A 72,089-nucleotide genomic window follows, 5' to 3' on the forward strand; every position below is an offset into this window, starting at 1 on the left:
ATTCCATGCAAACAACCAGAAATTATTTCATGCACCGTACTGTTTGCCAAAGCTTGTTTGCAAGAAAATACCTGTGGCGACACATAAAGAAATGTAAGCTAAACCAAAGGTGTGACAAACCTAAACTTGGCAAAACAGTCCAGTCTCTGTGTGCCTTTGCTCAGCGTATTCCACCTGACATCAACAGTGGCTTTTGGAAGGTTTTTAGCAACATGACTCAGAATTATATTTCATTCGACATTAAAAGTGACAAATGCATCATACAAATGGGGCAGAATCTCTAAAACAGAATTGAATTAGATGTCAGCAAACATGAATACATCTGTCAGAAACTTTGAGAATGGGAAACCTACTGTTACGTGCCAGAAGAGCTAAATGTTTGAAGCATATGGAAGATTTTACCCTTATACCCCATTCATACTGCACCAAAAACCCGGGTTTTTGCAGAGGCAATCTGAAAAACCCGGGTCTTGGTGCATTATGAATAGTCCAACCACAAAATCCCGGGTCTAAAATCCCGGGACTTAAACCCGGGATTTTGCGAGGGGTAATTCCCGTGTTGGACCCCGCTCGTCTGTAGTATGAATAGTGCAACCTGTGTAATTCCCGGGTCTCACCATTCATACTGTAAAAAAAAAAAATTTTAATTAATAAAAAATACATAAGAAATGTTTACTAAACTTATTTTCAGCCAGCGGTGTCTCCGGTGCGTTGGCGGCTGTCAGGGGGACCTCTGGGTACTAAAATGACGTAATTTCTAATGGACTAGAAATGACGTCATTTTAGTACCCAGATGTCCCCCTGACAGCCGGCAACGCACCGGAGACACCGCTAGCTGAAAATAAGTTAAGTAAACATTTCTTATGTATTTTTTTTTAATTAAAACCTTTTTTAACACTTTTTTTTTTCTAAAACCCGGGTCGGGCAGGTGCAGTATGAACCCGCCCAACCCGGGAATCTTGTTATCTATACTGCCCTGTGCCCTGGCAATATTCCGGGTTAACAACCCGGGATATTGCCGGGGCGGCAGTATGAAAGTGGTATTACATGAAACTGTCTGCATGTGGTAGATGCTTTAAAGCCGATGACTGGCTACACTGATGAAACTGGTACATTCAAGACCCCCTCGTTACACTGAAGGTTGGCCATGGCTTGCAAAAGATCACAAGCATTGTGGAATGCCGAGCAATGATGGAGGGCTGCACTGCTATTGTGGAAAATGCATGCAACTTCAGGAAGTTTTATGAGGCGTGATGGAACTAGGGATGTGCACTGGCGACTTTTGGTGTCTCGTGTTTTGGATTCGGATTTTTGTGATGTTTTGGGTTCGGATTTATTTTGAAAAACACCTGCCGAAAGGTTTTGGTTCGGATTTAAGGTTTTGGATTCGGATTATTTTCACTCCTACGCCATTATTAACCTCAATAACATTCAATAACAATCATTTCCACTAATTTACAGTGTATTCTGAACACCTCACAATATTGTTATTAGTCCAAAACGTTGCAACGAGGTATCTTTCTGGACTGCGTAGTGGAGTGGTCCCCACAATATAATAAGAAAACCATCAACTGGTCTTAATCGCACCAAAAAATGTCCCTGGACTGCGTAGAGGAGTGGTCACCACAATATAATTTAAAAACCCTGAACTTGTATGATTCGCACCAATAAATGTATCTGGACTGTGTAGAGGAGTGGTCACCACAATATAATTTAAAAACCCTGAACTTGTATGATTCACACCAATAAATGTATCTGGACTGCGTAGAGGAGTGGTCACCACAATATAATAAGAAAACCATCAACTGGTATGAATCGCACCAGAAAATGTACCTGGACTGCGTAGAGGAGTGGGTTACCACAATATAATTTAAAAACCCTGAACTTGTATGATTCGCACCAATAAATGTATCTGGACTACGTAGAGGAGTGGTCACCACAATATAATAAGAAAACCATCAACTGGTATGAATCGCACCAAAAAATGTACCTGGACTGCGTAGAGGAGTGGGTCACCACAATATAATTTAAAAACCCTGAACTTGTATGATTCGCACCAATAAATGTATCTGGACTACGTAGAGGAGTGGTCACCACAATATAATAAGAAAACCATCAACTGGTATGAATCGCACCAAAAAATGTATCTGGACTGCGTAGAGTAGTGGTCACCACAATATAATTTAAAAACCCTGAACTTGTATTATTCGCACCAATAAATGTATCTGGACTGCGTAGAGGAGTGGTCACCACAATATAATTAATAAAAAACCCTCCACGGCTCTGAATTCCCCCAAAAGAAAATCTGGACTGCGTAGTGGGGTGGCCCCGGTACTAAATTTGGTACCGGGGACACAATACCTCCATCAACCCTCTAAATCCCACTCCACCGATGGCGGACACCGGGCGCACGTCTAACACCAACACTGCAGTTACAGCCGCAGTTATACGCTTTGCAATAGGGTGACTACTATCGTACTTTGTGGTCATGGCAAACGACTGTTGGACGGTCAATTGTTTTGTGAAAGACTTAGCGGTCTTACGACTTCCCCTCTGGGAAGATGACCTACTAACAGCAGCAACAGCAGCAGTGGCAGTAGTAGGCGTACCGCTGCAGGATTCCTTGGATGAATCCCGTATTGGAGAGGACTGTCTGGCTGCTGACTTGGGCTGCAGGACTGAATCTGATGGAGATCGTGGAGGAAGTTGACGAGGAGGGTGTTGCTGGTGTGTATCCAACTGGACCACGGGATTTAGGTGTCCCTGTACCGATGACGGTCCTAGCCCCAGTTCCTGAACTAACCACTGAACTATGAAGGTTATTCAGGTGACATATAAGGGAGGATGTCCCTAGGTGGGCAAGATCCTTACCCCTGCTTATTTGAGCTTTACATAAGCTACATATGGCCATACATTGGTTGTCTGGATTTGGATAAAAATAACTCCAGACCGAAGAGGTGCATTTTTTGGTCTTCTGACCAGGCATGACGATGGGCTTTTTTATCACATGGACATCAGCTATTTCCCCCCCTGGTGCCTCATTTTCAATAACCACATCACCATCCTCATCATCAAGTTCCTCCACAGCGCCAGATACATCATCAATAGCCTCCTCCCGAGCCACCTCTTCCCGTACAGTGATGGGAAGGTCAGGCTTGACAACCACCAACACCCTTGGACTCGCCTTGGGGATTTGTGATAATTTCTCTTTAGAAGGCAGAGTTGTTTGCTGTTTTGTTGCTGACAGCATAACTCTCTTCAATTTTTTGTAGGGGGGAAGGAAGAGGAGGGCTAAGATCCTTCGGTAAAGATGGACCACTAGTCATGAACACGGGCCAGGGCCTAAGCCGTTCCTTGCCACTACGTGTCGTAAATGGCATATTGCCAACTTTACGTTTCTCCTCAGATGATTTTAAGTTTCTCTTTTTGCTATTTTTTGAGAACTTAGGCTTTTGGATTTTACATGCCCTGTACTAGGAGATTGGGCATCGGGCTTGGAAGACGACGTTGATGGCATTTCATCGTCTATGTCATGACTAGTGGCAGCAGCTTCAGCATTAGGAGGAAGTGGGTCTTGATCTTTCCCTACTTTATCCTCCAAATTTTTGCTCTCCATTATATGTAGCACAAGATACTGCAGAATGTGTGAACTTGGTAATATTGCAGTACCAATGGGCTTATACTGCAGGATTGGTTTTGCAAATTTTGTTGTAATTACATTTTTTTATAATTATTTTTTTGTATTTTTTTTATAACTTTTTTTAAATTTTTTAAACACTTGGGAATTATTAAAGTAATTCTATTGTTTTAAAATAAGCATTGCTCAATCAATTGTATGTGTGTCCAAAGCACATGGTGGTTTATTTTAGCAGATGTGAATAGTCAACAATTCAATACGTTAACATATTATAATACAGTACAGTACAGCACAGCCAATACCAAAAGTTACATACATACATACCGCTGCAATCGCTGCGCTTCCATGGGTCCCAATGGAACAGTGTATCTGTTCGATAACTGTGGTCAGAGTTGACTGACCCTGATGGGGGATGCAGCTAATATATACAGTCAGTGTTTCATTGTGAACAATAGAGATGATGTAGCTTGCTTCCATAGGTCCAGGCACAGGGTGGCTTCAGGGTAAACAGTTCATAGGCTGATTCAATCTAAGGAATCCAAAGGAGGAGGTCGTCTCTCCAGGGGGTCTGCTGCTTTCATAGCCAGCATCATACAAAGGTTTAGTCCCTAATATCAATAACTAAAGTATGCAATGTGCGATCTCTTCGCCGACTGCACCGGACAGCTGCTGATGATTAGGGCTTCAATATGATATCAGGCATGACACCTTTCCTATAACCTAAACCTTTAATAACACTAAAATGTACATATAATCATATTATATAAACTAATAATAAACCAAATGCTATCTGATCATAAATTACAGTGTAACGGAACCAATATGAATTGTATAAATAACTAAATGTTGTAATGCGAGTGTGTGCGTGCGTATTTTACCGTGTGATCGCATCACGCCACGTGTTACGTGGCATACGCTTCGCAACACGCACGGCAAACCAATATTAAACCAATATACTTTCGTTCATCCAATTATACGGCTTCAACAGTCCACCCTTTGATAGTATAATAAACTATCACCTTAAAGATGTTATATGCAGGATCTCAGTACCACGTTTCATTGTTATGTAATACAAATCCCCCTTGGTGTATGACCACGCTGTTTGTAGATCTAAACAAGTTATCATAAGAGAGAGTCTTAATCCTCTAAACGATTTCTTCTTTTACTATAAACCGTACACTTCTGGAGCTTGGAGACAACCTTTTGTATGCCCTTCAAGGGTGCAATAAAACACTTAATACATTATTTGGAAAGGTGCAAGGTACAGTAGAACATGTATCAGCTATACAGAATTCTCTACTACAGTTCTTCAAGTTTAACAGGTTCTTCTGTCCAACGCATGTCTTTAAGCTCAGAATACATTTAAACACTTCATGTTCATCAATAGCATCATCCTATGTCTATCAATAATGTCATATACAATCTCCTTTAGCTTGCGTTAATATACACACTTCTAATAATGTCATCAGTTCTTTTCATCAACACTTGTGGGCGGGCTATTGTCTGTTCGTTCTTCCCAGTCTCTCAATACTCAGATTTAACAGTGATCGGCTTGCAAAGCATTGGGAGACTTCAGACTAAGGGACCTAGGTGTCCTACTTTTTCCCTTAGTGACCTCCCGCCTTTAGTTCGGGTACCTCAAGAATATTTAGTGGAAAGAGAACTAATCCTACTTGATATAATCACTGAGGCACGTGTGAGCACGCCCAGCACTTTGTTTGGTCTAAAACCTTACCCTCCCAAGAATGATAATCATTCTCAAGGATGCCTGCTCAAGTCCGAATATTACTGGACTGGCATCGCTGGGTGTATCTCTTCTCTAACCATGGGGTCGCCGTACTTACGGACATAATGCTACTCAGACAATAGCCCCTCGCACTTTCTCCAAGCTGCAAGGTTTCTAAATTTTCCTTTACCCCTGAATTGAATAGAGTAATTGGCTGGACTGATTGTGCTACTAACTTCTTCCTCCCCAATACCTCCTTATCATTACCTGAACCAGTCTCTGTCACCTGCTAATAATCAAAAGAATTAACCGCCCTGAAAAGAGAATGAAATGAGAGAACACAAAACAGGTAAAACTACAACTTCATGCTGGACAACAGTCTTAGCCTTTGGCTCAGGTGCTACTAACTGCATTCGAGGCCTTCCAGTACAGACTCATGAGTGCCCTTAGACCCTCCTCTGAGTGTTGGCCCCTCTGCAGTGGGTGGAATGGGCACCAGTGTGTCTCTGCTACCCTTGAAGCCGTGATGCTGGTAGCCTACACCTGGTACCTGTCTGTCAAATAACCTGAGCCTAAGAAATTTCTGCTCCACAACTTACTCTCCCGATCCAACATCCTGACCTTTCAGGAAACAGTGTTTTGGATGTTCTTGGTTGCTGTCTCACTATTTACCTTCTCTCAAGATCTAACCTAGCCTCCCAGTTACAATCTCATCTCACGAGGGGTCAAGAACATCTCAAAAACTGACAGGTTAGGAGTCTGCCCAGGAGTGATCTTTTGGTAGCGGGAAAGGACTAGTGGCTGAAGCTATCAGTCACTTCAATCAAGTTCCAACTCTTATTCTATTCAATTCATTCTACCGAGTACCACTACTTTATGTTCACACTGGTTTATGGTTAATTGAAAGTATGTGATTTGTTACCACTACTCATACATTATACCTCTATTATCAATAACATGAATACCCCCTATCATCTATTATAACTCTAGGACTATCACATTGAATAGCAAAAGCTTTGAGTATGATACAGTAATACATTAGACACATTTCAATACACCTCTACCCAGATATATTTCATTGGTACACCAGTGTATACTTGAGGATCCTGCATGGTGGTAATTGGATGACGTGTATTTGTTTTACCTGGAGGAAAACCCATAAGCAGGAGGGATATGGGATGGCTCTATTGGTCTACCTTGTCCATCTCTCCAGAGTCCACCAGACTCCTCACCACATCTCTTCACCTTCCAGACAGTTTATCCCTCAGGTAACACAAATCTTCCTATATTAACCAATATGTGTATGCGTGCATGTGTGTGTGTGTTCACATTTTAAAACTTAAAACAATACAACGAAAAACAAAACAAAACATAGATTTGTCAGCTGTCACATAAAACCCTGCTGTCTATTTGACAGCTATGTTCGCCCTGGTGTGACAGCCATGTATGGTCGTGTGTGTAAGTGTGGACCTTACTAGCAGCTACTTCAGTTGGTAACTGTGTCACTGTATAAAGTCCTCTATGTAGTGTCCTAATCATGTGCTGGTATTGCTATAAAACGATTTCTCAGTCACCTCAACATCGCCCTCTTGACTAGAAAAATGCTGAAGACCAATGTATATCAATCGATTTTCCCTCTGCCAACTCACATGTCATTCTCAGTACCTCACATTCAGCTACTTGACTAAGTGGGAAAGGCAAAGGGGTCTATTTCTATAACACTTTCTTCAAATATAACAGTATCCAGTACATGCCTGTCTAACAGTGAAAAAAATATAAAACATGAAAATTCTACATTTTCTAGGGTTTCACATTATGTCGTATCTTGTGGTATAAATCCTACTCCAATGTTCTATACAGAGATGCATATCTGTATGCCTAACCTCCAGCAATCTCCTATCCACCCTTTGTGCATCCATATAAAGGCACAATTTTGTACAGGAGGCACAAATCATAAAACAAAAAAACCAAAACAGATATGCAATCTATAAAACATGAATCGTATTTCCACAACAGAACCTTTCTGCTTAAAAATCAGCAGTTTCTATACACATGAAAACAAAACCCCTGACTGTTTCTGTAACTCATGTCAATCTAGTGTGTGTATCTCTGAATTTGTCTTATGTAAAAAAATAAAAATATGTTTTAGCCCCATTGTTGAGACTGTGTCTGATTTTATCTCTACCAGAGCAGAGAGAGAGAGAGGGAGAGGGAGGGAGAGGGAGGGGGAGAGGGAGAGAGAGAGAGGAGAGAGAGAGAGGAGAGAGAGAGAGAGAGAGACTAGTGTTTGTGTAAAAAAAATGAGAAATAGGAAAGCAATGAATGATGGGAATATAAAGATTTGAATACAAACATACATGTAGAAAGGGAGATTTTTTTACAACAAAATGACAGCTGGATTGGACTCTGACTCTATGGGGAAATGGCTATATTCATTCCACTGCTCCCCTTAGCTATTTGCTAACTATGACCCCTCCCCATACTTGACTAGGGGGTCTTAACAGTGCAATCCAGCGTCGTCCGTCATTTGTTCATTAAGAACTCGGTATCTCATTGACTACATACCTTTTCAACGGACTTTCCTAACTTATAATAGAGAAATGTAAAAATTAACTGTTGATGACTCATCTGAGATACATAAACGATATTTTGGAGCAAAGTATGTATATACTTCATTGTTGGATAATGATTATCAGCCAAACAAATTATCATGAGACACTGCAGCCTAACAAAGAGTGTTCCATTTGTCTATTGTTAATTAGTCTTTCAAGAGTAATTCTTCTATTTCTCTATCTCACCCCTTTTAAACACTAGTCTATACTTCTTTTGTCTGCCTTTATCTGTGAAGAAAAGACAAGATAGTTATCTTTAAACAACAAACCAAACATTCTCATTCTTTTCCATCGGGCAGCGATTTAGGAAAGCAAACATGTGACAACATAAAACAAACAAACAAAATCAACAAAGATTACCCTTTAAATAAGTTTCTTTCTACATTTTGCACCTTAATACTTACCACAGATTAACTCTAGAGTCGGCTATATTTCTCCCCCAAAATATTAGTTGTTACAGAGTGTGCAATCAATTGTAGGTGAACCTCTGAGAGAAGTGTACGCCTCCTTTGTGGATGTCTATGTGATTTCCAACCCAGGTATCCATTCTTCTCTCTACACAGTTCCCAATCATGTGTCCCTTCTTACGGCAGTAGAAGCACGTCCCTGTCATGTCTGCACAATGTTCTGCTAGGTGTCCTATTTTATTGCATCGAAAACACTTCCTCAACTCATGTTGTTTCACTTCCTTTTTACAATCTCTCCTAATGTGTCCTTCTTCTCTGCAATTGTAACATCTCACTATTCTGGGTTTCCTGTTATGTGGGTTGTATGCTGGTGGTCGTGTGTGCAGTCCCTCTAGTGCTGGGATACTTATCATCATTACCCTATCACTTAGTGTCTCTTTCTGTTCATTTATACTTTTATCATGTCCTATACCTGACTCCCTGAGAGCACTTACAGTGATTCCTCTCCAGTTTGGTAATGAAGTTTGCACCCTTCTTTTCAAGTTTTCCCTGAGGCCATCCATTAGAACTTTAACAGCAACCTCTCTGTAGCGTACATTATCTTTTATGTCGGGTACCCCAGTAGATTTGCCCATTGCTATCAGAGCTCTGCAAAAATAGTCTGTTGCATTTTCACTATCTTTTTGCTGGATAGTAAAAATTTTACTCCAGTCCACTATCACTGGAAAATATATGGCCAACTGTGTGATTATATGTCTAATATTGTCCTGATTATCATCCTCGGTTAAGGATTCATCCTCCTCCAACATACAATCCTTAATGTACTTTTATAGATCAGTATTGAGAGGAAGACAGGTCTTCAATAATACTCGCCAATCGTTATTAGTTGGCTCGTACACATTACCATAATATCTAATAAACTGCTGACATTTGGTGAAATCTTTCCTAGGATCAGGGAAATCAGACAAAATTTAAAATGTTTCAGACCTAGTGCATGGATCATGCTTTGCTACATGTTTCAAGGGAACATCATTATCTCTGTCCGCTTTCCCATTGGGAACTGCTGTTGTGAAAAGACAGGATGCAAGTCTACCAAATCACTAAAACTAGTTGCTGAAATTGCTGCTGCAGTACAATGGATGTCTCCCCCTGTGTTAACCTTTTCATTATTCTCACCACTTTCAGCCGCTGCCCCTGCTGGTGGGAACGTTCCTTTTCTTTGTCCTGAAACATTACTTTTAACATTACTTAAAACAACATACAAGTTACTAGTTACAGTTTTTACATTTTTGGTATTGGCTGTACTTCCCGCCCCGACCGAATTTGTCGGGGGCGTGTTTGCGCTCAGTTCGCCACGCTTAGCAACGCACACTTCCGGAATGCTTGTTTCCAGTACGCTTACTTCCGCTAAACACGCGTTTTTCGCTACACTCACTTCCGCTGTGTGTTTGCTGCTCTGCCACGTGTTACCTTCCATTTGCCACGACTTTAAACAATCATTATGTGCATTTCTCACTTTCGTTGAATTAATCAACCGTACTTTATCTTTTACGTTATTTAGTACCTCTGCATTAAAACTCCCTATTGTTGGGAAAGGCCTATCAGAATCTTTGGTCATCTTGACCCACGTGTCACAATACACAGTTGCGTATGCACCATATTTCTTACACATGAGAAATCTCGCTGAATCAATAAGGCCTTCTTTAGGCAGTAAATTGGCCATCTCTAGCGTGTGCTTAGTACCCATGTTGAACAATAGGGTTCCAGAAATATAATACAATATCCTGCCACAAAATAGGGTTCCAGAAATATAATACAATATCCTGCCACTACTCTCAACAATTTGTCAATCTATCGCTAGAGATATTTTACTGGCCTGTGGACGTATTTGCTACAAGCCGCGTCCACTCGCTTCCTCTTGTCTTAGACAAGGACCCCTAATACAGAAATATCAATGCGGACTAAGGGGTTATCAGCTCCTCAATTACCCCTGACTCTCCAACAAAATCTGTTGAGTTTATTACGCCCGGCAGCATCCGGTAAAGTCAATTACCAGCCTTACCACGTAATTCCTCCCCGTTGCTCCCAAGTCGCAATTATGGCTTTCAATATTCTGCCACCATATAGGGTCCCAGGAATATAAAAATATCCTGCCACAATATAGGGTCCCAGAAATATCCGTGCCGTGCGGTGCAATCGCAACGCTTACAGATACTAATTATCAGTAAACGATTCAATTACGCTTGGGTACACGTAGCGAAAACTTATTCAGTTTCCGCCCCCCCGGTATACCTGCCTTGTATACCGTACACCAGTTGGGCACCTGCCTCGTCAAACAGCAACTGACACTCTATTTTACAATAGATAAACCCTTAGTGTATTTAAAGTCAACAAATCACACGACATACACCTTTTCTGCGCAGAAAATAAAAGAATTCCCAACAATAGTAATAATGTCCCAGAGGTTTTCACAAGTGATTTATACTATGCATGTATAACTATCAAACCGATTGTTTAACCACGTGGCAAATCTACCGGAAGTTCGCGTACGCACAGCAGGAAATACACATACGCTCAGCAATGCAATACATTTTAAAACGTAAAACAATAAAAATAAACATTTTTCTTTCTTGTCCCTAGATTCCAATTAGCGTTCCTTCAGTCTATGCAACAACGGACATTCGGTCTCTCAACACAAAGTGAACCACAGGTCTTGAACACATTACGTTCTTTCCTGCCATGCAACGCGTCCGTCAATCCACCCTTTGTTGAGGAACCGAATACCGTGAGCGTTGCATACCTGCCGATAACGTAACTCCTAAACTCACGAGCCCCCAAATTATTAAAGTAATTCTATTGTTTTAAAATAAGCATTGCTCAATCAATTGTATGTGTGTCCAAAGCACATGGTGGTTTATTTTAGCAGATGTAAATAGTCAACAATTCAATACGTTAACATATTATAATACAGTACAGTACAGCACAGCCAATACCAAAAGTTACATACGTACATACCGTTGCAATCGCTGCGCTTCCATGGGTCCCAATGGAACAGTGTATCTGTTAGATAACTGTGGTCAGAGTTGACTGACCCTGATGGGGGATGCAGCTAATATATACAGTCAGTGTTTCATTGTGAACAATAGAGATGACGTAGCTTGCTTCCATAGGTCCAGGCACAGGGTGGCTTTAGGGTAAACAGTTCATAGGCTGATTCAATCTAAGGAATCCAAAGGAGGGGGTCGTCTTTCCAGGGGGTCTGCTCCTTTCATAGCCAGCATCATACAAAGGTTTATTCCCTAATATCAATAACTAAAGTATGCAATGTGCGATCTCTTCGCCGACTGCACCGGACAGCTGCTGATGATTAGGGCTTCAATATGATATCAGGCATGACACCTTTCCTATAACCTAAACCTTTAATAACACTAAAATGTACATATAATCATATTATATAAACTAATAATAAACCAAATGCTATCTGATCATAAATTACAGTGTAACGGAACCAATATGATTTGTATAAATAACTAAATGTTGTAATGCGAGTGTGTGCGTGCGTATTTTACCGTGCGATCGCATCACGCCACGTGTTTCGCGGCGTACGCTTCGCAACACGCACGGCAAACCAATATTAAACCAATATACTTTCGTTCATCCAATTATACGACTTCAACAGAATATTGGGGAAGGAACTATGCCCTTAGAAGCACAGAGCATAGGACACAGGACCACTAGACTGAACAGGACACAGCACACAGGACCCAGCAGCACCACTGAACTCAAAATTGACAGAGCACAGCACACAGCACCACTGGATTGATACTGCAGAATGTGTGAACTTTGTAATATTGCAGCAGTACCACTGGACTTTTACTGCTGAATGTGTGAACTTGGTAATATTGCAGTACCAATGGGCTTATACTGCAGGATTGGTTTGGCAAATTTTGTTGTAATTAAAAAAAAAAATTAATTAGTTTTTGGAAAAAAAATTTATAACTTTTTTTTAATTTTTTAAACACTTGGGAATATTGGGGAAATAACTATGCCCTTAGAAGCACAGAGCACAGGACACAGGACCACTGGACTGAACAGGACACAGCACACAGGACCCAGCAGCACCACTGAACTCAAAATTGACAGAGCACAGCACACAGCACCACTCGACTGATACTGCAGAACACAGCACAGCACAGCACAGCACAGAACTAAACAGCACAGCACGAGATCTACCAGGACAGAGGACCACCTAACACACCCTCCCTCTACCCTGATCAATGCCCGAGTGAAGATGGCGGCGACTAGCGGGGAATTTATAGGATCCGAGTATCGCGAGATCCGACAGCGGGATTATGACTCAGAATCTCGGTTTCCGGTTTTCATTTGGCGCCAATACCCGGATCTGTCTCGGATCCCACTCGGATCGGATGGGCTCGGATTCAGGAAATCCGAGTGCGCTCATCTCTAGATGGAACGAGCTGATCTCGCCAGCTGCCTTAAAAACTCTGAAGGGGTCGAAATGGAACACGCCTTAGCTCTTACCTTTCACAGAAGATGTGAAAAAGATGCACTCATATCTTGATAAGAAACAGGGGGCGTACCCCACAGCAATGTATCCACTAAGCCTTTAATTAAAAACTGAGCATTGCCTGCAAAAGTCACCCTGGCACTGGTTTTCTTATACAATCAAAGAATGGAAGTAGAAGTTGCCAAGATGATGTTAGCTAAAAGACAATTGTTGTGGGCGCTTGACTAACACTGCATATTTGTGAGCATCTAACAAAATGAAAACAAGAGGTATTGGTATCCCATATATGATATATGGATTCCATTTTTACCTTCTAAATCGGTCGATTACATATCTGTTCTTTTTTAGAACTAGTCCAACTACAGAATGATGAGTCAGATGATGAGAAATCTCCTGAACCAGAAAGTGGACATGCATTTGGTAGACACTTTAATTTCACAAAGGACACGATGCAAGGATCTAGCAACACAGGACCAAAGCACAGCCGAGGCTTCCAAAGGCTGAATGTGGCACACTCAAAACGTACGATTTTCTCTGTGTTTCGCAGATTCAATTGTAATGGAAAATATTGTTTTCTTTCAGGTCATAAAGAAGTGCAGAAAAAAAACATGGGAGAAAGTTAAAGTTGTGAAGAAGCAGATAGTAAAGTTTATTCAGACATGGAAAGCGTATGGAAAGCATGATTGTGTCGCATGCATAATGGCACTGAGATCAGAACTGGTTAGCTGTGAAATTGAACATAAGGAGATGGATAACAGCTGTAAAGAGAAATAAAAATAAGATTCCCCATGAAATCATAGGGAAACCCCAGTGTAGAAATCCTATATTTGCCTCTGGCTTGGGAGATGTGGCCCTATGAATGATACATCAAATACAGGTAATAACAGATACTTTTAAAGATAATACTTTTGATAAATAGCTACTTGGAAATCATTGCCCGCTTGCAAGACTCTAAACCCCCTTATTCCGGCAAATTTACATTAGCAGCTATTTTGAATCACATACTTTTCTTTGAAATACCTCCAGGAAGAGGAGGATCAAAGATAGTCCAAATGCTGACAATCAGTTCCCCCACCCAATAAGCAGAAGCAGACAGCCACTGTGCCTACACTTGCAAATCGGTGCAGCGGGGAACAGTGACGGGAACTAAATCCAACCCCCGCCGACTCCTCAAATAAGAGATCAGGGCATCATCATGAAGAGGTGGAGCAGTCATACTAATAGCAGAGAGAAGTGAGTCAGACTGACTAGAGGGAGGGATCAGACATAGAATCAGGGAAGCATGGCTGGGGACAGCGAGCAAGCACTGCCAAACCACACTCCGCAGAACGGGCAGCCTTTTCTGATCGGAGTTAGCGGGGGCACTGCCAGCGGCAAAGTGAGTTTGCTTTTCACGTTTGTTCTGTACGAAATGACGCTAGGTTAACATGGAGTAAGTTGCGCCGATCGCAATGAATCAGGCGCACTTGATGTGTGTAGATGGGTTTTTTAAAACAATCTGCTGCTGTGACCTCCGGTAATTAGGAGGAAGATGTATTTGTTAGATAAAGAAGTAGTGTAATTTCCAGAGATATGCGGATGTTATTGGTGGTCGTCCTGTACGTCTCACGCCTCCCATGTGGGGTTACCGCGTGGCTGTCCCCAGTAGCCGCCTCCTAGTACGGGGGAGATCAGCGCGTGTTCCACGAGATGCAGCTACACAATGTAGACAGCCATAGAACAATAGTGTCATAGGGAACAATGGATGGGGAAGTGAAAACGAATCACAATGTCACGTTGAGTGCTACCGATGTCACACTGCGCGGAGGCTAGGGAAAAAAATCACGAAGACAAAGAATGGGGGATTTCCGTGGAAAATTTGAGTGGGCGTAACAAAGCCGATAACACCTTGGTTTGTGTTATCTGACTATATCAAAACAAGATTCACATAGGCTATGATAGCTATCGTGTAAGCTGTTGGATGACTCTTAAGAAATGGCCACAATATGGGGGAAACCCGGCCACATGACGATGCTGATTCTGGTTTGCATATGGAATACTTAATATTGTATAAATGCTGAGAATCCACTGTAAAGATTTGACGTGAGAGTCGGCACCTATGAGATTGCTAACGTGTTACATGCTGCATCCGGTAGTTAGAAGGATTTGGTTAACTCTTCGTAGTCCTTTAAGGTGAATTTAGTGACGCTTTATCACCATGGGTTTTACTCGTGGCGGAAAATGTATTTTGCTATCCTTCAGTAATCTATATGTGTGCAAGTTCCACTTCCACATGCTGTCACTTTAATAAATCATATGGTGCTTTTCCAAATTTCTTAGTGTTTTGCGATTCTAGATCCATGTGGTTCTATGTTGCTCTGTTTATTTCTGTTTTTTTAGTCCTAGAGAAAGTTGTTCCAAAGAGTAGATATATAGTTTAATATACGGAATGATTTGCTTTCGTAACTTTGGATCTCTTGTTCCGCTAGCTTGATATATTGCAGACTCTTATTTCTGGTTAATATTATGGACAATGGTAATTTTGTAAGTAAACTAACATGGGGGAGAGAGAGTTATTTGTAGTAATTATCAAAATAACTCGTTATTGTACTTTTTACACTGCTTCTAATGAATAAGGTAGGGTTTGTGTTGTCTCATCATTATACGTATGTGATGATGATATTGCAGCCCTCTGGAATTGGGTCAAGTCCCCCCCCCCCCTCCTCCACAACTATGCAGACAAAGGATGTGACTGAAGCAAGCTTTAACATCTTAGTTGCTGTACCACTAGTGACACATTTAGTCGTGCTTCATATTTCATCCTAAGAGATCAGTCACAAGACTTAGTCACTGTTAGACTACAAAGTACAACCTCCCCATAGCTCTTTGATCTAGGCAAGTCCTATAGCCAATGTTTGTTCTTTGGTCCTGTGTTACTTGAAATCTTGCATTTGCTGGATTCACTGCATGTGTCATTTAAGCTCCCCAGCATAAAGATGGCCAATCAAAGCTGGTGTGACTTTGATTGCCCATCTTTATTAGGATGCATCCAGATGTGCCCCCCGCGCCCCTCTCAAAGCCAGTTGACAATTTTTATGTAACCCCATAAAGTGACCTATTAGTGTTCTGTGTGTAGACTTTTCTGATTTGGGGGGCTGGTTATATAATCCATTGGAGTTGGCTGGCTTAAGTTATGGCAAAAGCTGCCCACACGTTGTTTTTTTGTGCTTCTAATATCTACGGTTGCTTGGTCAGGCCAAAAAATAAGTGTGTGTGTGTATGTATATATATATATATATATATATCTCTAAAAGACAAAAAAAGAGAGAAGCGCCACGCATAGTGTATTAAATGACCAACAGGTAATCTTCTCAGTGCAACAACACTGTAATATTAATTGACTTTTTGTCTCTTCTCTCTCTCCTCTTTTTCTCTTGTTTACCTGACAGGGGGAATATGTATTTTGGAAGTTTTTGTTACTTCTTGATACATGAAGATATATAATGTATCTAAATTTGAATATGTAATTTTATGTATGGAAATTTATTTTGATTCGTTGTTAACTCTTTGCTGTACTGTGTACAAATTGATGTTTTTATTGCATATACAATAAGTATGGCAATATAATAGATGTGTTGTATGTATTGCTTTAATGCCCTATAAAATAGTGATGGGATTTATTAAAAAATGGCTTCTGTATGGATTAGTGCTATAATCCACTAGAAAATGACGCCCTCCATTGTACAAAAACGAGGACGTTAATATGGTATGTGAGCTCTTCTACTGATATGTACGAGGAGGCCCCTTTTTGATAAAGAGATATTTTTTCTGTGTTGTGTATAAATAATCTGAAACATCGTTATAATGTGGAAGCAACTTGTATCTAGTTCTATGAGAAACTATTCTGTACTTTGGAAAGTGATAGATCTTCCGATACCGGAAGTGATGTCATATCGCTTAGTCCGGCCGCATTCCCGGATAATGATACCTACAGGTGTTTGTGGTTAACTTGCTTTGTGGGACTACATAAACCAGACATTTGTACTGCTATACTACACTGCATATCCTGAATCCTCTTGAAAAAGTCGAGTGACGAAACGCGTTGAGGGGGGATAAGGCGTCTTCTGGCTCTTTCCTTTGGATTACCATACCTACCTTGGCCAGGTGGGTTTGAGAGATCCGTGACTACCATCTGGAAAGACTTCAGATAAGCCTATATATGTTATATATTATGTACGGGCGCATTTTATACAATTTAATCTTTGTAATAAATTTTTAATGGATTGACTCTGTTATGAGTTTATGTTGGTACCCACTTTTGAGGAACTGTTGGTAGCCATATTTGGCATACTGCACCATAATAGTTTTGTTCTGAGTCCATAGCGATCTGAATATCTGGAGCCATAAGGACTGGACATCAAGGATCTTTACTATATAGGATGTTTCGGGAATCTAATTACAGATAAGCTGTTTATTATTCGCTTTTTGGTACGAGGCCAATTCACTTGTTGTTGCACTGAGAAGATTACCTGTTGGTCATTTAATACACTATGCGTGGCGCTTCTCTCTTTTTTTTTTTTTTTTTTTTTTTTTGTCTTTTAGAAATATTTGGGCACTTGCAAATGAGTGCCTAGTTTTGAGGAGCTGCCTGCTGCATAAATTTGTATGTTTTTTTATCCTTATTGTGTATGAGGTACACATAAAAATTCTCACAATTTTGGTGGTTTTTATATAAGAGCACTAAGCGCCTTTTGCTTATTATTTTTTTCTCTATATACCACCTGCCTAAAATTGTGTATGTTACTCTCGTGCTGCCAAAACTGCTCAGCCCTGTCAAGGCATGGACTCCACAAGACTTTTGCAGGTGTTCCGTGGTATCTGGCAACAAGAAGTTAGCAGCAGATCCTTTAAGTCTTCTCAGTTGTGAGGTGGTGCCGCCATAGCTCGGACATTGGTTTTTCCAGCACATCCCACAGATGCTGTGTGGCAGAGTGCATTACCCTGCTGAGAGGCCACTGCCATCTTGAAATACCGTTGGCATGAAGGGGTCTAATTGGTCTGCAACAAAGTTTAGGTAGGTGGTACATGTCGATGTAACATCCACTTGAATGCCAGGACTCAAGGTTTCCCAGAAGGACATTACCAAGAGTGTCATACTGCCTCTGTTGGCTTGCCTCACTTCCATAGTACATTCTGGTGCCATTTCTTCCCCAGGTAAATGATGCATATGTGCCTGGCCATCCACATGATGTAAAAAGAAACTTGATTCATCAGGCCAGACCACCTTCCATTACTTCATGGTTCAGATCTGCCGCTCATGTGCCCATTGTAGGTGCTTTAAGCCGTGGACATGGTTTCTGCGGATACGCAGCTGCATAGGCAGCAGACTGCAATGCACTGTGTGTTCTGACACCTTTCTATCATAGCCACCATTAACTCAGCAACTTTTCTGTGGGATTGGACCAGACGGCCTAGTTTTTGCTCCCCACACACATCAGTGAGCCTTAGGCACCTGTGACCCAGTTGTCCGTTCACTAGTTGTCCTTCCTTGGACCATTTTTTGGTAGGTATTCACCACTGCATACTGAACACCCCACAAGCCCTGCCGTTTTGGAAATGCTCTGATCCGGTCGTCTGGCTTTCACAATTTGTCCCTTTTCAAAACCGCTCAGATCTTTACGCTCGTCCGCTTTTCCTGCTTTCAACACATCAATTCAAGAACTGAATTTGCTGCAATCACTTGACAGTTGCCATTGTAGTGAGCTAATCAATGCTATTCACTTGTCAGTAGTTTTAACGTTGTGGCTGATCTGGGTGTGTGTGTCTGTCTTATTACAAATGTGGCATCCTATCGCAGTACCACGTTTGAAGTCACTGAGCTCTTCAGAATGACCCCTTTTTGTATCACAAATGTTTGTAAATGGAGAGAGAATGACTGGGTGCTTGATTTTATACACCTGGCAATGGGTCTGATTGAAACGCCTCAATTCAACAATTAACAGGTGTGACCAAATAATTTTGTCCATATATAATATTTCAAACTCCATATCTCAAAGTGTATCTCACAATCAACCATTTATACAGACCAGTATATTGGCAGATGATACAGTAAGTATTTACCAGAGATGCAAAAAAAATGTTGCTTAAATCTTTCTTGTGCTAAACATATTTTTATCCTGTGCATTTGAATGAAGGATCTTGCTTTATGTAATGTACTTTGAGTAATATATATTAATGTCATAAGTGCATCTCACCTACAAACCAGAAATGATTTCAAAGTTTCATAAGACTGCTTCCTGAATAACTTCAGTTCTTAAAGAGATTGTACACCGTATACAGTTACTGTTAGTTAGGCACACATCCCTTTCTGTGGTGTTCATTCCTGGAAAAAAAAAATGTCCCTGTTGCCAGAATGCAACCACTTACTGATGGAACGGTGAGGAGAGCACTGTGAACAGGTCATAAGATTCATATAAATACTCAGTATGTAAATAGGCAACAAGATGATCGGATGTGAAGCTCCATTCAGGAGCTGCATTTACTACGCACTTAGGTCCTGCAGCTATGAGGGTTCAATGCTGTGGGGTTTTAGTGCTGCAGTTAAATTGTTTGTTATGATATTATTATTTTTTTTGGCTTGGTTGTAAAACAGGTTGTGCATAGTAATCTTAGTCTTAGCTTGTCTCCCCTTAACAGGTGGTCTTTGGAGAAAACCAGATAAAAAGTTGTTGCAAACTTTTCCTCATTAAATAAAAATGTGGGAACACAAAATATTTGAAGGTCAGCTTCTCCTCATGGGAGAGAAAAGATCTATAGTTTCAGCTGGGGAATGAGGCTAGTGACAGGAAGTGAAAAACCTTTAATTTTTTAGCACAAGTAAATTATGTTAATAATTTCTTGATAGTTGACTATTGGCATTTGGCAACTGTATTTCATTGTGGGATGACTGCACTGATGCTCATGTTGACTCTCGTGAATGTATAGACGCTGCTGTCCTCCATTGTAAATATGTCTTACAACAACAACAACTGTTTTAGAGTATTTGAGTATATACTGCAGAGTAGGTATATTTTTTTTGTTTTTGCCATGAGTGTATGGGGTTGGGTACCATTTTTATAAAATAAAAAATAAATGTGCCCACAATACAGTTCTTTTCAGGCATGGCTTTCAATATGGTTAGCAATGGTCAGTTACATATTGTCCAAACCGCGCATCATCATTGACAGGTCAATATTGCTGTTGCGGTTTGGATTCTTTTCTACGGTTTCTATTTGGCAACTTGGGATCTACAGAGTTAATCCTCTTTCCTAGGAGGCAGCAAAAAAAAATTATATTATACTTATTAATGTGTTCTTGTATAAAGATAAAGTCTGTTTGTACATATATGAAACCTTGATGGGGCATAATAAATACTCCTAGATACACCTAGGGCTCCTGTCATCAAGGCAGTGGTTTCTCATGATTGTGTCCAGGGGAAGAAATGACTGAATGTGGACTTAGAAGTTTCTCCCATTAACTTATGTATTGGGCAGAAGATGGAAAAGCCAGGTCATAATAACTCTATTGCATCTAAGTTTTTGTTTTTTTTTGTTTTTTTTTAATGAAAGTTTTCTAGTATGAACTCCATTGTGCATCTCTGGTGTGTTCAGCTTGTGGTTGGAGGGAGAGTTTCTAAAACTAAACTTTACCTATCGCTTATCCGTTTCCCACCTAGAAGAATGTTATGCACAACAGGGATCACAGATCTCTCCTCCACCTATGCTGTAATGGATTCTCAATGCTGGGATAACAAGCAGAACAGTTGAAATGCAAATTTGGCCTGGGCAGAGCTATTGCTCCACACAGCAATTGTCAGTGTTGAGTTCACACATTACCTTTTAATGTATTCCTCAGTAACCGTTACTAGTATAGGGGAAATGACTGCAGGGGTTCCTAGCATGGTAGACTCATAGTTCTGCTAGTTGAGGTGAAATAATTTTTACATCCACTATAACAGGACTGGCCAAGCTGTTGGAATGTGTGCTGGAGCTTGACGTTTCCAAACATCTGGAGAGCCACAGGTTGGCCAGTCCTGCACTATAATTTGCTATAATGAAGCTAGGGGAGTTTTGCAGAAACATAGGTCTGCAAGCCAATCAAATGGTATGTAAGCTACTAAGAGCATCTTCAAGGAGGAGAATATTTATAGGGCTGAAAGGCAGATGCTTGCCTAAAACCCACATTAAGCCTTTTAGTATAGATTGAAATATTCCAAAATCTAGAAGGTTGCTTGGAAAGACTGTGAATCTCCTGATTCTGGGTTATCAGACCTTAAACCTTCACAGAGCCTTCCAGGACTTGCCTCCATCTTCTGATTCTCAAGCCAGAATTTTTCACATCTAGGATGTTGTGAACCACTATCTGGCATGAGGAGTTTGTCTAATATTCAAATAGTCTTATATCCACGTATAGCATAATCAATGCACTAAGCAGAAAAACTAAACCACTATAATCTCCATGGGAAATGTTTTGATTTCTAAAATACTGATACTTGGCTGACAATAGGGAAAAACTCTGCGGCGATGACCCCATTGTCTCCTTGTCCAGACAACTTGATTACTTGGGACAATAACCCAGAGACCTATGAATACTTGGGCAGGATATTGGTTGCAGCAGCTGCCTACTTGCCCATTGTCACCACAGGTGTAACATCATCTGCAGGCATCCCTGAAATAATCCATTATCTAACTTTCTTCTACAAAGATAAATGACAAATACATATAAATGTGTTTGAGAGGTAACCTTACCTCACACCTAAGTCCACCCAGCCTTTGATTAGAGGGAAGAATTCTGCTAATCTCTTGAGGATGAACCAGGTTTTGACTGATCCAAAGCTGAAAAGATAGTGTCCCAGCCTCTAGAGCTGCAGAAAAGTACATCTCGCTCACTATGTGGTACTGAAAATAAAGCAATTGGTTAGAAAAACAAATGGGGGAAAAAAAATTGTCAATATAGTTCTTTCAAACCTAACTGGTGGTGTGATTCTCTATCCTGGATGTTTATAGGTGAGACAAAGTACACTCCCATGGAGGGAGGGAGAAACCTCTAATCCATGGAACTATTAAAGACTAGATAGTCTTGGATATTTAAAACAAAAACTTTATTAAGCCCTGCTAATAGACGAACTAACCTTCTTTAATTTTTATTTTTAACTTTTTTATTACTGAACTATTTGAGGGGATTAAACATGGTAAAGAATTGAGGGAAAAACTGTAGAAAGTACTGTATCTGACAGTCTCCGTCAACACAGAAGGCGTTTTTCACTATAAGAGTAGTCTGATGTCTTGCATTTCCTACCCATAGAGGTAAATATTTTTAAAAATGCATGTCTTTCTTTTGGACTAGTTAAAACTAGCATATTGTACTGTTTAAGTGATTAACCCAGGGAATTGATAAGAGTTGCCATTATGGGGGTGAAAAATGCATCTCCCATCGTTTTTAAAAGAAAAACCGGACACCCACTTTATCTGAAACTTGTTAATGTTCTAAATTTCTTTCCATAGTTTTGAGGTCTAAAATAATGTTCAGTCCAAGGTGTGAAATAGGACTACACCGTTTGCTGGCTGATTCAGTTTTTACCATTGTCCAATGTTATGCTGCTATGTCACATTGTTAAAGTGGATACACACTACAGGTATTTCAGCCAAGTATTGTGTCAGTGAAACGATAAACGACTGTTGGGGTTAGGATTATTGCATTAGAGTGTACGCTCCCACTATGATGTTTAATCGTGCCAAAGCACATCATATTGTTTGATTTTAGAATCTGACTAAGAATCACTATAGGTGATGGAGTGATGTCTGGCAAATGTGGTGGTATGTATGCACTCGCAACAAGCAGTATAGGCAGAGTTCTGTATAGTGTGCAGTCACAATCTCTTCAGCAGATGGCTATGAGAGATGAAGAGCGAAGATCTGAAGGTACACATGAATCTACATGCTCCTCAGTACTTTCAGTTGGTAAAATTGTTACAGAAATCACATCTGTAGTGTTACCTAGGTTTAAACTAGGTATAAACCAGTGTTGGCTAACCTGTGACACTCCAGGTGTTGTGAAACTACAGGTCCCAGCATACTCTTCCAGCAATAAGCTGCTATATATTGGCAAAGCATGTTGGGACTTGTAGTTTCACAGGTTAGCCAACACTGGTATAAACTGTTAGAGCAGTAGTGATGCACAGCAGCACTTCCATTTACTAAATAAGAACATCCCCTGCATCTCAAATTAAATTTTAACCTCAAACATGTTTTTTGTTTAATTATGCCTAGTAAAGGAAAAATTAATAGAGGATGTTTAAGAAAGGGTTAGACAAATTTTTAGCGGCAAGGTGTATCCAGGGATACGACCGTTAATTTAAAATAAAGGATAGTAGTGGATATAGGGTAAAAATTGGATTGCAATATTGAGTCTGGGGGGATTTTCAAAATTAAAACAGATGGGCGGTTGCTTACTCTGGATTAATTTCAAATATAAGTGCAGGATCACAGGAGATCCAAAATAGGTTGAACTTGATGGACTGGTGTCTTTTTTTTCAACATAATCAACTATGTTACTATATAGTTTTATACTATACCATTGTGAAAGCTATAATCAAGCTTTGAGCGTTGTCTACTTCTGTGATGCCTTGATGCATATTTTCAGATTGATATTTTTATTTTTTGTTTTCTACATTCTACAGTAGAAAAGTAGGTAGCGTGTTGCTGTGTTAAGAAAAGCATGGCGTACACCTAGGTGACTGTAGGCATGGCCGCCATCAGGGGGGTACAGGGAGTACAGCAGTATAGGGCCCCACCAGCCCTGGGCCCAAACAAATATATTAGCGGCCTCCGCATTGAATTAAGGGATGAAGTGGGTGCCATTTCTAGGCAGCACCTGCTCCTGAGATGTGAGGGGTGCTGTGGGGAGAGACCTCTGCGTGTAATTAAGGATGTCAGTGGACCTCCTTGTAGGCAGCATGTCTGCCTCCATTCCTAAGATGTCAGGACCCCACAGCTGCTGCCATTTGCTCCAGTGCCAGCCACCCAGGTGCCTGCCTCTCGGACAGAGCCACGGCAAGGCAGAGAGACTCCCTGCACTATCACTGACGTCATGTAAATAATGTCACATGTTACTTTGAGGATCATCATTTCAAAATGGCCTCTGCTCGAGAGACTCGCAACAACACTCCCATTTTGCTTTTTCCACTAGGTGGTGTCCTTGAGACCAGCTATATTTCATAAGTGCATTCATATTCCATGGATAATGGCTATGTATTCTTGCAGAGATCATCCCTTAGTATTTTGTTTTTCCCCAAAAAAATTTAATATAGTGATAAATTACAAGGTACAAGCCCATGTTCAATACAAATAAAATCTAAACTAATATAAGTAAAAGCATCATGAGGAGGATTGTGTTAATGGGGAATTTCAAGGAGTGAATGAATAAATGTAAAAAAATCCAAACACTGTACTATGGCTTAAACAGGGAAAGGAGTTTGTGCAATTATGACTGTAAAGTGTAACATTACCAGCAAATGGTCCTCACTCACATCTATGCATGAATCAAATCACATAATTGCACATCCAGTTTCTTGTGTTAACTGCTTCACAGATCTGCTGATCAATATCTGCAACCATACTTGTACAATAGTTTACAACACACACTTGTGTGTCAAAGATAATATTGTTGCCTTGTACTGATGTGAATAAAGATACAGCATTTCGGATTCTATATTGCATGTGCCAAATGAACACTCCTAGTTCATCTGGAAAACTTGCAATTTAAAACTACACTGGATAATTTTCAGTGTAAGCTAGGTCTCTAACTAAATTAAACTCTGATATAGACAGTCACTTGACAGTCTAGTCTCAAATTAGGAACTCTTCTAAAGGCTTACATCTGTTTGACTTGCTTGAAAGTACTATGGTAAACTACCAATTGACCATGACTGTCTGGTAGTTTAATTTATCGTAATATCTAGAAAAGAAAGCCCAATTATTATTTATTTTATTTTTTTTTTAAAAAGCAGTTTTTACTATGTTCAAAGAATTGGATCTGTGGATCTGATATATAGTGTTCAGTGGCAGTTGACCATCCACACCCCCCCCCCCCCACCACCACCATCATCCACCCAACGATTATACGTTCAGTTTATGATTATTTGATTCACACAGTCAGAAACCGTTTACCCATTTGTGGGGGGGTCATATCTTTGAATCATAGACCTGGCTTTCCTGAGGTGGGGTTCTGTGATTTGCAAAAGTTAGAACATAACCTTTATGTTTTACAAATCATTGAATTCCTAGAAAGACTCTTCACTGAAAATACACATTGTATGCCTAAAACTTAAAAGACAAAAATATTTGATTAAACAGAAAGGGCCATATTTTGTTTTAGCTTTGTGTTAACAATTTGAGATTCTCTACTTTGTTACATTTTTAACACCCTAAAATGTTATAACCGTATTTTTGAGAAAAAAATTTGAATTCAAATTATTTTTGATGTAGTACAACTATGTTATAGAATTTTTATCCTTTCTTTGTATTGCTAAATGGTGGGAGCATTCCATCAGCCATCATGTATTTTCTTTTTTTCTTTTCTTGAACAGTCATCTGTATGTTCAAAGATTGTACAGCTCCTGGGACAAAATGAGGTAGATCATCATCAGAAGCAGGTGGTTATGTTGAGTCAGGACAGTTTTTATCGAATTTTGACTCCTGAGCAGAAGATCCGAGCACTCAAAGGCCAATTTAACTTTGATCACCCAGGTAAGACTACTGTTGATCGCATTTTGTCATGTACAAACTGGTTTCATTTGTGCCCAAAAATAGTTGTTTATTAAAATGTCACCTCCATCAACCAGTGAATATTTTAGTTTATACACACTGATCTTATTTGAGTAGATTCTTCAACCAGGTTAGAAGGGCCTAGATCAGCTAGAAACAGTACGGACTTGTTTCAATGGACATTTATCTTAGTAAATTGGCAAAACAGTCTTGATAATTTGTAAAGTGACCTGCAAATTAGTGGTATCGCCCAAAGGCAGGAGAGTTTTATTGACATATCTCCTTATCGTAATATTGGCCCTATTTGAGGTTCCTTATGTAGGCAGGAGTGAAGGCATCTATTCCAAAGGTAAACAGGGATGAAGATGCTCAAATATACACATTTGAAAAATGTTTATTTAACCCCTCTGCATTACTGGTAAATCTCAGTTTGGACACTTATTTTAATGTTGGAATAAAAGCCTTTTGAGGTTTAGCTACCTGGGCCCAATAATTACAGTATCCTCAGAATGCTCAAAAAATACTTCCCTTAAAAAGCCAACTCTGTGCCTATTTGTTTAGCCATTTCCTAGTTTAAAGGTTCATGAAGGCATTTCATGCATTAATAAGATTTAAGTACATTTTCCACTGTCAGGTGTGTGTGCCTCTTGGGGAAATACAGCAACCCTCTATTCTCTAAAATCGCAGTAACTGTGTTCATATACCCAGCGCACAGCACTCCTTAAACCTCTAGAATTGGTTAAATGTCCTTATGTCTTATAAATAAATATGTTTAGAAAATATTATATCAAATAAAATGTATCTTTTTTTAAAACATTTTTATTGTTGCAATATATAAAACCAATAATATGTAATGGAGGGAATCTCTCACGATTGTTTGCAATATTGAGTATTTTAATATACTGCAGTACTCCTGCATCCTTCACACCAATGGCTTTCTCCACATAGTCAATCTAAAGTGAAGAGAAAAATGTGTTTTAGCTGAAACCACTCGAGCAAATAGCCACCCTGTTGCTCACAATGCACCTGTGTTGATCCTCCTGCTACCTGTTCTTTTGTGATGGAAGGGATAGTGACTCCTCTGTACAACTCGTGTTGTCCAGCTCTAGGATAATAAAATGCACTAAGTAAAATCCTTCAGTAAATATCAGGATACAGCACCATCAAATCTATTCTGTTCCTCATAAATTAGATAAAATGTATTAAACAACCAGTATGTCCTAGATACTGCATATACAAGTCATACCTGAGTGAGCATTAATGCGATTTACCTCTAGCTTTTCCTGCTGTCAGCATGAATGGTGCTCTGCACAGCTAGATATCTTTTCTCCGTTCTGTGAATATAAGAACACTGTTTTAGTATTGCTGAATGTGGGCAATAAATTGGACTATGATGGCCTAATATTGTCGCTCCTCATACATCTATTGACCACTAAAAATAACTCGCTTCCTTCAGGAATCTTGCTCACTACTAAAATATTCTAAACGCAAATCAGTATTGTAACCAGAGTGTATTACCTCTAGCAATCCCTATGTGGAGAAAGCCATTGGTGTGAAGGATGCAGGAGTACTGCAGTATATTAAAATACTCAATATTGCAAACAATCGTGAGAGATTCCCTCCAATACATATTCCTGGTTTTGTATATTGCAACACTATAAAAAAAAAAATATATACATTTTATTTGATATAATATTTTCTGAACATATTTGTTTATAAGACATAATGACATTTAACCAATTCTAGAGGTTTAAGGAGTGCTGGGTATATGATCAGTTATTTCATGCATTAACCATTTCTTAAAGAGGGTTAGTTACTTAATGTTGCTTCTGCTTTGACATATATTTATCTACTAGCTTAACATCCTATTCCTTAGAAAACCTTTAAATATCAAGCTTATTATAGGTTCTCAAATGCTTTTAGTTGCTCCCAGTCAGCTCTGTAAAATAGAGTACCTTTTTCACCATGACCATTATGGTCTATAAGACTAAGCTTTATTGCCATGTTTTGGATACCAAGTGTTATAGGTTATAAATTACATTTAAGAACATAAGTCTTGTTGCTCATCTGCTATGTCAAACGGGCCTAGTTCCTTAAAAATTTGGTAAATGGCAAAGTTTTTGTCAACTTTATTACCATACATTTATTTGCGCATGTTGTAACTCTGTCTACAGAAGTGTATAAAGTCTCCAACATATAACACTGGTATATTAGGATGATTGGCTATAACCTGTGCCCATTACTTACTGTATATTCAGTCTCGCTACAATAATTAGATTCTTTGGTACCAGCTTTATCTATATTAGTGGTTAAACCCATACATTCCTAAATTATGTATCAACTGTAATTGTTTTGTTTCTTTTACATTTCCATAGATACACCTTGTAAATTGGTGGTTTCCAACAAATGTTAGTTTTACACTACCAAGGGTTTTTGTTTTGGTTTTTTTGTTTATTTTTACCCTTTGTCGCCAAATATAAGCAAGAAAAAATTAATAACCGCAACACCAAGGGGTATATTTACTAAACTGCGGGTTTGAAAAAGTGGAGATGTAATCTACAGCAACCAATCAGATTCTAGCTGTCATTTTGTAGAAAGTACTAAATGAATAACTAGAATCTGATTGGTTGCTATAGGCAATATCTCCACTTTTTCAAATCCACAGTTTAGTAAATATACCCCCCAAGACTCTATTTTGAGTCCCAGATAACACAATCTGGCTTCTGGTGTGTGGATATTTTAAGTACACATGTCTATGCGTTCCACAGTGTGATTAGCACATGTTAAATCATGCACAAGCATGTTGGCACTATAATGTAGTATGCCATGTGCTCATTCAAGTCCAAAACTGGTGCTTTAATATTGTATGTGATGCATTCTGTATCCTGCATACAGTTCTTGATTGTTCTTCCTGTGTACCTATTTTGTGTTTTGCTATACAATCGTGTTTTATCTGTGTAATCTAAGACATTACTATAAAAAAAAGACTATTATACATTTTTATATTCAAGCTAAGAAGGCTGCTTGCAAAGCCCATCATTAAGTATAGTTCCATTGTTTTGCTTTCTCTTTCCCAGAATCTCTTCATCTCCTCCCAGAGCACCTCTGTCAATCCTATTGAGGTGTGACCGTCTCACAATATAATTCCTTGAAGGCATGGCCTAATGGGAAGTAGTGTGTTTTGTGTGTGACGTCATTGAGGTGTGCATTATAACATTGTGTGTCATGGCCATATCCAGAAAGGACAGACAACATAACTGATCAGGCAAAGGAGTAGTAGAATCATCCCTATTAGTTTCTTAAAGCTTATACAAAGAGAGAACCTAAACAAGATCTATAATACATATAATTTCACCCGTGCAAGACACAATTGTCTATGAAAATGTTTGCAATATTAATTTCTATTTTCAGCCTCGCCAGGTCTCCATTTCCTTGTCTGCTCCCTGAGACTCTAACTAAGGACATATCGGTAAAAAACTGCTCTTTTCCAGTTTGCTTTCATTTATTTGAGGGTGGAGAAGTCGGGAATGGATGCACACTGTCCCTGCGGGTCATGTCACCCCTCTTGTGTGGACATGTATGCAGGCTCTCTGCTATGTCTGTTCTTATGATGCATGGTCTTAGTGCCAGTAGCTGTACATGCAAATGGCACTGGATCCAGGGCTCCTGTCGCCAGTATGGTCTCGTAAGTGCAGATAAGCTGCAGGCCGTTTCTTTTTGATAGTTTTATGATTGAAGGATGTAGAACATAGTAAGTCGGGGGGGGGAAGCCATTCTTTGGATAATCACCGCACTGCATATGGGTTAGACTGATTTTCATATTTTTATTCCCATTTGTGTGTAGGTGTAAATTAAAAAAAATATATATATATTTACACCTATCGGTCACAACATTAAAACCTCTGACAAGTGAAGTGAATAACATGGATTGACATTACAATGGCACCTAGGGATGGGATGTATCGGGCAGCAAGTTAACAGTTGGCTATTGAAGTTGATCTGTTGGAAGCAAGAAATATAGGCAAGCGTAAGGATCTGAGCGACTGACAAGTGCCAACTTGTGATTGCTTGATGACTGGGTCAGAGCATCTCAATTGGCAGGTCTTGTGGGGTGTTCCCAGTTTGCAGTGGTTAGAACCTACCAAAAGTGGTCCAAGGAAGGACAGCCGGTGACAGTCATGGATGCCTAAGCCTCATTGATGTGTGTGGGGAGTGAAGGCTAGCTCATTTGGTCCAATCCAACAGAAGAGCTACTGTAGCACAAATTGCTGAAAAAGCTAATGCTGGCTTTGCTGGAAAGGTGTAGGAACACAGTGCATCGCAATGCCCGTGCTGACCCCTGCCCACTGCCAGAAGCACCTAAAATGGGCACGTGAGTTCCAGAGCTGGACCATTGAACAATGGGAGAAGGTGGCCTAGTCTGATGAATCACGTTTTCTTTTTATATCATGTGGACAGCCAGGTGAGTGCAACGTTTACCTGGGGGAAGAGATGGCTACAGGGTGCACTATGGGAAGAAGGCAGTGTGATGCTCTGGACAATGTTCTGCTGGGAAACCTTGGGTCTTGGCATTCATGTGTGTTAATTTGACACGTACTATCGACCTAAACATTGTTGCAGACCAAGTATACCCCTTCATGGCAACTGTATTCCCCGATGGCAACGGCCTCTTTCAACAGGATAAAGCACCCTGCCCACTACAAAAAAATGTGTAAGAGTGGTTTGAGGAACATGACAGAGTTTAAGGTGTTGACTTGCCCTCCAAATTCCCCAGATCTCAATCCAATCGAGCAGCTTTGGGATGTGCTGGAAAAACAAGTCCAGTGATGGCTGCTTCGCCTCGCATCTTGCAAGATATAAAGGGTCTGCTGCTAAGATATCACCCTCAGAGGTCTTGTGGTGTCCATGCCTTGATGGATGGGATCAGTTTTGGAGGCATGCGGTGTTCTACACAGTATTAGGCAGGTGGTTTTACACACGAATGTATGCATATTTAGCAAATCTTTTTTTTTTGCAGGTTTCAAAGGACTGAATCAGAAATACAAATTTCCTTATATATAGAGGAATGTCTACAAATTTTCTAGTAAATCAAATTATGTATGCAAGTTTAAAGAGCTAATTCAAACTGTTTCAAATAAAATTTTGGTACAGGGAAAAAGTCTTGTATGTTTTTAATTTTTGTTCCTTTTAGCCAGATTCAATAACATAGTGCGCTATGCAGGCATTATTTTGCATGCCAGAGCAGGAGAACTTAATTTTTTCTTATTTATAATAGTGTGTCTAGAAGCAAATGCAGGCATCTTGTAATGATATGTTTGGTCCTTTTTTTTTTTAACTAAAGGCAAAAAAAAAAATCTCAATCGCTGCATAATTATTTCTCATTCCTTCTTACTTAGATGCCTTTGACAATGAACTAATCTTGAAGACCCTCCGAGAGATCATGGAAGGGAAGACAGTCCAGATTCCTGTATATGACTTTGTTTCACACTCCAGGTGATTGGAAGATTAACTTTAGTGGACAGTTTTGTTATGCTGGAAAATGGATTCTGCTCTTGAATTCTTGTAAGGTTGCGTTACTACAAACAATGTATATTTTGTACACCATCTTCTGTTTTTTTAATTGTATGCTGTGTAAGTTAATGTTCATTTGAGTACTTTAGTCTCTAAGTAAAATGGTTATATTTATTCATTGGCCATGTTGGCTGTACCAGAAGATATGAAATTTAAACATATTCATAAAAATCATGTGACTTTCAGCACAACTTGTTTTATTTTTACCTGCCTTTTTTGCTATTCCCTATTGCCCCAAGGAAAGAGGAGTCTGTAACCATATATCCAGCTGACGTGGTGCTGTTTGAAGGCATACTGGCATTTTACGTTCAGGACATCAGGGACATGTTCCAAATGAAATTGTTTGTGGACACAGATGCAGATACACGGCTATCAAGAAGAGGTAAGCAATCATCTAGTTGCACATTACAGGATATTGGATCAAATGTATGTGCTACCGCCACTGCAAATAGAAAGCGCTTTTGCTTATACCTGCACACTGCAGCTAAATTATAGGTGTTGGTATTGCCATTTTCCTGAAACCTGTTCTCCTGTTTCATTGTGAATGAATTGCCCGTAATGAGAGATTTCAATACAGATGACTGTCTTCAGACTGGGGCTGGTTCTCTCTATAAGAGGCACCATATGGGGAGCTTGTTTTCACTAGAACAGGGGCACCCTACACTCTTGGTTCCCTTTTTTGGTATGTGGCCACAGCCATATTTGGCCTAGTGTTTGTTCACACTACAAAGCCTGATCTAGAGTTTCAATCTTAATTCCAATATCCGTTCTAATTAAGTTTTTTGGGGTTTTTTTTGTGCTTTTTTTTTCTTTACTATTTGCAGTGTTGAAATTTGTAAAAAATAAATTTGTTGATACATAGGTGAAAAATAAGGTAATAAATGTGAGGTTGGCATGACTACTGCAGACTCTAAAACTGTTTCTCATTAAAAGATGTATAATCAGTGGGAGCCTATGGGCTAGATTTACTAAGCTGTGGGTTTGAAAAAGTGGGGATGTTGCCTATAGCAACCAATCAGATTCTAGCTTTCATTTATTTAGTACCTTCTACAAAATGACAGCTAGAATCTGATTGGTTGCTATAGGCAACATCCCCACTTTTTCAAACCCGCAGCTTAGTAAATCTAGCCCTAAGTGTATCGCCAAAATGATAAGGAAGGAGTAAGATGAAGCTTTTGAGGAAGTGATGCTGTAAATGCTTTGCCAAGGGTGATCGCTGTATAGGTAAATAAATGGAATTAATGAAAGTGCTGATCAGGAGAGCCCGGAGGGAGGGGATTATAATGCAGAGAGCTGTGTGGTTAGAGTTGGGAACTTTTTTGATTTATTTTTTTTCACCAATATTTGTAAACTGCGCTCTGTATCTGCTGGGGTGATTGTTCAAAAATAGAGGAGATAGGCTTGACTACAATTGTGGGAGGTGAAATTTAAAGTAACATCCTAAATATAATTTTGTATTAGGCTACCGTGTGCTGGGTCACTGGACCACCTGCATTTTTTTTTCTCTCCTTTAAAATAGGCTCTCGACTCCCGGGCTAAAAATTGTCAGCCCTCCCCTGTTGATATCATAGGTAAATTATATGCCAAAACATTAGGTTAACAGTAGAATATGTCACAATATGTAATGACCATAGTGTTGCTGTATCTTGCTCATTGATTCCAGCCAACATGTAAGAACATATGTCTGTCATATGATACATGACTGGATGTGTCAAGATTTTTTGGAGTAACAGAAGAAAACCCTTCATATAAGTTGCAGATCTGGTATTTGTATTGTATGTTTAAGTGAAGCCTATTGCCTATACTTTAGTTTGGAATGCAAACTTTCAGATACTTGTTCAGTATTCTGATTTGATTTTTTTTTTATTTTTATTTTTTTATTGCACTCTTAACATTTCACAAAATAATTAATCCTGTGACAGGTGTGCCTCAACATCATAAAAATGTTGGCAACAAATCTAGCATATATTCCCAAAGGCATTGTTCCAAATGAACATGTGCTCACTAGAGATTTAGTCCAAAGATTAAAAAAAAAAAACACAAAACACAAACACCGTTATGTGGAGCTGTCTGATCTGTATGTAATTTTCCTTTTTATGCAGTGCTAAGAGACATTAACGAACGAGGTCGTGATTTAGAACAAGTTCTTTCACAGTACATCACTTTTGTGAAGCCAGCCTTTGAAGAGTTCTGCCTGCCAGTAAGTACATTTGCTATTCACAGTTGTCGATTAAACAGATTGACTCAAAGTTAGCAAAAGTTGACCCACTAGAATAGTATCGCACACTTGGGGCAGATTAAATTGTCAGATGTTCCTAAGAACATCTCGGACCTGCATTTTTATCGTTTTTATGGTAAAAAGTAACGCTCGTTTTTGCTCGCACCTCAATGGGTGCGAGCATTACTTCTGTAACGCGGATGTTTTAATAATTGAACCTGCCTCTTAATGTAAATGTTATTTTGCAATTTATCCCCCTTTTTTTTTTTTATTTGTTTGTTGTAAAGTATTATTTAAAATAATAGTTAAGCATTGTCTTTATTGAAGATTCCGATGGATAAGACCTGACTAGAACACAATGTTTTCGGAAGAATTGTAGTATTTTGTAGTTTTCAAAGTCATTGGGTTTAATTATACAAAACATTATCACACTGTTTTTATTGTGCTCTTCATTTCTTGTGCATTTTTTTATATCCCACATTGCATTTATTTAAAAAATATGCAATTTTATTGCATTTTGTTACAATTGATGCCATGTTGGTTATTTTTAAATGTTGCTTAATAGTTATAATACACATTAATTTACCAGACTAGCTAGTACATAAATGGCTTTATGATTTGTAGGCTTTTGTTTCACAACAAGGCCCAGTCTGTTATGTCTGGTATAAATGTGCCCCTTGTCATTTGGTGTAGGTATAGATGTCAGGAGGATGCAGTGTGTAAGCTCCTCAGGCTATTTGAGACATTTTAATACCTGACCATTATTATATGCAAGTGATTTGGCTTAATGTAATTGCTGATCCCTTTACATTGCTCACTTTGCTGTGAATTTTTTCTTAAAAAAATAAAGATGTCCAATGATGGTAATTACTTAACTAGAACTAATTTTATAGTTCTATATTTAGTCATTTAAGAATGCTATACAGAATCTGGTACAAATTTGCACACTTCAATAAAAATATTTTTTTTTCATTTGTGTCTGCTGCACCAGACATTTGCTCATGAAAACAATGCAAGTAATATGTTTGGCATTGTTTTGTGTTTCTCTAATTGACTTGCAGACCAAGAAATATGCTGATGTTATCATTCCCAGAGGTGCTGACAACCTGGGTGAGTAAGCATGGGGCAGATTATAGGAAGAGAGGTCAATTGTATTGTGGAACAATGATAAACCATTGGTTCATCATTTATGTGCTACCTCTGGTCTAGAAAAAAACAACCAGAACTTGATTGGCCTGTCTGGCAAATGATTAACCTATTACTCTGACATGGAAAACTATGATAAATTAACCTGTATGGAAAGTCTACTTAACTTTCTGCAAAACAGGCCTAATTGTTTCAGTCCAATATATAATAACATCCAGCATGTATAGATCTTATGCTTAAACCTATATAATGTGAAAATTATTACTCTCCTGTAAAGATGCCAATCTGTATTGGCATTTCCATTTAATGCCTAGTTATTTAGATAGTCCATTGATTTGTAAATGAGTCATCTCACAAACAGTAAAACGAGATAAATGGAACGAATATCTGGAAATTGTAGTTTGTTTTTGTTTGTTGGGAAGGGTTCATAGCGTATGGTAGATGAAGGTAAACTATTGTGATCTTGTGTATACACTTCTGTTTATGATCGTAAATTTATTTAGGCTTCCTTTTCGGAATTCAAACTTTTGATACATCTGAATTGATAAGGTTAATGGAAATTATGTATCAAACTGTTTTTAATTCACCCAAAAGAAAGCGAGAGATTACATGTGCCAGCTGTTTTATGCTTAAAAATAAATAAATAAAAAGAGCCCAGGAGCGTTTCATATTTGCTTTTTATGTTTTCCTCTTAACCTTATGTCTTCTGGCAAAACATTTTGACATTTTTTAAATAGTTTTTCAAATTGACTGTTTTTTTGTGGCATGTCTAATTCTTAAAGATCTCTCCCAGAAGCTTCTTTTATAAATCACACATTTAAACTCTTTGATAAAGAAGTGCTCCAGCACAAACACAGTTACTCACCTTAAATAGGTGAGACCATCATCATCATCTATATAGCGCCACTAATTCCGCAGCAATTCTGTACAGAGAACTCATTCAAATCAGTCCCTGCCCCATTAGAGCTTACCGTCTAAATTCCCTAACACGCACACACATATGCATCTGGTCAAGAACTCTTGTTTTATTGAACCCTTCTCGGTTAGGAACCTAAAGTTTTGTTCATGTAAAAAATTTTTATATTTCATTTTCTTTTTTAATCTAATCCTTTTAAAATGTGGAGTCATTTAATTAATGGAAGAAGAATTGAGAAGTAGCTAGTATGCTGCTGGCACGTATTTCACAAACTTGTTTTGGCTTTTGGCATCCTTGATATTGGTGCATTCTTTGGGCATCTTTCCAGAGCTCATGCGATTGTAGGCTGTAAAGACACAATAACCCCAAAGATTGCTATTTTTCCTGACTTGTTTGTTTTTTAGAAAAATGATAGTTGAGCCTTGTCTATTGGATTTGACCTTGGCAATCCTCACAGAGCAGAACACAATAACCCTCTAAGTGGCCTTGTATAAATAGAATGGTGGGTGCAGCCAGCCAGTTTGGAATGCGCTGAATCGCAAATAACATATGGCCCATGCACCCAGCTCCTTTATATTAACCGCTCTACTGCCATGGGTACATCCACTGTATGGCAGTGACAGGAAGGAATGATTGTTGTCATAAAGTGACATGTGTTATTGTCTAAATAGCTTTACCTCCTGAATGAAGCTTTTTAAAGGTTATGGGGGGGTGGCTAACGCTACCCACCTTGTCATCAGTATATACCACTTCAGAAAAGTCCAGGGAAACATAGTTTTTTGGTGAAAGCCATAGAAGTCTATCACAAAGCCTTACAAGCAAACACTCATCAGTTCAATGAAAAATAGCTGCTGCTTCTGTTCACATAAGTTGATATAGTTAATACTCCACCAGTGAGGTGCTGATTCACATAAATACTATATTGTATTGCACAGCACTAGGTAAGAAAATAGAATGCCAGAATATGTGAAATGTAGAGTTTTAATGTAGCCAATTAATAATAGTACATTTACACTTACAGTTGACTGATTACAGTTTAGGATACTTCTATGGCTTGCCAACCAAAGAGGACGTTCATCACTTTGTATAACAACCCTTCATCAAGAGATGCACTTCAGATCCAGTAGTTGGGTTGCTATGGTGGAATAGGATCTCATGGTACACATTATATACCACAGTGAATAAAACGGGGATGCCAAAGTGATTATGTGCATGGAATATTTTATTGGAGTGAATAAAACAGTTTATGCACTTAGTAGATTTCCATTGTCCCAAGTAGAGCTGCTTGAACCTGTATAATTCTTATAAAGATTTAGTGAATCTGTTCTAAAACTAATCTCAATTTAGAACCTCTTATTTATTTTTAATGTTGTAAACTGCCAACACTGTAGTGTTTACAATTAATTTTAGAGAAATGTTTGATTTTATTTATTGGAAATTAGTGTTCAATATTTTTTTTTAAGTGAACCACAAAAGCAAAACTCTAATAGCAGTTTGTAACGTAACTTTTCGACCGTCTCAAGTCCTAAACTTGTACAGAGGTCCCACCTAGGTAATCTCTGCTGTGTCCTCCATAATGACTGCTACCATGGTCAGAAAAACATGTATTTAAATATATAACTTGCTGTATTGCTATTGAACTGCCTTGCTGTCCAATCCTCCTAACTGTCAAATAACTGCTAGCAGTTTCCACTTCTCATTTCTGTTAACTACAAGCAATCTAATAAGTTTGATAACTGGTCCAGGGATCACTAATTAATGAAAGCCATTGGGTAAAATAAAGACCCATGGGAACCTTACACCCCATAGGAGTGTAATTGGACTTGTATCTGTGGACTGAGCCAATGAGGTGCCAGCTATCGTTTACAAAGTTGGGTCATTTTAGGATGGCCATATTTCTCGTCTGATTGGGTAACCTGCATGTGCTTGCGCTGTTCATAGTTTGTTTTTGTTTTTTATGTGGAATGTGCTTGAAGTTATATGCAATCACATTAAACTATATGAGCCTGATTCATGAAGGAAAGTAAGGCAAAAAAAGTGTCTTCTGGACAAAACCATGTTACAATGCAAGGGGTGCATATTAGTTTTTTATTTTGCATATAATTTAAATACTGGCTGTTTTCATGTAGCACACAAATACTTGATAGTTTTATATTTACACTGAAATTTTTGATCTAGGACATGCCCTTCCACCAACTATAAATCTGTCCCCACACTTTAACTTTAGCTCTCCCTCCAATGCAACATTGTTTTGCCAATGTGCAAAGTTGTTTTTTTTTTTTTTTTAGTTTTTTTCTTTACTTTACTTTTCTTAATGAGTCGGGCCATGTATTTTTTTTGTTACCTGATGTATTTGTATATTAAAGTAATTTAATGTTTAAAACAGATCTTGTTAATGGGACTTATACATCAATCAGCCGCAACATTAAAACCTCTGACAAGTGAAGTGAATAACATTGATTATCTTGTTTACAATGGCACCTGTCAATTGATATATTGGGCAGCAAGCAGTTCTTGAAGTTAATATGTTGGAAGCAGGAAAAAGGGCTAAATGTAAGGATCTAAGCGTCGAACAAGGGCCAATTTGTGATGGTTAGATGACTGGGTCAGACATCTCTAAAACCACAGGTCTTGTGAGGTATTCCCGGTATGCAGTGGTTAGTAACTACTGAAACTGGCGAGTCAGCGACTGGTCATGGGCACCCAAGGCTCATTGATGCGCAAAGGCTAGTCTGTCTGGTCCAATCCCACAGAAAAGCTACTGTAGCACAAATTGCTTAAAAAGGTGTCATAAAACACAGTGCATCACAACTTGTGTAGCTGCAGACCGGTCAGAGTGCACATGATGACCCCTGTTCACCACCAAAAGCACTTGCAATGGGCATGTGTGTGCCAAAACTGGAGCAATGGAAGGTGACCTGGTCTGATGAATAACACTTTCTTTTAAATCATATGGATGGCCAGATGCGTGTCCTGTCGTTTACCTGGGTAAGTAATGGCACCAGGATGCAATATGGGAAGAAGGCAAGCTGACAGATAGTGTGTTGCTCTAGACAGTGTTCTGCTGGAAAACCTTGGATCCTGGCATTCATGTGGATGTTGCTTTGACACCTAACTAAACATTGCTGCAGACCAAGTATAGCCTCTCGTGGCAAACATATTCACTGATGGCCGTGGCCTCTCTTAGCAAGATAATGCACCCTGCCACACTGCACCATTTGTTCAGGAATGGTTTGAAGAACATGAGAGTTCAGGGTTTTGGCCTCCACATTCCCCAGATCTCAATCCGATCGAGTATCTCTGGGATGGGTGTTGGGGAACAAAATCAAGTCGAGCTGTGAAAGCTCCGCACCTCAACTTGCATAACTTAAAGAATCTGCTGCTAATGTCTTTGTGCCAGATACCACAGGACACCATCAAACATCTTGTGGAGTCTATGCCTTGAAGAGTCAGAACGCTTTTGGTGGCACAAGGGAGGCCTACACAGTATTAGGCAGGTAGTTTTAATGTTGTGGCTGATTGTTGTATAGTTTATGATAGTCAGTCTGCTTGCAATTCTTACAATTTGGTAGATACTATTGTTTGCCTTTTATTCCCCATAATCACTTTATTTCCCCCAGAGCTCTTCCATCAGTTGTACAGAGATGTGGTAATCCCCTCACACTGCAATAGCTTGTGGGCATAGCCTATTGGCAAGGGCATGACAATATAGGTGGTTTAAGCTCTGGAAAATACTGCAAGTTTCAGCAAGTTTTGTTAGTCACAAGTAAGCAAAGAAAATGATTTATACAGTTAGGAATATTAACAAGGGACAAACAATATTTTCTTGAAGTTGCTGAGTATTGATTTTTTTTTTTTTTTCTAATCTTATTTTTTAAAAATGTTATCCTATAATGGCAAAATATTAAACTTTTTGCGCTGAGGAATCAATTCATTTGTTTTAAAAACATGCTTTTGTTTTCCACAGTTGCGATCAACTTGATTGTTCAGCACATCCAGGATATTTTAAATGGTGGTTTGACAAAGCGTCAGGGCAATAGCTATACGAACGGTTACAGCAGTCATCGGAGTAGGCACCCCTCAGAGTCCAGCAGTAGCCGACCTCACTAAAGTGCCCTGTGAACATGGAGTCTGTATATACTTTACACCAATACATGTTCCATGCCTCTTTACCCTGGAGAGACAGAGATGGGAGCTTTATCTGAAGCAAAAAGATTTCCTACAGCCTATTTGAATGCTGCCAAGTGCTCTGCAAGAAAAGTGTTACTTGACTACTGCAACTAAAACAAAACATGCTGGAATTTGCTGGTGTCTGTGCGTGGGATATGGAAATCGGTGACTTAATACGCCAATGCTTTTCTTTTTCTTTTCTTTTTTCCAATTAATTGGCATGGAGAAGAGAGAAGTAGCTAATGACCATCAAAACTTGAATCTTCACAGTGACTACTGCATGAATGAAATTCATAAAACACCCTGGAATCCAATCCAGCATAATCTATTTTTGTCTAAATGTGACATTCTATAAAATTATTTGCCACAAAAGTATTTTAAAAGCTTTGGCATTCGAAGTCTTTAAGCCTATAATTGGTCATTGTCTCTAGAATAATCCGTAATGTTTAATGAGAAAGGCATGTGACTGCCTGAAAGATCTTCTTTTCTTTTTTCTTTTTTTTTTCTTTTTCCCCTCGCTATTTTTTTGTATTACAACATTTGAACAAAATTTCTAGTATTTTATAATAATGAGAAGGTGATTAAAATGGTATAATGAATTAAGAGGCATCTCCACATAGCAGACCAAAACATTTAAACCTTCTCCTGTGCCAAAAGCAGGGATGGGTGCTTTATAATGTAAATTATGGGGATTCAGATCTGCATTGTTTGAAGTTAGTAAATATTTTATTTACTTTCTATCCTTTGAAATGACTTATCTTCCTTTTCTTTGATCTGTACAGACATTTATCCTTTGTATGGATCAAATTATTATGTGATATGGCTGCCACAAATGGCAAACGGTAGAAACATTAAAAAAATAACAACAAAAAACAATAAAATTATATTTGGAGAAGGTGGTTTTCATTACAACTTTAAGAATGGGCAGTTGCATATGTTGGGACCTAATGGTAACTGATCTTTCACAGAGATCTTGTGTTTTAGGTAAAAGCAAGTCGTGTTTGTGTGGACAAAGTGGGTGTTGGCATTCATTACTGTGAAGTCTGCTTCAGTGTCAATGCACGTAGTGGGCATGTGTGAAAGAGACCTCAGCCTAACTTTCAAATTATTCACATTAAGGCATTAAGAAAGGGTTTTGTACATTCTATGAACATCATAATGAAACCTTGATGGCAATGAAATTGGTTCCCTAATGTGTTTAAAAGAAGAAAAACAAAAAGGGGCGTGCGTGGGAGGGAAGAGATAGCAGTGTCTACACGCACTGCAAATGCAAACGGTTGCTGAAAAAATGAGCATTGACTGAATTGAACAGACATATTTACTAGTCAGTAGTTTATTAAGGCGCTCATTGCCAGGAACCTGATGCTTTACATATCGGCTTGATCAACTGGACAAAGGAGCTAAGTATCTAGACTGGGCTGTTAATCTCTAAAGTCTTGGGAACCGCTTCGGAGTTTGTATAGCATATCTTGTGTGAGATCGCTCGCCGCATGTCCAGACAGTGGGGGTGCACACATGCGCCTACGCAGACTTGCGCAATCCTGGCACTTATGCCCATCTGCGCCTGGAGAGTGGGGACGGGAAGGAAGTAATGTTCTAACGTTGGCCGGGTACAGTAAAGGCATGTTTCTGTAAATGCAGACTTGTAGAAACACGTGTATTTAACTGTTATGACCTGTATATTTTGCACAGGTTATAGGGTAGGTGCAAATACGGTCTTGACATAAAATGGACGTATATGCTGCTGCTGCAGAGACGAGCGTATCTCGAGATGTGTTCATCTTTCCATAGGAGCAGAAAATGTATTGTTTGTCCATGCTTGTCTTGTTTTTTACTACTTACCATTTTACGTTCAATTCTGCATTCACACCTTACTGTCTTAGTGAGCTGTTGGTGGCCTCAACATGCATGTAACATGCTTTTGTAACGCATGGAATATTTGTTGTTGGCATTTATTTGTAAGGCGCCAGCAGTTAGGAAAACGGCATACATAAAACATAACTGCAAACTAGGTGATCTTCAGCTGTACCTAGTAAATCCTGTTTTACTTATGTTTTTACCATAAATGTTTAACTGCTTAGTTAGTCGAACCGGATTTACACTTTATAGATGAAATACACAACCAAAACCCGGGAAAGAGATTAAGATAGACACTTCAATCTATTTTTAACTACATGTGAGTGCACACAGTTATGTGTTGAGGCCTCCTCTTCTCCTCCCCCCTCCCCCCAGGCAATGGGTTCTTGTAGTGGTTGTTAATGAGAATTATTTTTAATCTATCTAGTACATTTTCTTTGATGCCTTTGTGAATGTTATGTAAACAAGACATGGAGTTATAGGACCTAGAGGTGAAAAAAATGTAGCTTTTATTTTTAACCAGGGAGCCTATGTGGTGTCTCGCCTAGTGTTAGATTTGATAGTTGTGGTAACCTAGAGCTAACCGTAAAGGATCTGTCACTGTTAAATGTGGATTACATTATCCATCAATGCTGACAAGTAGGGTAGAGGAGATTGATCTCCCTTGCAGCAGTCTGGGACTTTCCTATGTTGAATGAAACTGTTGTCACTAATTGTGACATAACACTATTTCCTTTGCTCAAATGAGAAATCTGGCCTTTCCTATTGTTCTGTGTATAGCCTTAAATACAGTCATGGCCAAAAGTTTTGAGAATGACGCAAATATTATATTTCACAAAATCTGCGGCCCCAGTTTTTATTATGTCAATTTGCATATACTCCAGAATTACATGAAGAGTGATCAGATGAATTGCAATTAATTTGAAAGTCCCTCTTTGCCATGACAATGAACTTTAGTCTCAAAACAACATTTCCACTGCATTTAAGCCCTGCCACATAAGGACCAGCTGACTGCTGGTCAGCGATTCTCTCGTTAACACAGGTGAGAGTGTTGCCAAGGCTGAAGATCACTCTGTCATGCTGATTGAGTTAGAATAACAGACTGGAAGCTTTAAAAGGAGGGTGGTGCTTGAAATCCTTGTTATTCCTCTGTTAACTATGGTTATTTGCAAGGAAACACATGCATTCTTCATTGCTTTGCACAAAAAGGGCTTCACAGGCAAGGTTATTGCTGCTAGTAAGATTGTACCTAAATCAACCATTTATCGGATCTTCAAGGAGAGAGGTTCAATAGTTGTGAAGAAGGTTTCCGGACGCCGAAGAACATCCAGCAAGCACCAGGACTGTCTCCTAAATTTGTTTCAGCTTTGGGATTGGGGCATCACCAGTGCAGAGCTTGCTCAGGAATGGCAGCAGGCAGGTGTGATTGCATCTCCACACACAGTGAGGCGAAGACTTTCGGAGGATGGCCTGGTGTCAATAAAGCCAGCAAAGAAGCCACTTCTCTCCAGGAAAACATCAGGGATAGACTGATATTCTGCAAAAGGTACAGGGATTGAACTGCAGAGGACTGGGGTAAAGTCATTTTCTCTGATGATGATTGTCTGGAGAAAGAAAGGCAAGCACTACCATCAGTCCTGTGTCATGCCAACAGTAAAGTATCCCGAGACCATTCATGTGTGGGGTTGCTTTTCAGCCAAGGGAGTGGGCTCACTCACAATAAGAATATATAAATAAATGGTGATGATGAAGATGAAGAACAACACAGCCATGAATAAAGAATGGTACCAAAACATCTTCCAAAAGCAACTTCTCCCAGCTGTCCAAAAACAGCTTGGTGACAAACAATGTGCTTTTCCAGCATGATGGAGCACCTTGCCATAAGGTAAAATTGATAACGAAGTGGCTCGGGGATCAAAACATCGAAATTTTGGGTGCATGGCCAGGAACTCCCCAGACCTTAATCCCATTGAGAACTTGTGCTCAACCCTCAAGAGGCGGGTACACACACAAAAACCCACACATTCTGATAAACTTCAAGCATTGATTTAGGCAAGAATGGGCGGCCATTAGTATGTGGCCCAGAAGTAGATTGACAGCATGCCAGGGTCTTCAAAAAGAAGGGTCAACACTGCAAATATTGACTCTTTGCATAAACTTAAAGTAATTGTCAATAAATGCCTTTGACGCTTATGAAATGCTTTTAATTTTACTTCAGTATACCATAGCAACATCTGACAAAAAGGTCTAAACATCGAAGCAGACAACTTTGTGAAAACTAATAGTTGTGTCATTCTCAAAACTTTTGTACTATGTACAGAAACAGCAATTTAATGGTTCCCGGCTACTTCAGTCATTCACAGCCAGTTTTAGTACAAGGCACATGTAGACCATTAGAGTTTATAAATTGCAGTGCAGCAACCTTCCTCTGGCATAAATTTTACAGTTGACAGTCTGGAACAAGATAAAATATTCATGTGTACTTTTTATGGTTTACGCATCAAGAAGGGCATCGTGAAGAGAAAGGAGAAAGACAGACGGGGAAAAAAGCAGTAGAGACTGAAAGGAGCAAGGTGAGAGATGAATGGAAAAGAGTAGAAAGACTTGAAATAATAGGAACCTAAATTAAAGAGGACGAGAAAGCAATTAGATATACAAATGGTACTTACAATTGGAAATGCAGAAGAATGGAATAAAATGTGAAGGATAACAAAGGCCTAGTAAAAACAGCAAGTTACAGGATGCAACAAAACAATTTTTATGTTTAATACATTCAATTCTGAATTAAGTGTCGCTAGATCTTCGCATAATGACACTTCATGGAGATATCTGGGGGTAAATGTATGAACATGCGGGTTCTTCAACACCCGCGTGTTCGGCGATTAAACTTCAAGCGGCGCTGCATTGTAAAGGGAAGTTTCCCTTTACAATGCAGTGCCGCTTGAAATTTAATCGCCGAACACGCGGGTGTTGAAGAACCCGCATGTTCATACATTTACCCCCCCCGGTCTGAAATGTTTGTGCATATTTGTTCGCACCACTGAGGTGCGAGCAAAAGTGACTGGCGATTCCTGTATACTAATAACAGGAAGTACAGGCAGGAGCATATCGTGTGAGGTTTCGGCGGCATTTAATGATAAATTGCTTTCTCCTCCTTTTATAGTGCTGAACATGTGACTTGTGCTAATCACGTCTGATTCACTTACACTGTTAACAGCAGGCACATCTGTGCAAAATGTTAACTGCCTCCATTTGCACACTGCTCAGAAGCCTTTACGTCGCAATACATAATGAGCATCTCCTGATTTATATGTAGAGGCTTCTCGCCAAAGTGCTGGGCTGCCCCAAGGGGGGTGGGGGCTATTTAATGTAATCCTTTGGGGCCCAGAAAAATTCACTCATGCTGCTGGCATTCAATCACGGTGCTTCACAAGCCCACATTGTCATGTTGCGGATCATGTGATGTGTGGGTGTCGGTGTGCTGTGCAGTGGTGCGGAGACCACTGCACTTCCCCGCTACCAATATACAGCTCTACTACTAATGTAGTTGCTATAAGTTTTTTGTTTTTTTTCCCATTATTTACAGTACTATCTACAGATGATTGTCTGACCTGAAAAATCTGGGATTACTTAGTTCAATGCTTATAAACCACCTGTTAAACAACAAAACACAGTAAAAAGTCCTTTCTAGCCACAGTAATTTTAAAGTGACTTTGTAGGAAAGATACCCATGGGCCCATATTTCCTCTACAATAAGAAAGTCTGACAGAGCCAAGGGAACTCTGAATCTTTGGTATTAACCACACCAACTCTTTGATCCAAGCTGTATGCTGCTCATACAGAACGTACCAGTCATCCTTCACTTAAAGTTTTGGAGGTAAATAAAGAGAGGTGGGGCAATGATCAATAGTCGCCTTGGGGCTCATAATGCTTATGGGTTTTAATATTTTGTGCTCCTAATCTGTTGCATGCTATGATCATCTCTCATCTATTGTGAAACTTAGCTCTCATGCGTTGTCAATGAGAAGCTAAGTTAGCATACAGGTAACTACCAAAATAAAAATACCTTTTAAATGAGGAACATAAAGTGTAATGAAGTGCTTACAACCAAGTGTCACTTCTAGGTTCATGTCTGTTAAAAAAAAATAATGCTAGGCAGCCCGCTACACTATATTTATTTATAAAGTGCCACCAATTTAAGCAGCCCTGTACAGAGAATATTTGTTATCAGGCTGTCCCATTGGAGCTTATAGTCTAAATTCCCTAGCACACTCACAATCTACCAGTATGTTTTTGGAGTGTGGTAAGAAAACTGCGCCCAGAGGAAACCCACTCAAACACGGAGAATGTACAAATGCCGCACAAATAAATAGACAGGCGGTGTTGGTGCTTATCCTTAGCACTGTGTGTCTAGCAAAATGAAAACATGAGGTATTGTTTCAGGAGGGGTGCCTCATTGTATGCAGGTCCTACCTATACTGAGCTACAGTATATGCCTCAAACACCATTTAAAAAGAAGTTGAAATCAAATGAACACACATCACAGGTATAGGGGCGTACATCTAGCAAGGACGGGCTTGTGAGCCACACCCAAATAGGCTTGATAGACAGCATAAGGCAATATTTTATTTAAAAAAAGCAAGAAATAGGCGCAGGCTTATTGCTACACACAGACAAGTCAAACAGGAAGAGGCTACAATGACAGAGAGGTGTTTGCAGAAGATCTATGAACAAGGACTCCAACTTGCTTGTTGTTTTAGGAGGATTAATTGGTGATTGTGATGTGGTCATGGAGGTCAGAGGATAACACATGGTGGTAAATATATCGAGCTGAGAGTTTTCCCAAGGCTTCAAAAGTAGAGATGTTGCCTATAGCAACCAATCAGATTACAGATATCATTTTGTAGAATTTACTAAATAAGTTATAACTAGAATCTAGTTGCTATAGGCAACACCTCCACTTTTCAAACCCACAGAAACTCTCAGATTGATGCATTTAGATGTTTGTGTGGGGACTAGATAGAAGTGATTCCGGAGAATTTCTCCACCACCATTAACCACAAATTTGTAATTTCATGTAGAACAGAGGTTTGTAATCTTTATTTCTTTATTTTTCTGGACTGGCCAAGATTATTGAAATGTCTAAAGGCACTTACAAAACGTGTAACCGTAAAGTGAGAGTATACAAAAATAAATATATTGTCAACAAATGTTAAATTAAACCTTTCTTTTAAAAGACAATCGATGATATTGATTGTATGACATAAAAGAGAGAGAGGGAAAAAAAAGCATAAGTAGTCAGTTCAAAGATGCCAGATCTGTTAAAGGGAGTTAACTGAGATAATCAGAATAAAGATTTGCACATGCAGATTAAAGGTGTGATACACATAACTAATGCCTAAAGCTGGGTACACACTGCAGGAAAAGGTAACGATTAGCGATTCACTAACGACAGGAAAAAAAAAAAAAAAAGACCCGATCAGCATGCCGATATGTGTATACACACTATAGCGATTACCTTCAGATGTCTGCTGTTCATCTGTCATGACCATCGGCCTGTCACTTTCACTGCACTTTGGATACGCTCAGCCTGCAGGGAGCTCTGCTGCTGCCTGGAAGTCTGGCCCGGCACACACACAGCTCAAAGGTCACTATCAGCACAAAGGTCACCCTCCCCCTCCCCTACCTGCAGCCTCTGCGTTCTAAAATGAAAGCTAGAAGCACCAGCAGGGTCTGCAGGAGGATACAGAGGGAAGGTGACAGCGGAGCCCAGGACACTTTCAGTGACAGGTAAGTGCTGTTTCAAGCAATGTCTGTCCAATTCTGCATACATACTGCAGAATTGGACCGACATTGTTCATAACTGAACGAGATTTTTTAAGCAGTACGACCAATCCGTTCAAACGATGGTCTGTGCTTTGGAACGATGATCGCTCATCGTTCCAGGGTACACACTACTGTGATATCGGACCAATCAGTAATTTATCGTCTGATTGGCCCGATTATTGGCTGAAAACAGTGTAGTGTGTACCCAGCTTAAGATGTGGCCGTTATGATATACTAATGGTTATACAGGCGCAATAAATGTTGGCTCATATACATATACAAACATTCTCAGATGGTACCCGTATACACTTACACAGCCGGCCCCGCATTCACATGATCGCTGAGCCGGCGTCTCTCTTCCCCTCTCTGTTTGCAATGAATGTCGGGTGTGACATCATCACGACGTGACGCCCGACATTCAGTGAGGAGCCGCGCACAGAAGAAGACAGAAATGAGAAGAAAAGAAAATAAAGATGAAAGAAAGCAATACAGAGGTAAGTGAAAGAGTAGAAACGCAGAGATGCACAGGGGGATGAAGAAAGGAGGGACAAAGGCAGCATGGCAGAGTGGGATGAAGAAAGAGGGGGCAAAGGCAGCATGGCACAGCGGTATGAAGAAAGGGGGGGCAAAGGCAGCATGGCACAGAGGGTTGAAGAAAGAGGGGCAAAGGCAGCATGGCATGGGGATGAAGAAAGGAGGGACAGAGGCAGCATGGCACAGGGGGATGAAAGGGGCAAAGGCAGCATGGAGGACGCAGTGTGATCCAAAGGGCATAGCGTGGTGATGATGAAGGGGCACAGTGTGTGTGTGATGGCACAGGGAGATTTTGGCAATGTGTGTGTGAGGTAGATGGTGGCTAATTAATGGTTGCTATTTTGTTTGTGGGATAATGGGAATACTATTATTTTAATGTTGGGGCTGGTGGAAGGCCTAATTATTAATCATGGGTGCTATTGATTTAACGGCGCGGCTGGTTGTAATTTTCTAAATGTAGCCATTTTTTTCCAAATAGGGTCCCCCAACATTCCAGGACCCAGACAAGCCGCAACTAAAGAAACCTGCGGCTACATGGGGTGAAATTGAGAAGAACAGGTAGGAGAGAGCAGGGGAGTGTGTAAAATGTTGTTCTAGTGGGACAATGTCAAGTTTTGGTGAGTGTTTTGCCCAATGTAAGGTACAGGCCAAGACTGTGAACCCTCTGTGTACACACTGCATTCTTTCTGTACTACACTACACTAGCGCTTTTTCCCACCAGCCATGCCCCAATGATGCATAGCCACGTCCCCAAATGTATGACCGGTGTCAATTTTGCTCCTCTGCACACCTGTAAGGGGGCCCCATGAGGTTGTTGTACCAGGTGCGCACCTGTATCAGGGGGGGACTCACAGCCGCACAAACAGGAGAAAGATTGGATCACCTGTCAGTTGGTGATCCGATCTTTCTTCTAGTACAACACTTTGCGCAGGCAGTGATATTGGGTTTTGCACATTTGTACAGTCGCCTTTTTATGTGGTTTGTGATGATGTATTGAGGGAATATGCTGGGAATGGTATTTTCCCCTGGGCCAAATGAAAGTTTGCTATGAAAGTAGTGCCGGTATTGTAGTAATACCATGTGTGGATGCAATTTTTTTGGGAGAGAGAGAATATGTTAATGTGGGCTATTAATTTAATGGTGCAATTTCGCTGAGGACTAATTATTTAATGGTGGGTGCTATTAATTTATTTTACAGGTGTTGGTGGAATATTTAATTTAATAGTGGGGTGAGTTGATGGGACCTTTAATTAAATGCTGTGCTGGTTTCGGGACTATTAATTTATTATTCAAAATTAATAAAAATTTGGGGAGAAGGAGGGCTAATTTATTAAACGTGAATATGAAATATTGTCAGCAATGGTTGTGTGAAATGGGTTTATTTGTTACATGTGAATGTTATTAATTTATTGCTGGGCTGTCTTGTGGGGAGGGAAATTTTTTTTTTATTAAATGTGTATGCTATTAATTCAATGTCAGGGCTAGTTGGGAGAAACAGTTCTATTATTAAATTTGTATACTATTAATATTATTTCATTTTATATTCAGGCCTATTTGCAGGGAGGGAGGCCTACTTATTAAATGTGGGTGCTATTGATTTAATGCCAAGGCTGCATTAGATTTTCATGAACATTCCAGGATGTACACAAGCAACAACTGAGTTTAAGACACCAGCAGCCACAGGTGATGAAAGTGACAAGAACAGGTAGGAAAGAATTTTGCCTAAGAACACAGCCATGAATAAAGAATGTTACCAAACCATTCTCCAAGAGCAACTTCTCCAAACCATCCAAGAACAGTGCTGACGAACAATGACTTTTCCCGCATGATGGAGCACCTTGCCATAAGGTAAAATTGATAACTAAGTGGCTCTGGATCAAAACATCAAAATTTTGGGTCCATGACCAGGAAACTCCCCAGACCTTAATCCCGTTGAGAACTTGTGGTCAATCCTCAAGAGGCGGGTGGACAAACAAAAACCCACAAATTCTGACAAATCCCAATCATTAATTAGGTAAGAATGGGCGGCCATCAGTCAGTATGTGGCCCAGAAGTTGATTGACAGCATGTCAGGGTGAATTGCAGAGGTCTTCAAAAAGATGCGTCAACACTACAAATATTGACTCTTTGCATAAACTTAATGTAATTGCAAATAAAAGCCTTTGACACTTATGAAATGTTTGTAATTTTATTTCAGTATACCATAGCAACATTTGACAAAAAGGTCTAAGAATACTGAAGTAGCACACTTTGTGAAAGCCAATACTTGTGTCATTCTCAAAACTTTTAGCCATGACTGTAAATTGAGTAGATGTTGCTCAGGAGCAAAGAATCTCTAGTCAAGTAAGTGAAGCTTTGTTACAAGCTAGAAAAGATTATTTATCTGCTGATGCAAACAAAACTCAATGAGTTTATGACTCAATGAGTCATAAATTATTCCACAAGCTTTGTATTTTCTACAGAAAGACCTATCCTTTTGGATACATGATTAGTGTTGGACGGGTTAGTAATATGTTTCTACCAAGTAGTTAAGAGAATTCGACCATACATTACATTACATTACAAAATCATTGCATCTTAATCTCATCCTGGTCTCATTAGTAACAAATACCTTTGGACCTCTACAGGACATTTCTCTTAAATGCCTCTTCCAGTATTATTTCTGTTGGCAATTACTTCTGATAGACGAAAACAAGACATATATGCATAGGAAACCTTTCTGAATATTTTTTCCAGTTAAGGTGATATGAAGGACAATCCAATTTTTTTTGCCTAAAATGGTGGTCGATTTTCAAATAAACCAAGAAATTGCATTACCAACAATTTGCTCCCAAGCAGAGAATGAAGAGGAGACGTCTACATACTTTAGATATGGAACATGACAGGGGTATGCTCATTTAAAAGATATCCTTGAAAGATGGATCAGTGAAGTCCTCGCACAGCCATATAAGGGGAAATGTTCTTGAGGTGCCTAAGATAATAAGGCACTTTCAGCTATAGCAGTAGTAACTTTTTGGGCTTGAAGGGCACAAGTATTGTCATGTGAAATTTATTAAGTGGCAGGATGGTCTACAATCCACACCATTTGCAAAATCTTATATGCTGGATGTGATATCAGTAAATGAAGCTCCAGAGGATCCTTAAGACTGAAGTTAAATATTTTCTTTTGTGCATTCAAAGTGGTGTAATTGAAGACTGGCTCACTCTATATTGTTACTGTTTGGTTACATCCCATTGGGCAGGTCTGCCAATGAGTCCAAAGAGGCAATAAACCAACTGTTTGCCTGTTTGATTTCTTCGAATCACTCCATGACAGTCCTAATGTTCCTGTTTATTTTTTTTTTAGTCTCACTACAACAGACAAAATATGATTACTACCACAAGCACTAGCATGCCCTTCCAGTTAATGGTTGCCAGCCTATGCCAGGACATATAGTTCCAAAATAACAAAATGAAATTAAAAATTAATTGAATAAAACACAGGAGTACATTGTTCAAATTAATATAACATTTCCTTAATTCTTTATTATCTTATAAAAATTTATTTTGTCTTTTGTAAACCAATGCAAGGAAAAAAAACAAACAATGGCACTATGAACACCTGCCGCTCTTAGGGTCGCAGCTACTGATAAGCCTTTAGAACAAGACTATAGCAGCCGCCTTTCCCGTAGAACTATATAACATTTGCCGGTACTCGGATGCCCCACAGGACTTATCTCTATGGTAGTAAAGGCTTAACAGGATAACTGCGGCGCAGGAAGACTGAAGGCCGAGGCCTGCCCTGGGTAGTGGAACAGTAACCAGAAGAAGAGTCAGGGTACAGGCCAGAGATCAGGGCTGGCAGCAATCAAGCAGGTCCAAAATTCAAGTGAGGGTCAGGATCACAGACAGAGAAGCGAGATCCAATATCCAGGCAAAAGGACAGGGCAACAGGCAATCAGGCAAAGTCCAAAATTTCAGGCAAGACCACAATAGAGAATCAATCAGGAATGACAGGAAACAAGCAGGTCAGTAACACACAGGCAGCGGACACTGTATCCAGCAGGGAGGCTAAGTCCTCCCTGCCTTAAATACATGGAAGGGCCAATCACAGAGAGGGAGGCTCAGCAGGAATAATTAGCCCCAGCAGAAGTAATTAATTAAATGGAGTTGCGCACGCTCCCATCTGCCCAGCTGGCCGGGTCGCAGCGGTGAAATAAAGACCGTCCCAGCTGTTGTCATGGTGACGGCTGGGACGAGAACTGGAAGTGATGTACTAAACACCATGACAATTGCTGGGACGCAATCAGGGAGCCACAGTGAGTTGCGGCGGCTTGGCACCGCCGCGGCTCGTAACAGCCGTTGAAGGCATTTGGTCGAGATTGTATGTAAAAGTAAAGAATAGCACTCCAAGTTTCCAAGACCTTTAACCCCTGGGGGTAAATGTATCAAGCTGCTAATTTCTGGTGGGTTTGAAAAGTGGAGATGTTGCCTATAGCAACCAATCAGATTCTAGCTATCATTTATTTAATACATTCTACAAAATGATAGCTGGAATCTAATTGGTTGCTATAGGCAACATCTCCACTTTTCAAAGCTGCCGGAAACTCGCAGCTTGATACATTTACCCTCTGGATTTATGAAGTAGCACTCTCAGGCAGTACGACTAGGTCAATGCTTCATTTTGCCAGAAAATTATCGATTTGTACATTTATTCATTGAATGACAAGCTCTCCCTCCGCACCTCCCATCCTCATAAAATGACCAATCAGAAACTGAGAGGAGGGATATTTAAACCTGCATACTGACTAAGGACTCTTAGGGGTATATTTAAGAAAGCACGGTAGTGCACTATCGTGCACTTACCGTGGAAATCAGCTCCCAATGTGCCCTCCGCAAATTTATTAAAGGTGCATCGCAACAGATATCATGGATGTTTCTGTGTTCCATTTTTCATAAATTTGAGAAATACATCAATCCTTATCCATGCGATAAGGATTGATAAGTATTTCTCGTTTTGCCCGATAAATGATAAATGTGCCCCTTAGTGGCGTATCCCAGAGGAAGCCTCCTAAGTGAGGTGAAGCACGTTGAATTAACACTTCCATTAAAACACAGCACAGGTTAGGAACAGCTTATACCTGCGGACAATCTGTTACAAACAACAGTTAAGTCCACTGTGAAGCGGTTTGGTACTAGCCGGCATTCTACAGCCGGCACGAATAAGGAAATACTGCTGTGCATGCGCGGCATTGAACGAAGAACCCCAAGCCTTTCCAAAACCCTGGACACCTGCACTCTGTAGCCCCCGCTCTCTAGGGGAGGTAAAATGTAAACATCTAGGAAGAAGGCCACGCTGAAACACCACTCGTTATGGCGTGTGAGAATGTATGTTGAACAACTACAACTACAACAACAACATAGGCTGTCATTACAATTTCCTTCTCTTCCTATATACATTCATGAACTATGCGAAATTGAGCAGATGAGTTATCTGAAGCCCAGATTGTGGATCTTTAAATTACAGACTTTGAAACCTGATTATACAAGAGTCATATATCATAAAAGGACGATGAACTGGCTCACAATATACATAGTGATATAATTGGAATTGTTGTGGGAGACACACTGGTTCCGTCTAAAGACTATACAGACTGGTGTATAGTTCCTGGCTCATATTTGAACAAATAATTTGCCTGCAAATAATAAATGACAATACTGTTTATTGTATGTAATATTTTATGTTGATATGTTCTGGCCAGAACATTTGTTATCAATATGGTTTTATAAATAAAATACACTGTATATATATATGATATTTGATTTTTCATGCACTTCGGTATACACAGTATACAACTGGTGGAGCGTCAAGGGGCATAACTCACAGTACTAAATTTTGATGGTAAGGATATCACTCATTCCTCAAGGCAGCACCACTAGATTATACCACAACCATACGTCATTGCCAGGGGGTCCCTATGGGTTTCTTTTTCAGTGTTACATACCTTAGTGTTCTTATTGTCATCCAATTTATCTGATCCCATGAGTCTCTTGAACCTTACAAAGTGAAGTATGCCTTTTTTTAATTCTCTTAATAAAGAGTATTTGAAGCAATCTCAAATATATCATTACTCTTCCTATTTGCCTTACTAGTGGACATCTGGGACAACATGCTTAAGACCATATGAGAAGGAGGGCTACTGTAAGTGAAGACCATACTAGCCAGGTCCCAGGTGTTAACTAATACGTCTGTGGGCACAAACATTCATTCCATAGTATAACATGGTGCTTGTGGCTCTGGAGTAACTGCTGATGGCAGATTGGCCCCAAGTCCGCTGATCCCAATCTGACTTATTCTCTGATTTGTTATAATTCATAGAAAACTGAACAGGAGCTGCTAACTTGTCCGTCATGTGACTTCTTCTGCACAATGCAGAGAGGTCATGCAACACAACCAAAGGAATAAGGAAGGAGTGCAGTGTGTTCTCCCTCCTCCAGCTGCACCATGGAGTCTGCTGGTTCCAGCTGTAAGGTAAGTGGTGGAGGTGTGATAGGCATGGCTCTTTGCGGCATCTACAGATATATTTTTTTGGCTTTTTAGTCTCTGACTGGTTGGCCACCCCTGTCCTGGACAATTGGCTGTATATGATGATAAAGGAGCTGCAGTGCACATTAAGTATATACTTTTTTGCCATACAAAACATTCTAAATGTTTTCTTTTTAAATTAAGCACCCGTTATATTGTTATTTTGTGTGCTACACACCTTATAATATTTTACCCATGTAAAATATTAACTGTTAAAAATATTCAAGTTGTCAGGGCTCCGTCATAGCAAGAGTGACCCAGTTGTGTGAACAACCCCTTGCTTGCTTAGGGTAGGGACACTACCAAAACAATAGTGAGAAACAAGTGTATTTAAAGGAAAACAAAAAATGGCATGAAGGTGGAGAACCCTCTTAAATTGTTAATGTTATGAAATATGCTTGGTCTAGTCTGTGTGTCTATTTGTGGATTTTTATTCTTGCATTTTTGCAAGCTTGTGTCCATGTGGCTGTATTACAGTGCAATCATAAAACTGTCACATGTAAATCACAGTGCACAAACCAGACAAACCCTAAGAGTCTCGGAAGTGATGTCATGACACTACAATGCTGCTAGTGGAGAAGATACAAGAGGAACTACTGCCTGCTCATGGCCTAAAGTAAGGAAACCTAAAGCTGTTTGAACTGTAAGGGAGAGGGGACCTGAAGTGGAAGGGAACTCTGGGTGTGAGGACGCGTGAGGGGTATTGGGTAATGGGTAATGGAAACAGTGTGTGTTTTCTTAATTTTTAGAGCTACAGTGTCAGAATAAATTCTGATAACCTAAATATTGTTCTTTCTGGACAATCTAAAATTGAAATGTATTTATATGCCCTCTTTGAATGGAGAATTCTTAGAAGTACATGTTACCTTTAAAAAAATAGAAAATGCAATATTGTCGTTTCCCACTTCAGCGCCACCGGGCACCAATACTTGCCTGTGGAATGGTGTAATTCTCAAATGGAAGATATGTCAACAGTTGTTTCATTGATATGAATCTAGTTATGACAATTGCTTTAATGAGAGGCTTTAATGACTATTATATTAAAGGCCAGAAAAGATCCAACAAAATGTGAATGTTGTCATCTCCCTTATCAATATAGATGCTATACGAGCAACAATTTTGTATTGATGTCTAAACAAATTCATTACAACAGTAATAAAGATCAATCTGAGTTTATGCCTTAGGCTTTATATCTCCAAATTAAACTCTATTATGCAGACCCATTGCATCCCTAGCTGTCACAAAAGCATTCAATTCTGAGTGGGATTTCCTGTAATCTGTTATACTGAGAATGGGTTTTGGCCCTAAGGTTTTGCCATGGGTAAAGTATGTATAATGTTTTCCTCATATAAAGCTGGTGGTCAGATATCAGGAACAATTTTCACTGAAATGAGGCACCCATCAGGACTGCATGATATCACCTGCAATATTTGCAAAAGCATTGGACCCCTAGCCAAATTAATCAACAACATTAAAAACATTTTAGCTATGTAAGGTATGTTAGCATATTTTATATAGCAAAGTTACTGCTCAACACAAAATATCAATATTACTAGTATGTTTTTGGAGTGTGGGAGGAAACTGGAGCACCTGGAGGAAACCCACGTAAACATGGGGAGAACATACAAACCTCAAACAGATAAGGCCATGGTCAGGAATTGACCTCATGACCCCAGTGCTGTGAGGTAGAAGTGCTAACCACTAAGCCATCATGCGGATTCAAGGGGACTGTCATTCATAAAATGGTAAAGGAGCAGAAAGTGGGACATGATCTGGTCACGAGCCCAGAGCCTTGATTTCTCTTTTTTTTTCCAGCACTACCACTGCAGATTACATATGTTCTATATGTTTGACCTGACTCACTGTCACAGTACATTTTTATGTGGTAGTCAACATACAGTTAAAATTGCATTACTGAACAGTATCAGTTTGGGATTAGGAGCTAGGAAAAGCCTGAGGGATAATATAGGAGAGATGAATAATTACAAGAAATGGTAGGCAAAATAATCTAGAGAAACCTACAACCTGCTGATTAATTTAGAATCCATTTTACGGTACCAGGGAATTTAGACCATTTTTAATGAAGGTATTGCTTTTTTTAATTATATTATCTTTATTAGAAGCATTATTTGAAAAAATATTGTACAACAAATATAAACATGGATGTAAAGAAACATAGAATGTGTAAGTGTAACACAGGAGAAAGCAGAAGAAATTCTACAATATAGTATATGTGAAGATCATAAATCAAAACCACCTCTCTAATGAAAGCTAATAAAAATACTGTATAAATTGCATTCTGTTGTCTCTCCAAAATTATTTATTTTTATATAGAAGTGTGTGCAAACAGATGATTCTATAAATGTATTAGGGGGTCATCCGCTATAAACCCAAGTCCATACTATGTGGCATATTGCAGACATTTATGTACTTTTGTTCTGGTGGAGACTGGTAGGGTGTGGAGCTCTCCCACATATCAAAGAATCGTTCCGTTTTTGATGCCCTATCCATGGATACCTCCACCCAGTCCATTAAGGTTACTGAAAAAAGTCTCCCAAGCTGTAAAATGGATTCTAGCCCTCAGAATATCCCTAGTCAGAGCTTTACCACTCCCTCTGAAACAAAATCGGAAAAAGATTGGTAAATATACAATATAGTTTAGTAGATAAAGTTACCAATTGTAAAGAATTTTGAACCATTTTTCTATAACTAAGATGCTGTGAGATGACTACATGGCTTTGAATTTCAAGCCTTGGTAACTATGCTACAACAAAGTGTACTGCCTCAAAATGGTGGTATGAGGGTAGCAGTTAATTACATGCACTTTATAGCTCAGCTCAATGTCCTACTTCACACTTTTCTTATTCTCACTTATAAAGCATTTGTGGTAACTGTTGGTACACAGCACAGTAGCACTGATGATTAACATCATACCAAAACAAGGCTGTTTTTAGGATCTACTGAAGTGCCATCTCTATTCAGCTGTTGATCGCACAGAGTTCAAATATCATTACTAGTATCAGATCTGTTTGGCTACTGGTCCAACTGACTTCAACTGTCATTGCTGTTGCCATCTCTGGTTGCCTACTAGTACCAATGCCCTCAACTCTCATTGCTATTTTACATATCTGTTCAGCTGCCAACTGAGCTGTAAGTGCTATTGCCATCTCTGTGGGGCTGCTGGACCTACTGCAGCTTTTACACATTACAGGATGCTGTCAATTAAGCTCAGAGTCTGCTTAATCTATTAATGCCAGCCAGCGGCTAAGTAAATTGCTTCAATCTCCTCCATTGCCATGCATAATTTGGATCAAATGTTTCTCCCCACACTGAATATCTACCCTAGCTAATCCACATTAATCCTCCTCTCTCACATCAGTCCACCATGCACCTACTCAATTTACCTTCTCTTCTTCTCCTACTCTATTTACAACACAATTCTCTCCAAACTCATCTTCTCCCTCCATCCTATTTCTTCCTCTCCTATTATTATCTCTGTCATGATACTGGAGCACTCACAGGGTATTTGCTGGCCAACCTGAAAGGAAAGTACCCGAGATACCCGGCAATATCTCCCACACAAGTTCTACACTTACGAAGCTAACTTCTTTCCCCATATCATGTAAACCATCACCAGGCAAATATCCAGATGAATAAAACACTGTTTTAGTGAATAAAAAATTCCATCAACTCTGTATATAGAACTTTTAAATATTACATTTAGTCATGTTGCATAGCTAAGATAAAGCAAATACTGGATTAGGCACACATTATACCGGTCTATGGCTGTCCTTCCTAGGGTTTCTGGTCTGAGCTTGAACCTCCAACACTGGAGCATCCCTTTCAAAACTACCAGTAAAGCAGTGCTTCTGATTCCCTGTCACTCTGCTTTTGTCAGGGACACAATCGTTAGTCAGTCTGATGGAACCAAAATCCTTAGCCAGTCCCCACTCTCAGCTCACACGAACACCACCACACTCATCTCCCGCAGCCACTTGTATCTTGTCTTGTTTCCTGATTGGGACCCCTTATCTTGCAGGACTGTAACCATATCTTGTTCCCAGTGGTAGTTGTAATTGCGATTACAGAAAGACCGGCAACAATTATACCGACATGAAAGTGGCGTCTGTACTATGTTTTTTTTTACTAAGGCTCAGACATTGTACAGGCGCTGGGTCCTCACATTGCCCCTTTATAGCAGCAATGGAACTATTGCCATTTTAAGTACATAATATAATAATGTACTTAAAATACTGCAGGTTAAATAAGTAAACTGTAAAAATATGTAAACCAGACCGTTCAGATTGGCCAATAGTTGGCGTTCTCACAGAAGTAAATATATATAACTCACATTGATGTAGATTTGGTTGCCAAACATCTGTCTTGACAAGACAATGCAATTGAATTTGAAAGTACACATTTTGAGAAATTAAAAGACAGTATTTGCATATAGTCATCCAACCAACAGGCAATTGACAGTTGGCATTTGGCAGCACTAGTAACGTGCTGAAAACAATTAGGAATTGCAATTATGAAAAACAATAAGAGCACAATATTAAATGGTGTAAGATGGCATTGTACTTGGGGCCACCCACCCTAGTGTAATACATACATACATGTATTCCACATCTACAGGATTGACATAATCTGATTGGTGGGCATGAGAATAGACACTGTTTTAAAGTTGACAATATAATGACAGTATTGTTAGGACAACAATTGAAAATGAACTAGGTTGATAATTCAAATGTAGACAGTATTATCCCTAATGCTATCCCTGCCCCTATCCCTATCCCTGTCCCTGACCTGTCTTTATCCCTATCGCTAACCCTGTCCTTAACCCTATCCCTATACCTGTCCCTATCCCTATCCCATTCCCTATCCCTGTCCCTATAATAATACTGTCTATATTTGAATTGTCTACCTAATCACACTGTCCAACATGTGAATTGTTGTCCTAATAATACTGTTCACACCTGAATTGTAATAAAATGTAAAATAGTGCAAGATAGACTTGTCCTACCCGCCCACCCATATGTTAAAAAGAACATGCGCTAGTTTAACAAACCAAGCACTTCAGCGACAGTGGCTGTCACTTTTGAGGCTGGAGTGCTTGATTTGTTTGGCCCCCACAAACGAGAACATTTTGGTTGTTGGTCAATGAACTGGACAGAATAGATAGCAGTTTGTTTATTTTTTTAATAATGAGGAGGATGATGACGATGAACGTGTTGACACCAGTGAGGATTGCAAGTGAATATGCATTTGGCTGGTAGCTGATGCTGGGCTGTTTGCTGCTATGCACAATTTGGAAACATGACTTGAATGAATTCGCTGCAAATGACGCAACAGGAGGAGGTGGTGCCTAGATGTTCAAAGTCCCTACCTCTACTTATTTTGGCCTGACAAAGACTACAGATGCCTTGACAAATGTTGTCTAGGTTTGAATAAAAATATTTCCAAACACAATGTGATTTTTTGCGTCATGCCCTGGCATGGTAATGCACTTATTGTGGGTATCTACTGGTGGCAACACTGGCGGCTGCCTTACTTCAACACAATCATCTTCTTCATTATCTCATCATTATACAACACATTCCTTTTGAGATCCACAATTATGCCCCTCTTCCTCTTGCACATTTTCAACTTCCATTTTCTCCTCCTCAATTTCTATGGGTACGTTATCATCAACACTAATACTACTACTACCTATCCTCACATGTCTTCTATTATTACAGTGTCTAAATCTGAAACCTCAGACTCATATGTACTCATGGATACCCTCATTTGACTCTCCTCAGGATCATATGATTGCTCAAGTTGTCCTTCAACCTCAGTGATATCTTCAGGCACTGCTTTAGAGTTATCAGTAACAGATGTGCACTCTGAGTGACAAGGTGATGCAGGTGAAATTGAGGAAGATACACAACCTAATTGAGCACTCTGTTTTAGAATGGCCATTCTAGTACATCTACCAGTACCAGCAGTATAAGACACCTACTAGCAAAAAGTGGACATTGTCTGAGCTTTCTCTTGCCACTACAGTGTGTGGCATGTTAGTTATTTTCCTTTTTTTGGAGAAATCACCATCATCTGAAAATTCCCTCTTAATCCTCCTCCTTACAGCAAGAGCTGATGTTTTCTTTGAGGCTGAATTTGACAAATAGTGTTTGAATTTGAAGGACGCTTTTGTCAACTTTCTTCCCGCTGTTAGGAACCCCTCTAGCCGGTACAGCACAACCCGGAGTCTGTTCTGCCAGTCAGGTGTTCACTGGAGCCCCTAGTGGTGGGGACAGACTTGGCCGCAGACTAGCAGAGGGTCGTGAAGTGCGTACCGACTAGGGGGAACCCAGGTAAGCGGAGTGAAGTCCAGGCAAGGGTCAAGGGCCGGCATCAGACAGGGAATCCAATACACGATCCAGGGTCAAGGGTCACAAGCACGGTAGCAAGGTCCAGATACAGGCAAGAAGGTCAGGGTCACAGGATACACAGGCAGGGTCAAAATCCAGACAAGGGGTCATACCCAGGTAATCAGTCCAAACAGGTTTTCACCAATACTAAACAGGAGCAGGAGCAGGTTAGCTGACAGGCAGACTGGACGCTATAACCGGCAGAGAGGCAGCAGACCTCATTGCCTTAAATACTCACACAAACCAATCAGGAGTTGACACACTCCTGCAGGCTAGTTGCTCAGACAGAACAGGGCCAATCAGGGCCTGACCCCGAAACACACAGCTGCAGGCCAATGCCTGCAAATCCAGCCCTCCTCACTAGATCAGCCTGCCAGCTATCTGTTGCGCGCATGCACCCGGCTACCAACACCCCCGGGACGCAGCGCTGAAGAGGCGTCTGCAACGGTCGGGGGTTGAGGGGAAATGACGTCCCAGTCCTCATGGTGACGGCCGGGACTCCAGAGCGGGCAGGAAGCGAGCCGCGGCAGCTGTGAGTACCGCCGCGGCTTGTGACACCCGCATTACCTTTTTTACTTTTAGAAGTCGTAACAGTAGTACCACTGCCACTACTGGTACAAGGCTGCTTCTGATCTGTACAGTGATCAATGGTTTCCAAGAGGAATAATGCTAGTTGAACAGATTGGAGCTACTTGTAGATGCCTGCCACCACACTAGGTGAATGCCCAATGAGATAGACAAAGGAAAGAATGTTATCTTACAATTCCTATGACACTACTCCACAAAATTCTTCTAGCAAACAAGTTTTATATTTTATTGGGGGATTGTGCTGCTCTGATTCAAGACAAAAACACTCTGTAGTTTTTTGGGGTGTGTATCTGCTGTTGACCCTCACACACAAACTTCCTTTATGGAAGTCACTAAATGACAAACACTCTTTATTAAATCTAGATTTAGCGGAATTACCCTACCAAGATTGACAAGTATTGAAAATTAGAAAAGATTAGAAAATATAGCCTTTTTTGGGATGTGATGCTGCATGCTGACCATCACAACAGCTTTTTTTAAACATAGATTTCACTGAATTACCCTTCTAAAATTGACAAGGTTTGAAAAATAGAAAATATTAAAATATATTAATATATATCTTTTTTTGGGTGTGCAAATGCTGCTGAATCTCACATGCAAACACCTAATTTTTTTTCAAAATGATTTCAGTTGTCACTGCCCCACACAAGATTACTTTCACTAGAAAAAGTTTCAATTTTAAAAGAAAGAAATCTGCTTGCTTTTTTAAATTCGGCTGTTTATAGTCTAACAGCAAAAGCACACTGTTTTTCTCCAAGAAATAAATATATTAGTTACTTCAGAATGATATCTCTCTAACTCAGTCTGTATATACTGTCTAGTACAATATGACAGGATTCTATTGGTTTCCTATGTCCATGGTTGACCCTGAACACTATTTTATGAGCAGAGCACTGCAGCTAACTTCCTCCCTACATGCTGTCAGTTCTAAAATGGTACTTAAGAAAATGAGGGAGGACTATATATACAAAAGATGGTGATCCAAAACTCACTAGAGTTTTGCAAAATTAAAATCACGGAGATGATACTTTGCCTCATTTTGAGATCTGAGTTTGGCAGGAAAAACCGAGTCACGACTCGGATCCCCAACATCGGATTTCAAGTAATCCGAACTGCTCATCTCTAATCACTACTCCACCATTGCACAATATATTGCAAACACATCTACAACATTTGCATATAGAATTGACCTAAGAGGTGTTTTAAAAATATCATGTTTTCAAAGTAATGTAATTTGTCAAATAAATTGAATGTAATCACACATGTAACCATTATTCTGACACATCACTATTACATAGCAGGCTTTATACTTTGTGCTATGAAGGGTATTACACTAATGGCCAAAAGTTTTAAGAATCACACAAGTACTGGTTTTCACAATGTTTGCTGCTTCACTTTTTTTTAAACCTTTTTGTCAGATGTTGCTATACTATACTGAAGTAAAATTACAAGCATTTTATAAGAGTCAAAGGCTTTCATTGACAATTACATTAAGTTTATGCAAAGAGTCAATATTTGCAGTGTTGACTCTTCTTTTTGAAGACCTCTGCAATTCGCCCTAGCATGCTGTCAATCAACTTCTGGGCAACATACTGACTGATACTCATACTCCACCCACCTCTTGAAGATTTACCACAAGTTCTCAATGGGATTAAGGTCTGGGGAATTTCCTGGCCATGGACCTAAAGTTTCGTTGTTTTGATCCTCAAGCCACTTAGTTATCACTTTTGCTTTATGGCAAGGTGCTCTATCATGCTGGAAAAGGCATTGTTCATCAACAAACTGTTCTTGGATGGTTGGGAGAAGTGGCTCTTGCAGGATGTTTTGGTACCATTCTTTATTCATGGCTGTGTTCTTAAGCAAAATTGTGAGTGAGCCCACTCCCTTGGCTGAGAAGCAACCCCACACATGAATGGTCTCAGGATGCTTTACTGTTGGCATGACACAGGACTGATGGTAGCGCTCACCTTTCCTTCTTCGGACAAACGTTTTTCCAGATGCCCCAAACAATCTGAAAGGGGATTCATCTGAGAAAATTACTTTACCCCAGTCCTCAGCAGTCCAATCCCTCTACCTTTTGCAGATTATCAGTCTGTCCCTGATGTTTTTCATAGAGAGAAGTGGCTTCTCTGCTTGCCTTCTTGACACCAGGCCATGCTCCAAAAGTCTTGCCTCACTGTGCTTGCAGATGCACTCACACCTGCCTGCTGCCATTCCTGAGCAAGCTCTGCATTGGTGGTACCCCTATACCACAGCTGAATCAACTTTAGGAAACGGTCCTGGCGCTTGCTGGACGTTCGTGGGCACCCTGAAGCCTTCTTCACAACTATTAAACCTCTCTCCTTGAAGTTCTTGTTGATCCAGTATATGGTTGAATATGTGCAATCTTACTAACAGCAATATCCTTGCCTGTGAAGCCCTTTTTGTGAAAAGCAATGATGACTGCACGTGTTTCCTTGCAGATAACCACGCTTAACAGAGGAAGAACAAGGATTTTAAGCACCACCCTCTTTTTAAAGCTTCCAGTCTGTTATTCTAACTCAATCAGCATGACATAGTGATCTCCAGCCTGGTTCTCGCTAACACTCTCATCATCATCATCATTTATTTATAAAGCGCCACTAATTCCGCAGCGCTGTACAAAGAACTCACTCACATCAGTCCCTGACCCATTGGAGCTTACAGTCTAAATTGAGAATCACTGACCTGGTGTCAGCTGATCATTTTGTGTCAGGGGTGAAATGCAGTGGAAATGTTGTTTTTGAGATAAAGTTCATTGTCATGGCAAAGAGGGACTTTTGTCATGGAAATTAATTGCAATTCATCTAATCACTCGTCTTGACATTCTGGAGTATTTGCAAATTGCCATTATAAAAAACGGAGACAGCAGACTTTGTGAAAAATAATATTTCTGTCATTCTCAAAACTTTTGGCCATGACTACATGCCATATTAATATCTAGGGGCCTGATTCATTAAGGATCTTAACTCAAGAAACTTCTTATTTCATTGTCCTGGACAAAACTATGTTACAATGCAAGGGGTGCAAATTAGTATTCTCTTTTGCACAAAAGTTAAATACTGACTGTTTTTTCATGTAGCACACAAATATCAACTTTAAATTTAAGTGTACAAATAAGCTATCCAGTATTTGTGTGCTACATGAAAAAACAGTCAGTATTTATTTTATGTGCAAAACAGAATACTAATTTGCACCCCTTGCATTGCAACATGATTTTGTCCAGGAGACTGAAATAAGAAGTTTCTTGAGTTAAGATCCTTAATGGATCAGGCCCTAGAATACTTTCTCATGCTCCTACACTGGGCTATAACTACATGGCCCAGTTAAAACTCTAATCATATGTACTTATTTGTAATTGTGAATTGTGCATGTTTGCAAGTGAACGAGACTTTTCAACATTCTACATTGGTTCACAGCACACGTGTGAGGGTAGGCACATAAGTCACGGTTCATTTTCAAGACCATAAGTAAAAATGGATACATGCTTGTCCATAATGGAGTACCTGTCATATCACGTTCGATCATAATTGTGGGTCATGTCAACACAATTAGGGGAGTTTCCATACTTAGACGTTCCCACGCAACAAATAGCGTGAAAATATACCTCTGCAGACATTATTTAAAGCTGAGATGTGCCTTGCCATTGCCATTTTGTGATTCAGTATTCAGTATGGAGCTTGTGATTTCCACTGCTGTTTGATTTCAAGTGCTGTTTGTTTAAAGTGTGGAGTTAGATCCAGTAAGGAGTTGAATCCATAAAGGGGTTTAATCTGGTAAGTGACTAGCAAAAGTTAGTACTCTCGAGTTCACCCTAGGCTATAAGAAGTTAGGTTAGCCATAATAAGATGAGTGGTAGCAGGCTTGATGATCTCACTCAATGCATATCTTGTCATATGTATGCTCACTTGGAGCAATTGTTCCAAGGTTTATACTTCTGTGAGAAATGTGAGCAATTGGCCTCTTTGGAAGCCCAGATAACTGATCTAAAGCAGACCATTGCAACATTGTGAGAGATTGCCAACCTGGAGCAGAGTTTACCGCTGCGGACGCTTCTTTGACAGCGCCGCAGCTGCTGTATAGTACAGTGCAGCCGAAACGGCTGCACTGCGGCAGCTCTCTAGGGTTTGTTTTTTTTCGGGGGTGGAGGAAACTCCCCCTGAAAAATCCTCTGTGCGCCCCTGCATAGATGGGACCAAAGTTACTCAGGGACCCAGGCAGATTGTGGTGGTTGGGGATTCAATTATTAGGAAGGTAGATAGGACAATCTGTTACCGGGACCGTGCATGCCGAACAGTGTGTTGTCTCCCGGATGCTCGGGCTCGGCATATTGCGGATCAGGTGGACAGATTGTTGGGAGGGGCTGGGAATGACCAGGCGGTTTTGGTGCATGTTGGCACCGATGACCGAGTTAGAGGAGGGAGGGGTGTCCTAAAGAATGATTTCAGGGACATAGGTTGCAAACTTAAGGCAAGGACATTCAAGGTAGTATTTTCGGAAATACAACCTGTGCCACACGTTAGTCCAGGGAGGCAGCGGGAGATTAGGGAGGTTAATGCGTGGATTGGTGTTGGAAGGAGGGTTTTGGATTCTTAGAGCACTGGGCTAATTTCTCGTTCAGTTGCCATCTTTATAAGTGCAGGATCGCAGGAGATCTAAAATAGGTTGGACTTGATGGACTAGTGTCTTTTTTCAACCTCATCAACTATGTTACTATGTTACTATGGATTGCACCTGAATGAGGAGGGGGCTGCTGTGCTAGGGGAGAGAATGGTTAGAAGGTTAGAGGAGATTTTAAACTAGGCTGCGGTGTGGAGGGGCAAGCAAGTATTTATGGGATAGACATTGAGAGTAGTAAGTAAGAATTTAACAAGAGTCAAGGGGGTGGAGAGGGGGGGAAGGGAAGCATAGCCGATAAGGAGAGGCCCTTTTTAAAGCAAGAAGAAATACCTAAAGGAGGCAGTAGACTTAAGTGTATGCTTGCAAATGCAAGAAGCCTGACAGGTAAAATGGGGGAGTTAGAATTAGTAGCAATGAATGAGCAGTATAATATTATAGGTATTACGTATTACATATTTACTATGTTAGTATCCATTTTGGTATTGTGCTGTATAGATTTCCTTGGAAATTTCAAGCATATCTCATTCCGATGAAGAGAACCCTGGGCTCACACAACCAACTGCTAAATGTCGCTGGCCAAAATTTAGTTATCAGAGGTTGAGGTGCAGGTGAAGCTTGTGGTGGGTACACTGCATCACACTACCCGGCAGCTATCTGCTACTGCGAAGCACCGCATCTGGGAGGCTATCATTGAGCAGCTCAATGCTGTGGCTCCTATTCACAGATCTGTCACTGAGTTCAACAAGAGGTAAGTGCAGTTAAATGTGTATCTAATATATTATGCTCAGAACACCATAAAAAAATGTTCACCTTCTTGCAATATTTTCAAACATATAAATATTGTGCAAGGCATGTGAAGTTTTAACAAAAAAAAAACCATACAAAAGCTAAATTGTTTCAAAATTTCATGGTAACATACATAGTAACATAGTAACATAGTTGATGAGGTTGAAAAAAGACACCAGTCCATCAAGTTCAATCTATTTTGGATCTCCTGCGATCCTGCACTTATATTTGAATTTGATCCAGAGTAATAAACCGCCACTCTGTTTCAATTGTGAAAATCCCCCCAGACTCAATATTGCAGTCCTATTTTTACCCTATATCCACTACTATCCTTCATTTTAATTAACGGTCGTATCCCTGGACATAGACAAACCGAGGGGGGGGGGGGTTTCCTAGTGCCTGGAAACCCCCTCCAAGCCTAGGGAACTGTATAATTGAGGTGGCTGGACTCTGCCCCTGCTGCACACGGCTCTGCTTGAAAAGGGAGAGCTGCGTGCACCTAACAGTAGTGAACGCAATATTACCCATGTATATTATGGAGATAGGAAGAGTTGGAGAGCAGCCAAGCACTGTCTGAAATTATAGCCACGTCCCCATGCATGCTGGTCACGCCCACTGGCGGCGTGGTGTGGAAATTCCCCTCTACAAATTCTGTGTTTGCCCCTGCTGGATACACCTTTCCGCTAAAAATTTGTCTAACCCTTTCTTAAACATATCTATTGAATCTGCCATCACAACCTTCCCTGGCAATGAATTCCATATCTTGACTGCCCTTACTGTAAAGAACCCCTTCCTTTGCTGGTTGTGAAATTTCCTCTCCTCTAACCTTAGGGGATGACCACGTGTCCTGTGTATGGTCCTTGGGGTAAAAAGTTCCCATGAAAGCTCTCTGTATTGACCCCTAATTTATTTGTACATAGTAATCATATCTCCCCTTAGATGCCTCTTTTCTAAAGTAAACAAACTGGCTAACCTTTCCTCATAACTTAATGACTCCATACCCTTTATCAATTTTGTCGCCCTTCTCTGAACCCTTTCTAGTTCCAAATTATCTTTTTTATAGAGTGGTGCCCAGAACTGTACTGCATATTCAAGATGAGGTCTTACCAACGATTTATACAGTGGCAAAATTACACTGTCTTCCCTTGCATCTATGCCCTTTTTTATGCATGCCAATACTTTGTTTGCCCTTGCCGCTGCTGCTTTCCATTGAGCACTATTGCTAAGTCTACGAGCACTCCCAAATCCTTTTCCATTATAGATTCTCCTAAGTTAATTCCATTTAATTTATAGATTGCGTTCTTGTTTTTGATCCCTGAATGCATAACCTTACATTTATCTGTATTAAATCTCATATTCCATTTGGCCGCCCAATCCTCCAGTTTATTTAAGTCCCTCTGTAGAGAAGCTACATCGTGCTCTGATTTTATTACCCTACAGAGTTTAGTGTCATCTGCAAAAATAGAAACTTTACTCTCTAAACCATCACCAAAGTCATTAATAAATATATTAAAAAGGAGTGGCCCCAGCACGGAACCTTGAGGTACTCCACTTAAGACTTTTGACCAATTAGAAAATGTTCCATTTATCACAACTCTCTGTTCCCTTTTCTCTAACCAGTTTTCGATCCAAGTACAAATTTTGATTCCTAGACCCAGTTCCCTTATTTTGTAAACCAACGTCTTGTGTGGCACTGTATCAAAGGCCTTTGCAAAATCTAAGTAGACCACATCTACTGTCCTGCCCTGGTCTAAGTTCCCACTAACTTCCTCGTAGAAACTAATTAGATTAGTTTGACATGACCTATCCCTCACAAATCCATGTTGATTCCCAGTAATAATTTTATTGCGTACCAAGTAATCCTGAATACTGTCCCTTAAAATACCTTCCAGTAGTTTCCCCACTATTGATGTCAGGCTTACAGGTCTATAATTCTCTAGTTGTGATCTCGTCCCCTTTTTAAACAACAGCACCACATCTGCTATTCGCCAATCCCTTGGTACTGAGCCTGATGAGATTGAATCTCTGAAAATTAAGAATAGCGGTCTAGCTATTTCCGAGTTTAACTCCATAAGGACCCTTGGGTGTATGCCACCTGGACCTGGAGCTTTATTTATCTTAATATTCTTCAGTTGTCTTTGGACTTCTTCCTCTGACAACCAAGTATTAATTAATGGCATGGTTTCATTTCCATTTTTATGTATTACTCCTGCCATTTGTTCCTCTCTGGTAAATACTGAAGAAAAGAAAGTGTTTAAAACCTCTGCTTTTTCCTTAGTATCATTTATCAATTCACCCATCTCACTTCTTAGAGGTCCTATATTATCTTTTTTAATCATTTTGCCATTTATATACTTAAAAAACTTTTTGGGGTTTGTCTTACTTTCTTTTGCAACGTGCCTTTCATTTTCTAATTTAGACAATCTAATTTCCTTTTTGCATGTTTTATTACATTCCTTGTACCTACGGAAGGACTCCTCTGACCCTTCAGACTTAAACAATTTAAATGCACGCTTCTTCCTTTGCATTTCTTCCATTACCTTTTTATTTAGCCACATTGGTTTAGACTTAATTCTTTTACATTTATTTCCCATAGGAATGAACTTATACGTGTATGTTTCCAACCACATTTTAAAGACAGCCCACTTTTCTTCCGTATTTTTTCCTTCAAAGGCTTTGTCTCAGTCTATGCTCTTTATAGACTCCTTTAGCATATTAAAATTTGCTTTTCTAAAGTTTAAAGTCCTAGTTGATCCCTTATACCAATGTTTCTGGAAACTAATTTCAAATGAGACCATATTATGATCACTGTTTCCCAAGTGCTCCTTTACTTGAATATTTGATATTACGTCTACATTGTTTGTTATTACTAGGTCCAGTATAGTCCGGTTCCTCCAAGGTGACCCCTTTTATTATTTTCAATATGTTTATGGGTATATAGCCAGGACTACGATCAGGGGGGTAAATGGAGTACACCAGTAAGAGGCCTGAGGACGCCAGGGGGCCCACTGATCTTAGCGGGAGCCAGCTTCTCTTCATGTCCATCCACAGCACTGACAGTCAGGCCAGTTCCACCCACACCAGTGACAGCCAGGCATGCTCTGCCTGCACATGTGGCAATTTTGGACCAATAAGCCAATAACCCCATTGATTTCACAGGCTCACAGCCACCTCCATGAGACATGCAACAGTCACAATAGGGCTCATAATGGTTTCCTGATTGTCTTCCAAAGTCTACTAGAGTGCGGTAGATGCCTCTGAGACTGATGATTTACTAAGGCTTAACTTTATCAAGGTACATGCTTTTGTAAAATTACTGTGCGTTTCCATCCATCCTGTCCATTCGAGTATGGAGAGACTAACGCAACACCACCCACTGGTGAGAAGGTACAGACATTTGTAAAATCACGTTCTGGATCATGTTTTCAAGTAAATTAAAACATAGGAAAATTTCTGCAATTTATTTTTAGTTTTATTTTGCCAAAAATTAAACAATAATGAGTAATGAAATGCCTAACATCTAATAATCCAGAACTTTTAAAGATCTATGTGAAGACAGATTGTTAATACAACAAAAAAAATATAAAATTAAATACTATATAGTTACTATAGCAATAAAAAATCTGTGTTGCAGAAAGACATTTAGTCTCGGATAAAATTCTATCTACTCTGCTTATTTCTCTACAGTACCATATGTTTTTCCCAGTTCAAATCTTGTGAAGGTTAATTGCTAACATTGCTTAAGGTGCAAATGCTCTGTAACCCATAGCAACCAATTACCAAATATTTTCCATCTAGCTGGTGCCAGTTAGACAAGAAAATAAAAGGTCTGATTGGTTGTTATGTCTAGTGCACATTTATACCTTTCAGCAATGATAGTACATGACACGTTACTGCTGCTGTGGAAGCCGGGTCATTCTACCCACCATATATTTAGCAAACATTGTAGCACAGCAAGGATGTTCATGCACATCAGAATGGCAAGTTTAATTTAAGGGGCAAAAGAGGAATTTGCCCTTCATCCAGCAGAATAGAACCTATCATTAGACTACATAATAGTGAAGAGTAGATTGGAGAGGCTCTAAACAAGCTTGTATCTCAGTTAGGCAATGTGCATACAAAAGTACACCGCCCCCACTCAACATGGTCAGGGCTGTTATTAGGGGGGTACAGGCAGGGGAGGGCTGGCAAAGTTCAGCCTGGGGGGCAAGACTCGACTCAGCAGTTTATTTCAAAGGGAAAAAAATGCAGGTGGCCCAGTGACTCAGCCCAAGGTAGCCCACTATGGGACCGACTTGGGTGGCAGATGTCCCCCAGCCCAGCCAGCCCCTAAGTACAGGGAGCTGGTGGGAGTCTGAGGCAATGTGGATCTATTTTGGGAGGTCTGAGAGGCATGTGGTCGAATTTTGGAACATTTGAGACATAGCACAGTGGCTCAGTGGTTAACACCTCTGCCTTATAGCACTGGGGTCATGAGTTAAATTCCCTACCATGGCCTTATCCGTGTGGTGTTTGTATGTTTTCCCTGCGTTTGCGTGGGTATCCTCTGGGTGTTCTGGTTTCCTCCCACACTCCAAAAACATACTAGGAAAGTTAATTGGCTGCTAGCAAACTGAACCTAGTCTGGGTGTGTATGTGTGTCTGTGTGTGTGCGTGTGGAAATTTAGACAGTAAGCTCCAATGGGGCAGGGATTGTTATAAATGACAACTATTCTCTGTACAGCAATGCAGAATTAGTGACGCTATATAAATAGATGATGATGATGCTGATAGATAGATAGATAGAAAGATAGATAGATAGATAGATAGATAGATAGATAGATAGAATTATCTAAACCATAACGAAAAAGAAAAAGAAGCGCCACACATAGCATAATTTTTTCTAGAGACACAATTAGAAAAGTGCAAAATGCCAATTAGGACACGTACCAAAAGGGGATATAGAAACAGCTTATCTGAAATATGTAGATCCTTCTTATCTTCAAGGAATGGATCCAACTAAACACTAGAACTCAAAAGCATAGCCACAATAGTATAGTACGTTCTTGCAACTGTTAGAATTCAATTAAAGCTCAAGCAAATGATATATACAAATATTTAATAGAACCAAGAGCAAAATAATGCTCGTACGTGAAATATAAAAACATAGGCTTATCTGTCCTCTCATGTGAT

General features: G+C 39.8%; 1 protein-coding gene across 2 annotated transcripts; it reads left to right on the forward strand.

The window, feature by feature from the left end:
* Positions 1-14,132: 14,132 nt before the first annotated feature.
* UCK2 (uridine-cytidine kinase 2) lies at positions 14,133-40,608 on the forward strand. Of its 2 annotated transcripts, XM_075182684.1 has the most exons (7): positions 14,133-14,288; positions 25,515-25,674; positions 31,089-31,185; positions 31,503-31,645; positions 33,366-33,463; positions 34,543-34,591; positions 39,511-40,608. In XM_075182684.1, exons 1-7 carry the CDS (start codon positions 14,193-14,195, stop codon positions 39,651-39,653), a joined length of 786 nt encoding a protein of 261 aa, XP_075038785.1. In that variant the 5' UTR covers positions 14,133-14,192; the 3' UTR covers positions 39,654-40,608. The 2 variants fall into 2 exon arrangements, with proteins under 2 accessions (XP_075038785.1, XP_075038786.1); XM_075182685.1 differs by lacking the exons at positions 14,133-14,288; positions 25,515-25,674 and adding an exon at positions 28,821-30,653.
* Positions 40,609-72,089: the final 31,481 nt, after the last annotated feature.

Source organism: Mixophyes fleayi, chromosome 8 (genome assembly GCF_038048845.1).
Source record: "Mixophyes fleayi isolate aMixFle1 chromosome 8, aMixFle1.hap1, whole genome shotgun sequence".
NCBI classification, from domain to species: domain Eukaryota; kingdom Metazoa; phylum Chordata; class Amphibia; order Anura; family Limnodynastidae; genus Mixophyes; species Mixophyes fleayi.

Coding starts and splice junctions, on each gene's coding strand:
- UCK2 (XM_075182684.1), top strand. CDS start 14,193: ATGGCTGGGGACAGCGAGCAAGCACTGCCAAACCACACTCCGCAGAAC. Junction 31,186..31,502: donor GACTTTGTTTCACACTCCAG/GTGATTGGAAGA, acceptor TATTGCCCCAAG/GAAAGAGGAGTCTGTAACCA. Junction 31,646..33,365: donor TACACGGCTATCAAGAAGAG/GTAAGCAATCAT, acceptor CTTTTTATGCAG/TGCTAAGAGACATTAACGAA.